Consider the following 61,387-nt stretch of genomic DNA (forward strand, 5'->3'; position numbering starts at 1 on the left):
CTATTGGCCGTTTCTGGTTTTCGTCCCTCTTCCAAAGTAAGGTACAATTTGGTCCTCATTCTTTAGAAAAACGTTCGTTTTAGTCCTCAAAATTTTGTTTTTAGTCCTCGTTTTAGTCCTCAAAACGTTCGTTTTTTCGACTAAAACGAACGTTTTTTAAAGATTGAGGACTAAATTGTACCTTACTTTGGAAGAGGGACGAAAACCAGAAACGGTCAATAGTTTAGGGACTAAAAACATATTTAACCCAAATAATTATGTTAACAAATTTGTGAGATAAAAAATACATAATATTAAACACAAATTGAATTATTATTCAAGTAAAACAAAGTTTAGATAAAAATATGATATAAATTAGTTTGTGTTAACTAATTTTAACTTTTTAAAAAGGTTAATTTATTTTTTATTTTCTTAAAGTTCTTATGAAAAGAATGCTTAAGAAGACCGTGTTCTATAACTAAAAACTCTTATATATAATATAAATATACTACATTTATATGACAATATCCTTGTTTTTCTAATTATTTTTGTAAAGAATAACATTGAAATGTCTATGTTATTTTTTTATATTAAATGTATGAATCGTGATATATTTTATGTGTGACATTGATCATTAAGATATGTTTATTTTAGAGAAATTATCTCCGAAAGAAAAAGTAAATGAATTTAAGAGTAAATTATATATTATTTTTTGAAAGAATTTGTAGGCGATAAAAATGAATTTGAAAATAAAATTTATGAAAATTTGTATAGAATTTAATTGATGTAATAGATAAAAAAATGTTTTTATCAATAAAAATAAAGATGATCAAATTGTCTTTGATAATAATAATAATATAAAGATGAAATTGTCTTTGATAATAATAATAATATAAAATGATGTTTTTGAGTAACGTATTTATAATAAGGTGCATTATAGTATTATTTAATATATATATATATATATATATATATATTATAACTTATTTATTAGTATTATTTAATATATTTATTATTATTATTATTATAACTTATTTATTTTATTAATTACTTTTACTGTTATACTGCAGTTCATAAAAAGGAAAACACATTTGAGAAAACTAGTTTTTAAACCGTTAGGTAGATATTTTGAAAAAAACAAAAATAATGATTTATCTTTTGAAAAATGTGAAAAGAAAATGAAAATACAATGCAACATAAGAAGTCTCTGTTTCTTGGAAGGGTAGAAAAAGGTTTTCCTTCATGTACCCTCAAATCTCACCTCGTGACAAAATTACTTCATAACCAACAATAATCAATAATAATAACAATAATCAATAATAATAACAATAATAACAATAATCAATAATAATAACAATAATAACAATAATAATAATAATAACAATAATAATAATAATAATAATAACAATAATAATAATAATAATAACAATAATAATAATAATAATAATAACAATAACAATAACAATAACAATAACAATAACAATAATAACAATAATAAGAATAATAACAATAATAATAATAATAACAATAATAACAATAATAAGAATAATAACAATAATAACAATAATAAGAATAATAACAATAATAACAATAATAAGAATAATAACAATAATAACAATAATAACAATAATAACAATAATAACAATAATAATAATAATAACAATAATAATAATAATAATAATAATAATAATAATAATAATAATAATAATAATAATAATAATAATAATAATAATAATAATAATAATAATAATAATAATAATAATAATAATAATAATAATAATAATAATAATAATAATAATAATAATAATAATAATAATAATAATAATAATAATAATAATAATAATAATAATAATAATAATAATAATAATAATAATAATAATAATAATAATAATAATAATAATAATAATAATAATAATAATAATAATAATAATAATAATAATAATAATAATAATAATAATAATAATAATAATAATAATAATAATAATAATAATAATAATAATAATAATAATAATAATAATAATAATAATAATAATAATAATAATAATAATAATAATAATAATAATAATAATAATAATAATAATAATAATAATAATAATAATAATAATAATAATAATAATAATAATAATAATAATAATAATAATAATAATAATAATAATAATAATAATAATAATACGAAATAATCACATAATATTGTAAAGAAAGTATTATTAAAATAATATTATTCTTTTTCAAATCATCACCTCATATTTCTTTTAAATCCCTTAAAAGCGAATACAATTATAAGCATAAATCCATTTTTGCATTTTCAAATCAATAATGCATTACTTCCAAACGAACACACTATAGACTATTTAATAAGCCACAACTTGCTTAAACACACACTGATGTCATTGAGCTTAAAAAAAACAAATGTTTTTCTTCATAATTTTATTTATTTAATTTTGTTTCGACTTACCATAAAAATATAACTAAAATTAATATTGTTATGAGAAAAGAAAGGATAGGAATTATATTTCTTATTCCATGAGAAGAGAGTACAATTTTACATATATATAATTGTTTGAAACAATATATAAACGGAATGTAAATATAAAAATAGAATATAAATATATGAAGATAAATGCACAGATATGAACGGAAAATAAATTAAATCCAATATCCCTCTCAAGCTGCAGCATATATATCCTTAATGCTCAGCTTGGACAACAAAGATTGAAATTGTGCTGGATGCAAAGCTTTAGTATGAATGTCTGCAAGTTGTGCTGAAGTAGGAATGGACAGGAGCTTAATTACACCAGCTTGAACTTTATCTCTTATGAGATGACAATCAATTTCAATATGCTTTGTTCTTTCATGCATGGCTGGATTTTGTGCAATTTGTATAGCAGATTGATTGTCACAAAACAGAGAAACTGGTTGTGGTAGAGGTTGTTTCAAATCATGGAGCAAATACAGAAGCCATTGAATTTCACATGTTGTGGAAGCTAAAGCTCTATATTCTGCTTCGGTTGATGATCTAGATATAGTACCTTGCTTCTTGGATTTCCAGCTAATTAATGATGCACCATAGAACACATTAAAACCAGTCACAGACCTTCTAGTGTCAGGGCAAGCAGCCCAATCAGAATCACTAAAAGCCTTGAGAGCATGTTCTGTGTTGGAGGGAAAGAATAATCCTTGTCCTGGATTGTTCTTGATATATCTCAGGATTCTTATTGCTGCTGCATAGTGATCTTCCAAAGGATTGGAAAGAAATTGACTGAGAGTACTAATAGCGAAACATAAATCTGGTCTTGTGTTGGTTAGATATAGTAACCTGCCAAGAAGTCGTCTATAGGCCTGCACATCTGAATAGGGTTTCCCTTCTGTCTTGGAAAATTTTGTGCCTGGCTGTATAGGAGTAGAAACAGGTTGACACCCCAACAATCCTGCATCTTCTAGTAACTCTAGAGCATACTTCCTTTGTGACAAATTAATGCCCTGTTGAGATCTTGCAATTTCTAAGCCCAGAAAATACTTGAGTTGGCCTAAGTCTTTAATCTTGAACTTTGCATTCAATAGAGCCTTCACAGTTTGGATTTCCTGGATGTCATCACCTGCCAAAACTATATCATCTACATAAACAAGTAAGATGGTAATATGAGCAGAATCACTTTTGACAAAAAGTGAATAATCTGATTTTGATTGTGTGTAGCCCAAAGAAAGTAAAGTAGTTGTCAACTTGTAATTCCATTGTCTAGAGGCTTGTTTGAGTCCATATAAAGACTTCAACAACTTGCAAACTTGTCCTGGTTTTTCAGATTTATAACCAAGAGGAAGAGACATGTATACTTCTTCATCTAGATCCCCATGTAAAAAGGCATTAGTTACATCTAGTTGATGTAAATACCAATGTTTGAAAGCTGCTAAAGCTAGAACCAATCTTACTGTTGTGAGTTTGACAACAGGTGAAAAAGTCTCAAAGTAATCTAAACCTTGTTGTTGTGTGTAGCCTTTGGCTACAAGTCTTGCCTTGTATCGTTCAATACTCCCATCAGCATGCCTCTTTATTTTGTATACCCATTTACATCCGATAGGTTGCTTTCCATTAGGTAGATCAGTCAAAACCCAAGTTTTGGTATTTTCTAAAGCTGCAATTTCTTGATCCATGGCATTTCTCCAACAATCATGTTTGATGGCTTGGTTATAGGTTTTAGGTTCACTAACTTGGGAAAGATTAAGGACATATGATTTATGAAGAGATGATAATGCATCATATGATAGATATGAAGAGATAGGATATAAGGTACCTGTGGATGACTGAGTGGCGGAAGAAGTAGATGACATGTTGCAAAGATAGTCCTGCAGATAAGATGGTGTATGTTTTGGCCTAATTGATTTCCTCTGTGGAGTAGCAGTGACAGGTTCAACAGAAATAGGCTGAGAAGAGAAAATAACAGGGTCGGAAACAATAGAAGGAGGAGATGTAAGTGGTAAAGAGGGTTGATCAGTAACTTCTGAGAAAAGAGGTGATGGAGGTGAAATAATTTTGGTGACAAAATCCAAGGAATTTTGTGTATTAATAGGTGAGTGCTTGTCACTAGTAAGAAAAGGAAATATATTTTCATAAAATACTACATTCCTTGATAGAAAAATTTCCCTAGAATTGAAATCTAACAAAAGGTAGCCTTTCACTCCTGTTTTAAAACCCAGTAAAACACATTTTCTTGCACGAGGTTGAAATTTTGTTCTATGAGTTTGAAGAGTTGAAGCATAGCAAAGTGAGCCAAAAACTCGTAAGTAAGTAATGTCAGGTTTAACATTGTGTAACAGCTGAGATGGAGAAAAATATGTCAAAACTTTGGAAGGTAAAATATTAATGAGTTGCACAGCATAACGAACAGCAAAAGACCAGAAAATTATGGGCAAATGGGATTGAAACATTAAAGATCTAGCAACATTGAGAATGTGTTGATGTTTTCTCTCAACGAATCCATTTTGTTGAGGTGTTTCAACACATGATAATTGATGTTGTATCCCTTTTTGTCTATAAAAATCTGTCATTGCAAACTCATTACCATTATCTGATCTAACAGCTTTTACATCAATGCCAAATTGTGTTTTTATATAAGAAACAAAGCCAATAAGTTGTGATCTTGTATCTGATTTACTTGTCATTAATTTAATCCATGTATATCTAGACATATCATCCACTATAGTTAAGAAATATTTGAAACCATCAACAGAAGAAGTACTATAGGGCCCCAAATATCAACATGAATTAAATCAAAAGGAGCTTTTGAAACAGTAGTACTTAATTGAAAAGGTAATTTTCTTTGCTTAGAATAATGACAAGCATCACAATGCGTGTATTTTGTATTGGGTAAAGTGGCATACATGTTGCGTAATTTTGTATAACAAGAAAAAGAAGGATGCCCTAGTCTATAGTGCCAAATATCTATAGAGTTATGTCTTATTGTAGAACAAGCAATAGAATTCTCAGAAGTAATAGCAGCTGGTGAACCAAGGGGTGTGGGTGCAGGAACTATCATGACATACAAGCCATCTCTTTCTTCAGCTTTGCCAATCATCTGCAGGGTTGACTTGTCCTGTATTTCACAGGAAAATTCAGAAATGTTAAGTTTACAAGATAGAGATTTAGTTAACTTTGTGACCGAAATAAGATTGACAGAAAAATTAGGAATAAACAAGACATTATGTAAAGTAAGGTGTGGGCTAAGTGAAACAGTGCCAGAAAAATGAGCAAATGAAGAGTTCTTGTTGGGTAGTGATACTGTAATTGGTGAGATTCTATGATAAGAAATAAAATGAGACAAAGAATTAGATATATGATCAGTAGCACCTGTGTCTAGAATCCATTTGGAATAGATATTACCTTCAGCCTGGGAAGAAGTGGAAGCATTATGAGAGCTCACTAGATTAGTAGAATGTGGGATTGTGGGATTAGATTGAGGAAGAAGTGCCAATAAACCATGAATTTGCTCTTGAGAAAGTCCCAAAATTGCGGAATGTGACTGTGCCGGAGAATTATTATAAGAAGGAACTACTGTAGAAGAATCTGTTGTAACATTGTGGACTCTTTTGGATTTGAGATCATGTGGTAATCCATGTATTAGAAAGCAAGTATCAATGGTGTGGTTTGTCCTGCCACAGTGAGTGCATTATCGAGGTGCACCAAACCTTCCCCCTGAGGAACGAGCCTGAGAACCTTGATAACGAGCCTGAGAACCTTGATATGAAGATCTTCCCCGGCCACAATCATTGGCAGGAGAGGGTTTACCTCTGCCATTGAAGGTAGAAAAAGAAGGTTTAGATTGAGAAACTTGTGACGCCATGACTGGAGGTTGAGAAAGAATTCCTGATTGTAATTGTCGCTCATGTTGAATTATCATCGAAAAAATTTTGGGTAAAGAAGGCAAGGGATCCATGAGAAGGATCTGAGAGCGAACAACAGAGTAATTATCATTCAAGCCTCTAAGAAAACAAAGAACACAATCATTTTCACGATATTCCTTCATTGTCTTAGAAACAACACAACAAGAAGCAGAAGATTGGCATTCAGGAATAGGGCGAAAATTGCAAAGTTCATCCCAGAGAATCTTCATTTTAGTGTAATATGCAGTAACACTTAGATCAGACTGATGCATTGAATAAAGATCTTGATGCAATTGTGAAATTCGAACAGAATCACCTTGGGAGAAACGATCTTTGAGATCCTTCCATGCCGTAGCAGCAGAGTCAATCCAAATAATACTTGTAGCAATCTCATGAGAAACAGAATGATTGATCCAAGATAAAACTAGATTATTGCAACGCTTCCATGCTTGAACCATTGGATCTATACCAGCTGGACAAGGAATGGAACCATCAACAAAGCCAAATTTATTCTTCATTTGTAGTGCCATAGACATCGAGCGAGCCCATCCATGATAATTGTGACCTTCAAGAATCGGGGAAACAAGCACCAATGAAGGATTCTCATTAGGATGAATGTAATAGTCATGTGTTGTATCTTGCAACGATGCGAGAGTAACAGAGGGAGTAGCCATAAAAGGAGAAGAAAAAGGCAGAAAAGCCAAGAACGAAAGGTAGAAAATGAAGATCTGGACAGGAAAAGAATTGGTTGCGGAAGAACGTGATAAACTAAGAATTGACCTTATCTCTAGTCGATGTGGGACTTCCAACACACCCCCTTCACGCCGAGGTATAGACATCTCGTGCGTGATAGTAGAAATTGGGTGGTCCGATAACGGCCCGATAGCGGGTGGAATAGAAGAATAGAATGCCCACTCAGAACTCGCTAGGATAGGCTCTAACCTGGCTCTGATACCATGTTAGTAGTGGGTTTTAAGCCTAACTCAACCCTACAAAACCGGCTTGTAGGGTGAGGTTTGCATCCACTTATAAACTAAGAATTGACCTTATCTCTAGTCGATGTGGGACTTCCAACACACCCCCTTCACGCCGAGGTATAGACATCTCGTGCGTGATAGTAGAAATTGGGTGGTCCGATAACGGCCCGATAGCGGGTGAAATAGAAGAATAGAATGCCCACTCAGAACTCGATAGGATAGGCTCTAACCAGACTCTGATACCATGTTATGAGAAAAGAAAGGATAGTAATTGTATTTCTTATTCCATGAGAAGAGAATACAATTTTACATATATATAATTGTTTGAAACAATATATAAACGGAATGTAAATATAAAAATAGAATATAAATATATGAAGATAAATGCACATATATAAACGGAAAATAAATTAAATCCAATAAATATCATTGCTAAATCAGAAAATTTATTTAATGAAAATCCAACCAAATTCATTAAAAAAAAAGCAGGTCACTCTAAACCTTTGACCCCTCAAAGTTATAGGTATTGTGGATTGAAAAGTTTAACTGCATAATCCAATCAAACTGGTTTAACGTCTTATTACAAAAAAAAGAAGAAAAAGGTTTGATGCCCATTAAATCAGTAAGAAGCTTGAAAGACACTTAATTTGACAGATTAAGCAATCAAATTAGCTACCCAATTATTTAATGAGAATAAACTTTCCTTTTCATTTGATTCTCACAACTATGACATAAGAAGTTTCTCTTTTTTTTTCTCTCTTCATCTTTCTCTTATTTCTTCTTTAAGCCTCTTTTCTCTTTTCATATTTTTATAATAACCAACTTTATCATCATTGTTCCTTTACACCATATTTTTTATATAAAAAAATCGGCCCTTTTATTTTATTGCACATAATATAAAGATAACTATGTCTTTCGATAACAAATCAGAAAGTTTTTTTTTTAATTTTATTTTATATATAATAAAATTATGCATGACCAACCATATATGCAAAATGTTGATTTTTCAACATCACCTATAATGTACAAACAGGTCACGTTCATATGTCAGTGTCGGTGTTCCTCCAAAGGACACAACATTGCTTCAAATAAAACCAGATTTATACAAATAATTACAGACTATTTAAATCGAATTTACAACACAGAAAAACTTCGAACCAATCATGTTTGTTAGTTTGATTTTTTTTTAAAAAAAAACATGATCTTTTGAAAGGTATGGATTCACTTGCACACATGATTTCATCGTCAAATCACAGAATTAACATTTTTAAATAATTTGCTTACGTAAACTAAATAATAATAGTTATTATATAAGTATATCATGGAGGATAACAACTTTTAAAAATATTCGATCTAATTAGTTTAAAGTTAAAACATGAAACGAATTTAATTGTTTAAAGTTGGATTTTGAGTTAATTAAAACTTAACAAGACCCTTTTAAAAAATAAAAGCATGTAAAAAAGAATTAAATAAAAAGAGAAGAAAATTAAAGCAAAGCCGTAAAGGTATGAGAAAATGGACTTTTTCGAATTATTGTGCTTTTGGTGAGGAAGTGGGAGACTTTTGGAAATGGTCCTAGAAAAAGCTTGAAAGTAGGATTGAAATAAGAAAAGAATTTGCATATGGAAAAAGTGTAGGAATACAAGCTGGAAATTTTGATCATAATAATTCTTTGGGGTCTACATTTTTTCATCTTTTTGAGTTTGCAAACTTTGGTTTTTTACTTTTACCCACCAAAAAAGGGTTTATAAGGAATCATGATCATGGTGTTTTCATGGGTCATCTTTACATGATGATTACAAAATGCATTGTGTTATTTTACATGTACTAGATGATGATGATGATGGATTAGATATTGGAAAGATATCACTTAATTATTATCAAATATGGTGGGTTTGGATGGAAATGAATGAGCTATCTAAAAGAATAACCAAAGAGAATGAAAACAATATTCTTGTTCTTCTCATAGGATGGAGATGTAGACAATTTATTCTTCTTATATGTATTAAACAAAAACAGAAATAGAATAATTTCCAATTTACTTAGAATAATAATAAAAAACTAAAATACCTCAAGTTCCTTATTGATTTTCTCTAACAAAACAGAAAGAAAGAAACAATAATAATAACACATTATTCTTATTCTTATTAAAGTGAAAATTAGTGTTAATGTATAATTATCTGGAATGAATTTGCTTTGTAAATTTATTTATTTTATTAATTATTTTAAGGTTAATTATATATTATTGTTAGTTTTCGCTTTACTAAAAATACATATGAGTTACTAAAATTCAAACACATGCTTAACTTAATAAACATAAAAAAAATTAATGAAATTAAACTTTTTGTGTTAAGATTGTAATTTTTTTTATTATACTAAAATAAAATATGACAATAGTTATTGTTCCGAATTGATTATTTACCTAATAATTTTGTAGTAAAAATATTATGAAAAGTGTTCATGCTAAACAAATAAATAATTATATTGTGAAATAAATGCCCAAATGGAATAATTTTATAAAAGGTATTAGGTATCTTGATTTGGTAAGTAATTTTTTACTAGATTTTAATGTGTACTTTGATAGATATACTTGTTCACAAGAGGCAAATAATATTATGCTTATATAGTTACTTCAATGATTCAACAAAGGACATTCTAATTAATTGAAGAAAAATATATCATTATAATAGACATGAGTTTTTTTTTATTCTAATTAAATATATATTTTTTACGAAAAATGTTAAAATTTTACAAATATTTTTTGCAAATATTATACAATTTACGAATATAGAGCGAAGGGAAATAAGTAAAGTGAATGATAGAAAAACAAAACCCAAAAGCACATAGATAGAAAAATGGTCGATATTATAATTATATTTCAAATTGTTTTCTAAAGTACTTATGTGCTAACATTAACTCAAACTTATTTATTAAAATAACGTTTTTCACATATTCAAGTGCGATGAATAATAATGAAAAAAAAAACTATATGAAACTCAACGTTCTTTCTGAATTATAGAAAAATATTAAATAAAAAGTAAAAACGTATTACATAGAAATTTCAATAAATTTGATTATTTCAATAAATTGTAATCTATTACATAGAAATTTCAAAAAGAGTATATATATATTGTGGGGTCTAATTAGTATTATTGTTCGTTCATAAATTTTTAAAAATGGATTTTAAAAAACAAAATACTATTTATTCATAAATTTTATATTTGATTTAGTTTTTTCTTTTTTTTTTTTAAATGGTGCATGATTGAAGTTGAAAAACACATAAAGGTAAGAGATGTGAAATGCGTAATTTAAGGAAACGTCGTGCTCATTCAGATTTCAGAGTCAACAATGTTTTGGGACTCATAAAAAGGCATTTCAGTCATATATTATGAATTTTAAACTTTAATTTTATAAGATTTTTTTATTAAAGTATCTGGTCGTCATACAAAATTTAAGATATCGAGTTAAAAAAATTACTATTTTATATAAAAATGTATTTTTGTTGAATAACTAAATAAGATATTAATGAAAGTATTATGGGATTTTTCTAAAAAAAATAATAATAATAATAAATGTTAACATATATTTACGCTAACACGTAGAGTATTGTAACCATAACTGTAAAAAGAAATAAAAACCATACTATCAATTTATTTAAACATATAAGTATTCATCTTATCACAAGCAACATATTTTATTCGTACAAAATATACACAATTAATTAATATTAAGTTCAAACTTACATGTTTGTTTGAAAGACTTGTTTCTTCTTAGTATAAATCTCGTATAACATTACGGGAGAGTGATTTTTATACTTTTTTTTTAATATTAGTGACTTTTCAAACCGAACTTAATGTTAAAAATATTCACAAATACTCATCACATGATATCATCTTTGCCTATTTGACTTTGTGTATCCTTAAAACTTGAATCTTTACTACCTATGTCACACAATTACAAATTATCAATATTATATTTTCTGGTTGTTGTTTATACATATTCATTAGCCTAATATCACTTTAATTATTTCTTATCACGTTATTTATAGAATATTAGCTTACTCGTTCACATCTTTTAATTTCAAATTTCCATTTTCAAACACATTCATGAAAACAAATTTTAACATTCAATTTAAAGTAATAGAACATAACAACAAATGCTTTATTTTTATATCCATATTGTAGCTTCATTCAACAAAAACATTACTACGTCATTTTTTAGTTTAAGCGACAATTTAAACAAGTTGTTTAAGTAAAATATATTGTTACTAGTTTAGACAGTTTAGACATAACATTATAATCATGAAGCATGCAGTTGTGACGGTTGTTTATGTGACCGTTGTTTAAAGACAACTAATTTATTTCTAAAAGTACGAATTTGTTTGAAAATTGTTGTTTTTGTTAACACTTTATTTCATAGTTTTACACAATACGTTTTAGAGGTTATGTATTCTTTAGGCAACACTTATTTAATTGTTGTCCCACTAGGAATCAAACTCTTCGATTATGACTTAACCCACTTAGCCTACACTATAGGATAATTGTGCAACATGCAACAATCTTTTCCTTTAACAATTGTCTCACTAGGAATCAAATTTGTGATCTTTACTCTGTCATCATCAGTTATATTTGATAGTTAGGATTCAACTTTTTACTTAAGAATGTAACAATCTAGTGTAACGATTTGACTGTGACTTAACTTACTTAGCGTCCCCTCACGGTAGAATTGATGTGTCATGAAACAATTTAATTATTATTAGGTCACATGATGGTGTTATGAAATTTTTAAAGTTAAATTATATATCCATAATTTTAAATATGTTGTCTAAATTGTAAAAAAATTTAAAAATATGGACAGAAATTATCCACGTTATCAAAATTATTGTCTATACCTATTTACATATTTTAACGCGTTACTTGAAACAAATACGCAACATTATTTCTATAAACTATAGTTTAAAGACAAACAAATTGTGGCTTATTCCTATTTTAGGTAATAGTTATTGAGTCGTTGCTATATAAGTGTTGGCTAATCTATAAAGGTGTAGTGAAAAAAATAATCCACACAACACCTCCTTCTTTAATAAAAAAAAAAGAAAAAAAAAACTCTTTACATAGGTGAATAAAAGAAATTAATGTAAACGAAATGTATGAGTGTACATGAAGAAAACATATACAAAGAAAAGAAAAATACATTGACGAAGAAGATCACTATAAAAAGATTTATACAAAAGACTTACACAATATAATTATAAGTGCAAATATTTTTCATCTTTAAACGAGGACCTTTGTATTAATAATAATATTAGTGTTAATTGTAATAAAAACACATAAATTCATATTTAAATTAGTTTTAATTTAACTTACACTATTTTAAATAAATATATATTATATTAATATAGACGATACTAATATAAATAAATAAAATAATAAAGTTAATACAATAAATACTGACATTTTTTTATTATAATTAAAAAAACATAGTGCAACAACTTTAATTTTATTTTTAACTTCATTAATAATTAATATAATTAAGCACATGTATATTCTTTATTAATTGCTATTTTAATGATAATATGGTAAATGCATCAAACAAATTACTCAAGATTTTAAATTTAAAAAAAATAAAGAAAATTAAAAAACTCCTTTCAAAGATAATTACATATTAACATTAATATTTTATTTAACAAACAAATGTAACAATTAATGCACACATAACTTCAATGACACAATCTTTTTTGCTTAAGTGATGTAATATGTATAGTTCGAACATCGTCTCATCATTTTAAGATAATCTCAAAATAATGAAAGAAATTTGTTTGATTCTCTTCCTCTCACAAGCTATTGATGAACATTTGAGTGACAAAAATCTGAATGGACTTTACATAATTATCCATCATTCACTCTCATCTTATCCATTATTGTTTCTTCAAAGTTTAAAATTTTCATTACAAAAGTCGTTTTTGACCACTTGATTTTAATATGATTTTGAATATTTTAAAAGTTCAAGTTAAATTGCTTTTTAGATTTTAAAATCTAAAATTATATATTAAATATATGTTTTAGTCTCTTTATACATTTATCGTAAAAAAATCCATTTATGTAATTACTAAATTATTTTCCTATCATATGTGTATTTTTCAAAATATTATTTTGGTTACGTTTAGAAAGAAAAATTCAAACAGTTTTTTTTACACGATAGAAACTATAAAAGACTAATTTTGAATATTTTTTTACCTTAACTTTGGTTTTAGAAAACTAAAATAAATCTATTAAAAAATTAAAATACAATAAGAATATTTAAGACTACTAATTCCATTAGTTTTATTTTCAATTATTATTTTCGAATAATGTGTTATTTTGATAGGATAACTAATATTTCCTCCAAAGTTTTCCGACTAGCCCTGAATAGGACAGTTACAAATGATATTTATTCTGTCTAAATAAAACAAATTAAGATGAAAAATATATAAAATGAAATAGTCCTAGTTAATTGAAACGGAACCTATTTTCCTTGTATTCTATTAAAATATTTATACTACTTTGTATACACACTTTTCCATTTTCTTTCTTACTTGGAAAATAAAATCATTCCACCTTTTGTTTTTACTTACCTTTTCTCATTTTCCTTTTTTTTTTCTTAAATCATAGAAACTAACGTACATAACTTCTAAGAGAAGTTCCAACAAAATCTATGATTAAAAAAAAAGTAGCCCATTATTGTTCAAATTTGTTTATGTTTTATTCACTGAATTCATCAACTACACACTATTTACGTAAAAATAATTATAGCAAGAACTGATATTAGTTAGTGCTAGTATAATTTTCAACACAATTATTATAAAAATCACACCTCAGTAAAATAATAAACTATACCTCACCCAAACGGAAATTATAAATATCACGAAATTTATCATGCATAACAATTTTAGACTTAAATACATTTTTAATTTTATTCAATTTAATTTCAATATTAGTAAAAAGTGTGACCAAACTCTTTAGATTTAAAATATTTAACAGTGTAATAACTTTTCATTCAATTAGTATCATAACTGTTAATTATCAATACTTTTAATTATGCATAAATAGTTAACAAGGGATATACAGCGACAGTGTACAAAACTCATTATGTGAATTTTAATGGATAAAAGACTTATAGTATATATTTTTTAATTTAGGAACTTGATTTAATCCTAAAAAAGTTACATGTTTATAATTTTAAAACTGAGAGACTTGATTAAATATTTTTATCAATAAAAAGATTATATTGAACAAAATAAATTAATAATAAGGAAGAATAACTGATCCTAATTTTTAATTAGACTATAACGGAAAGTTATTTTATTCTATGTCAATGTCCTTTTTATATATATATATTTTCGTTTAAATATCATGTATTAATAAAATAGCTTACGTTCAGAAGTTTGGTGTTTGTTGGTTGGGCTGAGTCCACTCACGCCCATAAATGGTCCTATTACTGTATAGACTGTTGTTATGAAGTTTTTTACTGTACTTTCACAAATATCTTCTGTTTTTTATTTATTTTGGAGTGTGTAATTTGAAACATAAATTTTATATTTTAAAATACATAAAATTCAGAATGTGTATACGTTTTTATTTCAAAATACATAATTCATAATGCAAAAATTATTTTCCAAACTATACAACTCAGAATATATTTATGTTATGGATTATGCAATTTATAATACATTATTCATGAAATATACAAATTGAAATATAAGTTTTTGTATTTTGAAATACAAAATTTATGGAAATACAGGAAGAAATTATCCTTTTGTTAATCTTAGATTATTATTGAAAAGGATTTGATTATAGAATTTAATTGGAATAAATGATTTTTAACTTTTAATTAATCATGGATTCTTATATAATTGAAAATTATAGAAATTTTTGCAATAAATAAGGTAAAATTTATATTTAAGATGGATTTTAACTTATTGGTAATACAGAAATCTTTATATTGACAATAATGCGTCAAAATCAAACTCTTTATTTCATTTAAGACTAAATATAGTTGTAGTCTTTAAAGTTATACACTCTTGCACATATATGAAACCAAACACAGTAAAGAATGGCACCCATGAATTGTGATACTATTTATAATATATACTGAAGGAAAGAAGCATAAAAAAGGGTTAAATTTTGAGAAATATGTGATGAGAAAAGGTATGTACTATATATTAACTAAACAAAGTTCAGTTTTGAACTTATATCACAACACCCCTTCAAGGGCACCTTAAAATTATCTCACCACTCACAAATCACTCTTTACCAGGGTATACAATGTGAAGAGATGAATCAATCAACTACAATAATCTAAGTGTATACTTTTATACAATGGGGGCAGCTTAAAGACTGCTAAAATCCTTGGTGTCATCTCATTCTGAAAAGGAAAACAAAAGAACAAGATTTCACCATTTATTAGCAACTAGACAAGGACTGAATGAAAACACAGCAATTGAGGATCTCTTGTGTCTTACCAACCAAAGTCTCGTTACATCACTTCATACAGATAATTAGCAGGCAATTTCCTATCAAAAGGGCAAAAAGCGTGGTCAGTAGAGACATAATGACGAGTCTAAGGATGATAACTTGCAGCAGATGATCACAGAATTTGGACGAACACCAAACAAAATCTAAATTCCCAAAAGAACATCAAAATTTCATCGAGGAACCAACAGTATAGGAAGTTTAAGCAGGATTTCCTAATATATAAACTCAATTTCTAGCATGTCTAAAGTTCCGACTTCTCAATTTTTGCTTAATTGCTGGAGTAATCAACAAGGCGAACACACTGCTGACTATTTGATAAAATTTTAACCATAAAACAGCAGCTCTTGTGATAATATTGGCAATACAATCAAGGGAATGGTATTCTGTGGATTTCTATATGAACCTATTAGCTAACTTTTGGTTCACTGTAATGGTTTTTGATGGAAAGAAAATTAATGCAGTTCTCACTCCTCTTATTATCTTTGGTATGGTCAGGAAAATAATCATTCCGAAAGTGGCCTCGGAATTGGTGGTCCTGACTGTGGTAGTGAGTGATGCTGTTATCCAAAGAAAATACACTGTGGCAATTGAACTGATTCCAGGAATGTAATCCCTTATTCTGAGGGAATAATACTCAAGATAGTGGACAGACAAAAGTCAGAGATCTTATGCCGTCACTGGATTCTGGTGCACTTTACTCAAAATATCAATCTGTCCGAGAAGGCAATAGATGAACAAGGATTGACTTTATTTGAGAATAGGAATAAATCACTGGATTGCTGATGCATTTGACTGAAATTATTATGCTAACTTGAGCTTCATAATTAACTCAAGTACACAAAATCTAGCCGACGGATGTTAAGAATGCTAAAATGAGCCAACTTACGTATGAAGAAATTCTTCCTGGCAGAGAGGAAAATAGAATGATTCCCTTGCGCTATAATGACAACATCAGGTACAGTGAAAAAGCTTCCCAGATCAAACCGGACACTGTACCTCCAGCCCTCTTCCGAAAATCTATGAACTCAAATCTTTCAGAGGCACAACTCACCCCCAAAGAAGAGACAACGTACATGCTAACTTAAAAACGTTCAATATAAAATGACACTCCACTCTTTTCCAATAAAAGTTGTTAATTTCTACATCATTCTACAATGATAAGTTTCATCTCATTCACACACTTCCGATGATGGAATTAGAATAAAAGTAGTTGCATCATATAGAACCATTATTGGGTAAATTTGAATTCACAAAATATATTTTCATGGTATCAAAACATATTCCCCTCATGCACAAACAACAAATCAAACCTTTCCTTTCTTCGTTTCTTTTCAACAAAACTTACATGCAATTCCTTTAAGAGTTATCAGTATTGCTCTGATTACGATCTGTTTCTAAACTTATCCACAAATACTTACAAAAAGAAAAGTTAAAAAAAAAATCCATAAAGTAAAATTAGTTTATATATAAACTAGTTTGCAACAAAAACTTTCTCACATTGATTTCTCCACAACTAATTTTAGCTTATGATTCTATTTTTTTCATCTCCCACAACTTTCTCACATCTTTTTTTTCATTTTCGGATAAGTTTATCCCAAAATATCTCAATGTTCGTTTCACCTCGATGACATTAACACATTTTACTTAGCAAACCACCGGAAAAAAAAAAATCTTAATTAAAAAATAATGCCAAAAGCATATAAAAAAGCCAAAGTTTGTCTTATATTTTATCTCCTCCAAGTAAAAAATATATAAAACTGTACAACTAAAGAGAACGTAAAATACCTAGTTTCAATTATCGAAATAAAGCCAAGCGTATCCTTAGATTGCAATTTAAAATTCATCAAAAGGAGAAACACATTGCAATTGCTCAAAATCTAGAAGCAAGCCTTTGTCTAGTCGAGATAAACACCAATAACGTTCTAATCCAAACACAGCTTAAGCGAAATTAGATACGGCGATTACGTGAGGATGAATGAATACGGAAACAAGAGGAAGGAAATTGAATAGAGAGAATACCTATTGAGTTGAGTCGGAGTAGGATTGGTAGTAGTAGTCGAAACGAGAATCATCGTCATCTTCGTCTTCGTCGGAATCAGAAGTGAAATAGGAATAGTTGAAGTGAGGAGCGCAGAAGAAGGAGTAGAGACAGAGAGCGAGTTGATGCAGAGGGAAACAGCAAACCAGATCTAGAATCTGGTCACTGCTCAGAGGCTCCGCAATGCATTCCCACGCTTCCGCTGACGCACGTGCCACTGCCAACACCACCATGCTGTTCCACACCATTTCCGATCCTTGTTCTATCTTCTCCTTTCCCTCACTCTCACCATGACAATCAATCCATCACCACCACCACCTCCACTGTCACCATCTTCATCCAAATTTCACCAACCTAATCCCTAACTTCTGATTTCATCCTCCTATTTTATTCTTCGTTTTTCTTCCATGGAATTGTTGACTAGTCTCAACGGTCGCACCTTAATTAAACACTGTAGATTCTATTAATTATTTATTATAATAATTAATTAATTAAGTTTAACAAAAGGAGCATGAAAGTTTTTTTCCCAATAATATAACAACTTGTTAAAATTATAAAAAATATATATTTATACATTTTAATAAAATGGGCATTTTTTATTTTTTAAAGTTCACGCGGTGGTTCTATAATTATATTTGTATATCATAGAACATTTGTTCGGACTAATAAAATAGTTTAATTACCAACGTATAAGTATCTTATATTATATATTGGTCTAACTATATTTTGAATTTACGATAAATTTAATTTCTTTTTAATTTGATATTTATTAAATTTTTGTAATTGATTAAACTTTTAAAATTTTATTTTTTTTAATAAAGTTTCAAACAGTCAAATGTTTCTTATTAATTATGTGATACGGAAATTATATCTATGAAATTTTAGTTTACTTAGTGCCTCCACTATTCATAGGTCTCACACATTGAGTCTACGTAATTCAGAAAGCATATTTAACATATTATTCAATTGAATTATCTTGAGAACTTTTACTTCTTTCATAAATCCAAACATAATCATTCATTGATTCTATAGGTGATAACTTGTAAGTCATTGAAAAACATGACTTGTTATCTAACACATAACAATAAAAATCATTTGCTTTTTTCTATTAATTTCAATTATTTTCACAAAATATGACACTTCTTAACATTTGAATCAATTAAAAAAATGATAGAACAAAATAACATATAACCTAATTAACAAAATATTAAATAACAAAAACTCAATTGAAAATATTAAATTTATTAGTACTAATAAATAAAAACAATAATAGTTATTCAATTAAAAATACATAAGTTTATAAGAAACTTAAATCTAGTTAACATGTGTAACATTCTAAAACTATAGTGTAAAACCATATAATAAGAACATCACATTCAAAATACTACAGACCAGTTCTTACAAAAGATGGGACGTACGGTTATGGTCGAACGACCTTATTAAATAATAGAGTTAAAACTGCACAAATGGTTACAAATATAGGACGAACGACTTATAACCCTTCATATGCTGAACGGTCAGATCAAAAGATAAAGCAAACGCATGACTGAACGCTCCTACAAAAGAGTAGGCCAACAACTGACCGAGCGTCCTAAGGTTCGACCTTCACGTCCGTCTCTTCCAATGCTTCTTCCAGCAACTCTTCTCCTTCTGCTCACATCCACACGGATGATCATTGCAACAGGACAAATAACCGAACGTACAAAACGGACAAGACAGGAAATAGGGTAAGCTTATGTAATTTAATTCATCCAATAAAACATACAATTTTCATCATTAAATCAAACAATAACCAAATCATAATTCATACAACATGGCATGCAAATAACGACCACTTGACTCTGACTGTCCGGATTGTATGAATTCTGTGTAGCTACGACGTTCTTGCACCCGTGGAAAGGTAATCTGGAAAACCATCAGAATTATCATAGTTGGAAACCCAAGCCGCCACACGGGGTTAGCCCTTCATCCCTCACTGTAGCTGGAAACCCAAGTCTACATATGAGTTTAGTCTGATAGCTGGAACCCCAAGCTATATGCAACCAGGCCTCCTGCTATTCTCACCACATGCGCCATCATTCTCTACTTGAGACTCGGTGACCATTAGAATGTCAGGATGAACGACAGCTTAGTCTGACCACATTCATACTTTACAATTCCAATATCAATTCATGAGATATTCCTCCCCGGAATACTCCTTCATATTCATACTCATTTCTTCTACATCATATTCCATCATATTTCATTGTCAAAACCTCCAACCGAACCAATTTGACTAAAGATCCCATAGGATACTGAATAACAAACGTTAATCTTCAACCCAAAACAAGACCAAACACTTGGAGTGACACCGAGATGTTTCCCAGCTCAAAAAGATCAAACCAGGAGAGTTACTATCGAGGTTGTGAAAGAGACCGAATACAATGATACTTCTCAGGGATTGATAGAATCGAACGTTATTTACAAGGTGAGCCATTTCATTGAACTGACCCCTGAGAGTTTAAATCGAACGCAACTAAGCCTAGGCCGAGTACTAAGACTCTAGGCCAAACACCATTAGAAACTAATACTATATGACATCAAATAATAATAACGGACATAATTATATGAAGAAACCGAACGCTATAAATACTTAGCTTATTTATGAGTTTAACATCAAGGAGAACGAGTGTTAGTCGAAGACCGAGCACTGTAGAGACCGAACACTATTGGTATTGGCCGAATGCTCTTATTATAACATTAGATTAAGGAATCAATGTTGAGCGCTTGGTTTAAGACCGAGCACCACTTAGTACGGGCGCTTGGTGTAAGACCGAACAATACTTAGTACGAGCACTTGGTGTAAGAACGAGCATTACTTAGTACGAGCACTTGGTGTAAGACCGAGCACCACTAAACTTATAGAATAAAGGCTTGATATATATCAAATACCATTTAACCAGTGTTCAAGAACGAACGAAATATATAAATATATATAAATATACTGAAGTTTACAACCAAACACCAAGGAACGAATATCCTTGGTTGAATGCTTATTTACAGATATAACCAAAATGAAAACGCTAGGTCCTCAACTGGAATTCTCTCCAAATGAAAGAGTCCAGTTCCAACCGAGTCCTCAGGAAAACCGAACACTATATCGAACGAGCGCTGGTCTAATACCAAACACTTATTAAGAACGAACGCTTGGTCCAAGACCGATTACTCAAGTATAACTAAATGATCAATACTAACTCTCGATCACAATTTACATAATACAGTAGAGTATTACAGAATGACTCTCAGACAACATCCCTACCCATTTCATATCTTTCATTAATCATCAATACTTTTAAATAACATACAATATTTCATCATCAACCAAATCATCATTCATATACTCATACAGCCAACAATGCAATAACAACCATATTTCATATTTCATCCAACAATCAAACAAGCACGCCAGCATTCAAGAACGAGAATAAAAATCAAATTATATAAGCTTCCCTTACCTCTTAACGTGACCGAACGCTCACAGATGCAGAATATGGTTCACCACCAATTTCTTAGAAGACTACGATCGCGATTTACGAAACTAACTAAATGAAAGACCAGAAAGGCGTTCAGAAAGGGGTTAAGAAACTCATGCAACCGAAAACTGAGTTTGCATGTACAGAAAAACCATTCGGCTGAGGGAGAGATGAACTTACCAACTCGGAATAAAAAACTGATCAGTTCAAATGAACGTCCTCGACGCCGGGAGAATGTAAATGGTGCCTGAGTGGTGATCGGAGGAAGAAAAGAGTAAGATTTCTTAGAGAGAAGTAAGGGGTTTTTAGAGAGAATGAGGAGAAAAATGAAGTTTCAGAAGGTTGAAGAAGATGGTTGCATGCAGAGAGGGGCATGAATTTTGAAAACTAAGTTTTTTCTTCTACCCTCAAAACCGAACGACCACTCAGCTACTCACACCTGCCTTCCACTTTCTGATTCCATATCTCCTTTGCTTGACACTTGGCTTCCACTACTTGAGGTTTTTTAGTAAGTTTTAATGAGTTCTGACAACATGTATTTTGCCTTCTTCAAATCCAATCCATATTACTATATTATTTGATTGATATAATTATTATTCTCATAGAGTTATTACATGTCACCCTTTTACCATTGTATCTTTATCATAATGTATAGTATATACATGATCTCTATTATTAACATAACTAAGGTTATTAATTATGATAATTATGGTTGAAAAACTTCTACTCCAAAATTACTAATATTATTATAGTTGTTATACAAGGTTGATATAGTAGTAATAGTTTAATTGAAGAGTGAGAGATTATAGTTTCAACTTTTTTTATTAATATTCAAAAAATATAAAGTTGGTTTTAAGAGTTACAAAGAAATTATAAAAAAAAATTGTAAGTTTGATTCTTCCGTTAACAAAACTAAAAACTAAGATTTGCTAATTAAAAGAAAAGAAAAAGAAAAACTATAACCATGTGATCTAATTGTTATTCTCAGCAACTACCGTCACATTATATCATCCTAATACTATCATTATCATAACCAAAATCACCATAATAGTTTTTATTTCTATCACTTTGGCCACCGTCAATTATACTGTATTCTCATATTTCTTCCATAATATTATATTCTATTATATATACAGTTACCACCTACCAAACTTCTATCATTGATTATTTAGTCATCGAATAATCTGGTAAATAAAATACAATTGCATTTAGCTTTCAAGTTGCGGGGATAGCTCAGTTGGGAGAGCGTCAGACTGAAGATCTGAAGGTCACGTGTTCGATCCACGTTCACCGCAGTCTAAATTTTAATTTAATTTTTTTTTTATTTTACCTGATTCATGATACGATATTATTAGAAAGTGGAGTTTGATTTTTGCACATTGTGGAAAAAGAGGGTCAAAGAATGGATTGCGACCAGAGATATAGAAGGGAAGAGGGTTTGAATTTGTTAGGCAGCGAAGAAGAAAGAGAATGTTTTACAAAATGGTGATATTGGTATTGTTGATGAGATTGGTGGTGATGGATGCAGAAACATGTTCTGAAGGTGGCGGCAAAAACGTTGATAAGGAAAGGGTATCGCCCTCTACGTGTTTGGAAAAATGCATGCCGATATGCATGAAGATTAGAGCTGCAACCTTTTCACAATGCAACCCAGGTTGCCGATTGGGATGCAAACAATTGCAAGGCCAAGGTTCCATTTTCTTCAGACCCATGACTTAATATATCATGCTTTCTTTTTCTTCTTCTTTCCATCTTTTACAAATTCCTCTTTCCAATCCTCAATCAATGTTGTTTTTCTTCAAGCTGCTTTACCTTTTCTGTACTTACTCTGCTATATTTCATCTCCGTCTATCATGCAAGTTTTCAATTTATATATTTCTTCCTCGCACAAAATCTATGCATTACTACAATTCTTTATGTGTCTACGTATTTTATAATTCTTTATCTATAAAACAAATCATAGATAGTATACAAACAAAATTTTTAAGAATTTTGAAGATTAATGATGTTTGTAGTCTTCAAATTTTAACGAAAGAAATTAGAATCGTTTCTGTGTCAAATTTTTGACATATTTTAAATTTCAAAATTTTAAAAAATAATATAATAATCTTAATTTAATTATTTTAAATTTATAGTTTTTTTTTAAAATATTAGAAATGTAGATGTAAAGTAACATTTTGTCATTTTTAAAATTATAAGTTTCACTTTACATTTACATTTTTAATAAAAAAAATTATAAGTTTAAAATATAGATTTTTTAGGTATAAAAATTAATTTGAGTATTTAGATAAAATGATTTTATGTATATATTCTAAAATAATATTTTAAGATGTATATATAAGTTATAATTAAGTTTAATTACTAATTTAATCTGAAGAGAGATCAAATTGTTATATTTTAAAAAAGATTAAGACTAAATTGAGTTAAAATATTAGATATAAAGATTAAATTATAAATAAGTATTTCATGACACTGTGACTGTTATGTAGCATTATTATTAACATAACATAATAATGACTTGATAATAATATTTTTTTTAAGTTAATTTTTTAAAAGAAGAAAAATCATTGACACACAACACTAACATCAATCTAATTGAATTAAAATTTAAAATAACCAAATTAAATCAATTTTAAGAAATTAAAAACTTAATTAAACCAATTTTTTTTTAAAAAAATAAAATTAAATCAACTTAACCAATACGAGAAACAAATTAAAATTAAACTTTAATTATATTATTTTACTTTATTTTGTTTATAAAATAGTATAGTCTTTTACGAAAATTCCATCACTTTTTCATATTATTCATTAATAAAATATAACTTACTTAGAAAGATAAATTATTGATTTAAATTTATATATAATAACAACATTTTAAAAAGTCACAATTTTTTTTAAATATATTTTTGTGAGAGATTTATCAATTTCAATAATAACCAATTTTCATCAAAGTAACTGGCATATTTAACTAAATATTCTCCTAATTATGTTTACTAAAATAAAAAGCTTTGAATATGGGTTATTTTAGACAATTAAACTCAGATATGATGAACTTTCTTCAAAAATTAGATGTAGAATTTTTTTCTTCTTAAGTTAAAATTTGTTTATCCATAAATTATGTTTTTTTAAAATGTATATAATGTTTGAAGTTTTTAATTTTAATAAAAGTTTTTTTTTCATATTTAAAATTTAAAATTTTGTTTTTGAAAATCTCTTCTGAACAATAACCAGACACGTATTAGAATTATTCCTTACAGATTGAGAAAAATTAGAACCATACAAATATTATCATGAAGCCTTTGTTTGCCACATGTACTTCCATTATCACTTTTGAAAACATTATCTGATTTTATCTTTTATTTTTCCTCTTCATCACGAAAAATATCACCTTACTTTTTTTTTTATATTTTTAAAATCTGTAAAAATCACAAACAAAAATTAATAACTTAAATAATACACTATGTTCTTAATTTCTTATCCATTAGTCTCGATATAATAATTAACAACCCCTTTGAAGATAGAAGTTGTTAACCATTGTACATGACAGAACTTTATTCTCAATGGTGGAGAGCAAAATTCCATCATCACGTGTCTTCGCCGAACCACAAAATTATCTCAAAAAACTAAACCAACAAACCCTACTAAAGTGACTATTTATAACACCACAACTCTACTTTATCACATAGCTTTTGTATCATCAAAAATCATAAATATTAATTATCTTAAATAAACAACTAAAATTAATTAATTTACTTAAAAACTAAACCTTCATTCCTTTATTTTTCCTCAACTTAATTAATTTACTTAAAAACTAAATCTCCATTCTTTTATATTTTCTTCCTCTTCCACGTTCTTAAACAATACGAGATTATTGAATATATTAGAATAAAAATTTTCAAGTTAAGGACAAAAGAACTTTTTCATTCCTAGTTTTAATATCATTGTTAGATCAATCACTACATTCCTAAAATATTATCTCATTCGAAACGATTTTATTCTTGAAATTTTAAAAACAAATCTTAGTGAAATACAAATTCTAAAACGAATAATACCTCACATAAAAATGAAAGATGATTGACAAACTTGAAATTAACATATTTCTAAACTTGAGGTCGAAACCATTTAATGAAAAAAAGTTTATGTTTTGAAATAGTCCGCAATTTTATGTTTTTAAATTTTAAAAGTATAAGTTTTAGTATAATGTTTCTCTTTATTCTTAAGTAAAAGTGCTTATATAATCCATTTAAAAAAATTAACCACTCTAATACCATATTAAGAATGATTTAGTAAAAGTATTAGCAATTCAATTTTTTTTCAAATATATGCCCGAAGAAAAGAGATGATGGTCTTTGAATCCCACTAAGCCTTTGCACTGTTCTATCCTTAACCCGCATTTTCCTTAGTGCTTTCTTTGCTTTGATTTGTCGGTTTTCCACATGTATACAATTTCTGTAATACAATGTTTACTATGTTTTATTCTTCATCATTCATTTCCACATCAACAAAATATTAATTAAATATTATATTTGCTCCTTTACACGTATGTTTAACATTAATTTATGGAACACATACTAATCATAGTAATAAAGATTTTATACAACATTTTTTTCTCCTTCTCATGATGACATGTGTCATAATGTCTAGATACCATATTAGGAAAAGTAAACGACTCATTAAATTCATCAATACATGTGAAATCTTACTTATTGATGAATACATTTAAATAGTAAATCATAATACTTTAGAATTATTTCTTCCATTTTACATTTTATTTTTTGTTCTATTATTGGTATAATTTTTTAATTGTGTTTTAACGTTTTAAAGCTTTTTATTTGATTTACTTTTTCTTTTAAAAATTTTAATAATTCAAAATTTAAGTATGATTTCAAGTCTTATATTAGTAAAAATAGAGAAACGTAAACATCATATAATATAAAAAATTTATAAAATCATTATCTTAATGTTTTAAGTTAGAAGTGGTCTAATCTCTTATATAAATTGAATTTAAGTAATATGTATCACTATCTTATAAATTTTTTAAAAAATATATAATTGTTATTTATATTATATGTCATTGTTATAAACTTATTATTAATTTTGCAGGAAAATTTATATTGACTTATTTATTAAAAAGTGAAACCAAATGCGGAATCTTTGAAAAAGATTGAAAAAATTATTATAATAAGAAAAACCATTAAACCTATATTTATTTTTATTTTTGCAAAAGAATAAGTTAAAATCTTATATAAAAGAATTCTAAATATTGGTAAACCTAGTTGACCATTCAAAAGAAAAGAAAACTGTTAGCAACAATTATTATATAAATAGCATTTTTTTTTAATTTTTTTTTATTTGTAAACCTTAATGGTCGTTATAGTCATGGCATGAAGGACTAATTTTATAATATAATATAGAAATGTCACTTTCGTGTTCTGTAATTGGAGGACCAACGTTTTCTTTCAAGAAAATTCAGGATGAACATTAACTGAAATTACAGTTCACAACCTTAAGAAATAATTACAAAGCTTGAAAGTGTAAAAATTTCATGTTATGATTGAATCACATGAGGTAAGTTATGAAACTTTTTCTTTTATATATGGCTTCTCTGGTTCAGTTCTATTCCAAAGAGCAAGCAAGCTCTCTTTCTCTTTAATCCATCTCACACCTCAGTTTTTCTGGTTCTTCTTTCATACTCTCTTGTGCCCTTCAGTTTAAGGACAGTGACCTTTATGGAGGTGACAAAGCTTGTAGTCTTGCCAGCAGTTTTGGCATTCTTTGTCCTTTGTCTGCATTTCATGACAAGAATGGCCAGACTGAGAAACCTGAATCTTCCTCCTGGAAGATTAGGGTGGCCTGTTGTTGGAGAAACCTTGGAGTTCATGCATGCAATGGTTGAGGGAAACGTGTTAAGGTTCCTGCAAGAGAGAGTGGAGAAATATGACTCAAGGGTGTTCAAGACATCAATGTTTGGAAATCCTGTTGCTGTGTTTTGCGGACCAGCTGGGAACAAGTTCCTGTTTAGCAATGAGAACAAGAATGTTCAAGTGTGGTGGCCTAGTTCGGTGAGGAAGCTCTTAAGGTTGTCCCTTGTTACCAAGGTTGGTGATGAGGCAAAGATGGTTAGAAAGTTGCTCATGAACTTTCTTAATGCAGAAACACTCAGAAATTACTTGCCAAAAATGGATAGAATTGCTCAGCACCATATAGACACTTATTGGAAAGGTAAGACAAGTAACATAATACCTCAATTATTTGTTTGTTTGGTCATACATACGAGAATTGTGCTACCAAAGATTTACCATCAGATAGTTAAATAATGCTTTGGTGGTTAAATATTTGTGTCAATGATCAAGCAAAAGATTTTGGTGTTGGTGTGATCCTTTTTCAGTTTTGGTGGGGAATACCACGTTCTTGAACCTTATTGGAAACTATCATATCCTCTCTTACCATGGTTATACAGTTACTAGTGAGTGTGTACAAGTACCACAAACAATTTGTAGTGGTACAGCTCAACTTGCCAACTGACAGATGAGAAGTGTCAAATTTATGAACAAAACAAATCTATCCAGCAGGACTTCTCTCCATCAAACGCTTATTTTCATTCTTGTCACCTGGTACAATCATCCTTAAAAATCTTTTCTAGTTTCATTTTACAACAAATCTATGATATACAGATGAGATGTCTAACATGAACTCTATAGAAAAAGAAAAAGCTCTACTAGGAATCTTACATATTTTTTTAAATATATCCTATACCTTTTGTATATCTCTCACTTGTATATAAAAAAGTTGAGTAACATATAACAAAGAAAACCCATAAACCTATGGTATAAGTGAGTTTGACTCATGTTTCATTAGTGTTGAGTTGATTCTTCGTGCAAATGGAAATATAAAATTAATCACAATCCCTACCTTGAACTTTTTGATTAATGTTTACTATTGCAGTTGATCTTTTGAAAGACACTCTTCCAACTTTAAAAAATCCAAATCCTATAGCAAACTATGGATAACAATCTTCAATGAAATTTGGGTGAAATCCAATACTTGCAGTTGCATACGATTAAGCATTACACATAAGGTTATATTATCATGGATCAGAGCTAGTCTTAAGAGGTAACCTATTTTAAAGCTTTTCTAATGATTAAAAAGTGTTGATTGAATATATTATTTTGTTTCATCAAGAAAAACTGGTTATGCATTAGAAACGAAAGAGAAAATTTATAGTGTGAATCTGTGATCAAAGGTGTGATACTTTTGTTACTCTGAAACTTTGTAGGAAAGGAGCAGGTTTTTGTCCATCCAATTGTAAAGCTATACACGTTTGAATTGGCTTGTTGCTTATTTTTAAGCATTGAAGACTCTGTACAAATATCAAAGTTTTCGTTAAAATTTGATGCGTTTCTGAAAGGGATCGTTGGCTTCTCCCTCAACATTCCTGGAACAAGGTTTTATCGTGCAATGAAAGCTGCAGATGAAATAAGGAAAGAGATTAAAATGATTCTGGAGAAAAGGAAAGTGGATTTGGAGGAGAAGAGAGCATCACCTACTCAAGACCTTCTATCACACATGCTTCTTACATCTGACCCAAGTGGAAAGTTTATGACCGAAATGGAGATTCTTGATAACATACTTCTGCTACTTTTTGCAGGCCATGATACTACTAGATCAGTTTTATCATTGGTCATGAAATATCTTGGACAGTTGCCTCAAGTTTATGAACATGTCTTGAAAGGTTAGTAATAAAATCCTTAACCATGTTTGTTTCCTATAAAGACTTTATTTGGATACTCATGGATCATGGAGAAGTTCATCTTATTTTTTCTTATTTTTCTTGTTCAAACACACCCAAAGAAGATTGTTATAGCAAACTGTTGCTGACAACTATTTTTCAGCCATAACATGATCAGGATAAATGTTGAAGTTATTTTTATGACAGAACAACTTGAAATTATTCGAGGGAAAGAGGTAGGGCAGTTGTTGCAGTGGGAAGATATTCAGAAAATGAAATACTCTTGGAATGTTGTATGTGAAGTCATGAGGTTGTCTCCACCAGTCAGTGGTGCTTATAGAGAAGCTATAAAGGATTTCACCTATGCTGATTATAACATCCCTAAAGGCTGGAAGGTATTTTTCCTTTCTTTTGTAGAACTTTCTTTTCTATTATCATACTTTCTTCACTCCACACAGTCATTGGAATCACTACTAGTTCTCGAGACATGTTCAATTTAACCTTTGTTAAAGATCTCATATTGACTAGTGATAAAACTAGTTTACAGTACATAAATAAGTGCAAATCTCACCTTTAATCGTTTGTAAGATTGAGTTAAACTTAAAGTTTACTTCTTACCATAATATCATAATAACAGTTTAAAGTCTATCCAGCTTATCATGTGTAGGTGGGTGCAAACCTCACCTTCCAATATATATATATATTTCTGCTTGTTTCCATGAACTACTTGAGCTGTGTGATGTTAAATTAGACCAAAAGATTCGTTCATTTTCTGATACTCAGCAATACTAACTGATACCTTTTCAAGACCATTAAAAGAAGTTATTGTATGCTGAAGGGGAGAACCTTGTCTCATGTTGATCATGTTATCTATGATGTTTTATGACAGTTGCATTGGAACACTAATTCATCACACAAGGATCCAACAATCTTCTCGGATCCAGAAACTTTTGATGCTTCAAGGTTTGAAGGAGCAGGGCCTACACCTTTTGCACATGTTCCATTTGGAGGTGGCCCCAGAATGTGTTTGGGCCAAGAATTTGCTAGACTAGAGATACTTGTGTTCATGCATAATATCGTGAAACGGTTCAAGTGGGAATTGGTGATTCCTGATGAAAAGTTGAAGTATGATCCCATGCTAGAACCAGTAAAGGGACTTGAAATTCGACTTCATCCTTCTAGTTCATAGTCAAATAACTTAGCTATAACATAATGCACGCTTTAGAAGCTTTCTAAGTAGTCAGCTTATCGTGCTATATTTGAAGAAAACTTTTTTTCTACTTCGATTAGAAGTTTTTTGTATCTGCTTCCATGATTTCTATGAAGTTTCTATCTATTTTGATTATTCTGTTATTATTCAGTACACATAAGTTCATGTCTAACTTTTGCGATACGAGCGTTTTGAAATTATTTCTGTATACGAGAAAATGAAGAGACGACACATTGAAGTTCATGTCCAAAACAGTATAAGAAAATTAGATATAGTCTTAAGAACGAGACAAGACTTTCCTCTGTAAACAAGTTGCACCAATAAATTTTGATGTTTTTCTATGTTATTTTTTCCCTCTTCATGACTATTTAAATTATTATATTATGTAAGTACCATTTTTCTCCTGTAAATCAATAAAATATACTTTAGTTCATGAATGTGTAAAATACAAAATTTCCGCCCTGCTGTTAAGTTTTATAGAATAAATGTCATGTAGTTAACTAATTTCATATTAAAAATATTAAAGTTCAGAGATCAATTTGATGGAAAATTATAAAGTTTAAACATGAATTTAACTTAAGTTGTTCAAAATTGTTATACAATTTTACATAAAGATCAATTTGATGGAAAAGGGGATGAGTGTGGTTTTCTTCTTTGTCATGTTCTTGTTTTTTAAAACAGCCCCTGTCTGAAATAATCCAGTTGCTAAAACCTATAACTTCTCCAAGCTAGTTTTTCCTTTGGTATTGCTCTCATTACTTCCAAAAACATTTATAATCTAAATATTTAATAATTTGATTTTTTTGCTCAAATAGAACAGAAATTGCAATATTTATAAAACATGTAAAGTTTTGGAAGCAGATGGAGTTTTGTACAATGAATTAAAAGTTGAAATCAGTAAAAAAATTGACAATCTTAAAGAAAGGTAACTGTTGATGGTTGAAAAACAGCTATGTGAAACATCATAACAAATAGCAACATCATCAAAAAGTAGGGGAAAATCAATGCAACTTCATCAAGTTAGCAGTTAATGAAGGAACAGGCAACAAAGTAGAAGAAGGTAATAGAAATGCACAATTTTATTGATCATAAATAAGCTTCTTATAACTTTGCTTGATTATACTAGTAGTACATAAAGCAAGATCCCAGTGCAGGGACAAAAAATGAGGGATCCGTGTAGTTAAACTATAAAGTTATACACACATGGGAAATAATTACCATATTGCTCAACCAACCACTTAGTCAGCCAAACTGTGCCTGTGTTTACAAAACAAGTTATTTCTTACCAAATCCAAATAGAGATTTAATGGCATTGATGGCATTCTCATTGATAAAAGATTCATCAAATCTTTTCAATAAAGAGTCAAATTCCTCTGAAGTCCTGACGTTAGCTAGGTCAGGATCAGTTCTCAGTCTCTGTTAAAATAACAACAATGTTAGATGGCTTAGCCAATATGATAATGGAATAGCTTCAAGTAGGTTCATCACCTTGAAGTCTTCAAAACCTGAATTCAGGGCTTCTTCCAGTGAAGAAAGTGCAGCTTGAATCTGTTAGAAATTTATTACTCTCCATTAGTATACATATATATATATATATATAGAGAGAGAGAGAGATAGGTAAATCATAGAACTGTTTGTTGGCAAGACTAATGAATTCACTTAACTACAACGTATGTTGTTCTTGTTGGTGTCTATTCAGCATGGATAATAAGGAACTAATCCAAGATCAGGTCAAGTTGCATGTTCCAAGAGAGAAAATGGTAGGAAACATATACCTGGTTTAGCTTAGAGTAACAACAAGCAACGTTGTAACTTGCAACTGCTGCTTCCTCAGGCTCTGGCTTTGATCCCAAAATAGACTCAAATTTCTCTAGTGCTTCATTATAGCTTCCATTCCTTCAGCATTTAATCCAGGAACAGAGTGCACAATAACATTATCAGTGAGATAGCATCATTTGTTAGACTTTTAACCAAGATATGATGCAAATTGAGATTTTGGAAAGAGAAGCAGGTATTTTCTTTAACCAGTTGTTTAGGCCCTTGGCCATATTTAGATAAGGTTTCAATCAATAACTGAGCAACAGAACAGCATTTAGGATTCAAAACTAAAATTTCCACAATAATTGCTGATGAAAGACAATATATCAATTATCAATCGGAGACAATTGTCAGATACTATATTCAGAATGTTTGTTAGTTCTTCCAAAGATGTTGCATTTCATCCCTTTCGAAGAATAGACTAACATTCTGAAATGTTAAGGGCTAGACAAACAAAGGATAGAAAGGAATACTGGATACACCATAAATGTAAAAAAAGAATGATTTTGAATTGCTAATTCTTACTTATATAGTTGCAATCCCTCTCTCAAATCATTTTGTCTGCGTTCTTTCTGTTCTTTTTTCCTCAAAGCATTTAGCATCTGAAATTTTGCAAGTTTGAGAATTGGCAATGAGTGTTTGTACCCGCATGCAGCAGTGACATGTCTATGTAGAAGTCAAAACATCTCATACAAAATGTTTGTGAATGTAAGGACTACAAATTTTACAGTTTAATCATAACCATGAAACTTACTTGAATTTCTCTCACTCTGTTGCTGATTACCCCAGAGTTTCTCTCAGCCCTGATAATCTCCTTTTCAGTTAACTCACCACCACTGTCAATACTCTTTCCTGTCAAAGTGATAAACCATGGCTGAGATCACTAAGAAAAATTCAAAAGTGATTACTGAATATAGTAGCACTCGAACATAGCAAAATGAACACATTGAACTAACCATATCTCTTCTGCATTTTCATGAGCAATGGGCCAATTCTTTGGCGAATTGTGTACATTGTCCTTCCATATTCCGCAGCTGGCCAAATCTCAGTCCCAAAAACTGCACTGCAGATATTGAACATATTGGTCATATCAGACTCAAACATCATGAGACAAACACAAACACAAAGAGCACAAGTTTACTTCTCAACAGGACTTCGAAGCACATAATATACATATAAACTTGACATTAACAGTGCCTATAAATTAAACTCATCATTTCCACATCCATAAACCAACCTAGAATAAATATAAGACCTCCAATAAAGTCTCTTAAGCATGATACTTTAAAACCAACACCTAAATTATCTACATAGTTCTCCAAATAAAGAAAGTTACAGAAGGAGGAAAAAACAAAAACATGAAGAGCACACCTGGTGGCAAGTACTTTATCCCCAACATTGAAGACTCCAGCTTTATCAGCTGATCCTCCTGGTGCAATAGCATCAATGTAAGTTCCCCCATCCCTACCCTTTGCAAATTTGAGTCCAAAAGGCTGCTCAATTTCAACCTCGTACTCCTCGTACGGTTCCTCCTCCTGTTCTTCACTCTTGTCACTCTCCTGTTTGGATGCTTCTGACCCAACCCCGGATGAAGCCTTGACAGCAAAAAGCAACGGTCTTGACAAAAGGGTGTTGGAGAAACAAAAGGACACACCCAAGTACGAGGTGCTTCTGCAAGAAAAGAACTTGGGGGAGGAAGAAAACAGGGTTGGGTGAATTTGGGTGGTTCTTGGCAAAGTTAGTGCAGAGTAAAGAGATGAGTGACCACTAGTGGTGGTTGGTAATGATGACATGGTTTATGGTTATGCACAAAACTTTGAAAGTGCCACTGCTAATTTCTATGTTGAGTTTCTTCTACGAGTGGAACATCCTTTGGTGCTTGAAGCTGTGCTTTTTCATAGTTAACAAATGGAGGTTGTGTTGTTGGGGCCACAAAGACAGACATGAGAGGTTGTGAATGGAGATTGCTGAAGTGGTTATGAAAGCACATCCACTCAGTTCACTACAATGATGCCACGTGTACCTTTAGATTTTCCAATGTTTGAGACGTGGTTCTGCTACCTCTACTACTCCAGAAATTTTACTATAGAGATGAAAAATTAAAAAATGAAACTAAAAAATCAAGAACCTTCATCGGAATATTAAAATTCTTCTCGAATATATAATATAAAGTAATATTTGGAGGGAATAAAATACTTAAAATTATAAGTATGAATAAGGCTAATATAATTTTTTGGTGGTGTCATCTTATAGACAACTTTAACATTTAATAATACTATTCAAATATTAATCATTTTATGATACAAAGATATTTTCAACATTATTAATACTTTTTTGGGTATTTTGCACATTTTTATATTGGCGCCTGCTGCTGCATAAAAAGTAGAAAAAAAATAACTACGACTTTTCTTTAGTTAAAATTATAAAAAATGTTCAGTTTTTTTATGCAACACAAAATTTGTTTGAAAATAAAGCTAAAAAATTTAAATATTATACGAACATATCAATGGAATTGAGAAAATAATATTTTTTTATAAAATTATGGTTGCAAGGAATAACAGAATTATTAAAAAAAATACAGAAAAATAGACAAGAAATAGTTCAGAAGTTCATTTCATACTGCATAAGTTTTTCCAAAGTAGGAGAATATAAAATTCATTGAAAAATGAAAAAGATAAATGGTTTATATTATGAAAAAAACAGACTAATTAAGCAAATGCATACAAAGTGCATTACATTTGTCATAACAACTGATTTCACTAAAAAAAAAACTTGAAATACAATATTAACATAATACTGTCAATAAAAATAATAATAGAGAACGACTTCAATTGATATGGTTCCAACGAGGTTTTAGATTCTGCTAACAATATAATTTTTGCTGCTATGAGTTGTGTTGTTTCTGTTGAAATTAATATCAGTTCATACAGTAATCCAGTTGCACTGATATGAAAACCATGTTGAAAAGCAAAGAAAGGGATAGAACAAAATGAAATTGCCTATATGTCATGTTTATAAACACAAGAAGTTATGGCAAAAACTATCTCCAAAAGAACATGAGAAATGAAACTGAGAACCTACAACAACACCCTCTTTAAAGTCATTTTGCATCTTTCATTTTCAAATCAGATTCAGGAACCTCACTGATTATGGTCACTGTTTTTCCAACAGGAACCTCTGTGTATGCCTGCAAAGGCTCCAATGAGTCCACAATATCTCTCATCAGAGGCCTTGCTTTTGGATTGCGGTTCAAGCAATGATATGCAAGCATTGCAGCCTTGTGAACTGCTTTAATCGGATAATCACCATCCAACCTTGGATCTATTATGTTTAGAAATTTCTTCTTTTCCTTCAGCAAAGGAACAGCCCATTCTGTGAGATTCTGCTCTCTAGCAGGTCTTAACTTGTCTAAAGATTTTCTTCCTGTCAGAAGTTCAAGCAGAACAACTCCATAACTGTAAACATCACTTCTAGGAGTCAGATGACCTGCACAACAACATATGATTATGTTGTCAGTTTGTATTATACCAACAAGACTTTAATTTCAACACACTGATAGTATAATATGTGACTGATGAGTTTGTTGAATTCTAGGACAATTATCTTAAAGCTCTTGGTTTATTAGTAGTAAAAATGTGAACTTGGTTTCACTTGAATACAGAATTCTGGGTTCAGAATATACTTTACCTGTCATTATGTATTCAGGTGCTGCATAACCATATGTTCCCATTACTCTAGTAGAAACATGTGATTTGTCTCCAACTGGTCCATCCTTGGCAAGGCCAAAATCAGAAAGTTTTGCATTGTAGTCCTGTTTTTGTAACATAAAAAACCAAGATGGTTAATTCAAACCAATGTTTAAGTTTGTAGCAACTCCAATATGTGACTAAAGCTTCTTATTTATAGTTTGCTTGCTAAAGTATTCTGTCTTGGCATAACAGTTTTGTGTTTTGCTAGGATAAATGTGTTGGGTTGATCGAGGAGGAGGTTCACTAACGTGAGTTCAATTACATAAGAGATTAACATTACTCTCTATCCAAAACGTTAAGACAATCCAAAACGTTAAGACAATAGGTGAAGACCATTAACTTCACTTTCTATCCAATGTGAAACTTGGACACACATGTATTCTTGACAAAATATATTCTATCTTATGATGGTAGTTTGTAGTCCAACTCATTAGGATGAATAACTATACATCTGAAGTGTTATTTGTTTTGAAGACAGGAGTTTTGTCACCGTTTTGTCTTTAAAAAGCGTTAATTGTGTTTGACCCCAGTTCGTAAATGATGTGAGACTATTAATTGTGAGAGAAATAATATGTTTTTTATCTTTTTTTTTTTTATTTTGAGCTGACATATTTAAAGTTGCTGACCTGGTCCAATAAAATATTTGATGTCTTGAAATCACGATAGATGACAGGTTTCTCTGCTTCATGGAGAAATGCAAGTCCCTTAGCTGCACCAAATGCAATCTTCATTCTTATGGACCATGGCATGGGAAGTAAGATTTCTGGGACAGTTAAGTGAACACACATTAGATATACAAACAAAAACACCATAATAAGCATTAAATTGTCTTTTTTTGTTGAATAAAAAACTCGAATAATTTTTATTTTTGAACACTAGTGGTGAACTTTATGATTATAAAGTTCGTGGTGATAATATGTTTTTGAGAATATTTAGTAAGATCAATAAGTTGGCTATTTGATTAGTTTATAAGTTTATTTAGTCAGTACAAAAGTGTTTTATAAGTATATTAAAGTAGTTTATTTTAAGAGTTTATAAGTTGTAAGTTAAAGTTATAAACTACTTTAACTGGCTTTTAGTTTACATTACTATTCTTTGTATCTGAATATATATTTTTACTATCCTTAATTTATTTCTACCTATTATTACTTATTTTAATTTTACTGAAACAAATAATATTGCATTTCTTTTTTATATTTAGTATAATAATGTCAAAATTATACATTAAAATTTGTAAAAACATAAATTTAATGTAGCAGTATTTTAAATAAAACAAATTGTCCAAATTTAAAATCATATACAAATTTTAAAAAACAAATAGAAGTACTAAAATTTTTACTAAGAAATTAATTATTTTAAAAAAAAAACTAAAATTATAACTACATAATAATATATTTTTGTCTCAAAAATGCAAAATTTATTTGTATGATCAAATTTATATAATTATACATTTTCCACGTCATCTTACTACTATTTATAAATTTATGTATGGATGTATGTATAAACTAATAATTGAATTATTTAAAAGATATTGTGATAAACGGTGACGTTTACGAAGTCTTTCGGCTTAAAACTAATATAGTTTGTCACGCACTTGTCTCCTCAAAAGATGTCGTATTTGGAATATTATCACTTAATGGGCTTATTCAAATATAAGTGGGCATTTCTTTCTCCACCCCGATAATTTCAGCATACACTCCCATAAATTTGAATATTTCAAATTTATCCTATGGGATGTGAGCAAAGAAATGCCCATACAAGTGATTTCAGCCGACAAGAAAACCCTTGTCTGTAGGGCAACCTCAGGAACCCTTTAACTAAAAACAACACTTTATTTCCTTACGTTAATGTCAAACTTATGTCTTTATCAAATCGAACCACATGTCTTAGTGAAGTGACAAAGAACCAACGCCCAAAACTTCCATCACTAGCTGTTTTTCGACGAAGCTACCAAATGGAACCAAAATCACTTCATCTTTAAATTCCTCCCTTTAAATGTCAACATTGTCGGAGAAAACACAAAAGGAAAAGCTAGTAAAAAGTAATGATAAATGATTCTACACAACCAAAGTAACATTTTTTTAGCATACTTATATATTATGATTTGGTGAGAGAGAATCTACAACAAATTTTAATATTCAAAGAAAGGTGACATGATATACTTACTTGAGAACAAGTTGTGTTCCACACTTCCCCGAGACATGTACTCATATATCAGTACTCTATGTTCATCCTCGCAGCAGTATCCAACTAATTTCACTAGATTTGGATGTGAAAGCTGTCCCAAAAATATCACTTCTGCCTACAAACCAACCAAAATCTTAATTTAGTTAACCTTACAACAATAACTTTGTCTTGTTACATTACCAACTAACCTTAATTACTAATTTAATCTTTACATTTGTTTTTTAATCAACTAAGTTCCTTTTTTTGTAAAAATATTAGTGTGATCCATTCTGTTAAATTGGTATTAATATCGTTTAAAATATTAGAATGAAGGGTAAAAGGGTAATAACCCATGCACAGATAAGTTTTACTTAAAAGTAAAATATGCACGTGAGAGAGAGAGAACTTCAGAAGCAGAAAGAAACACGCGAGGGCTGAGGGAGCACCACCAGAGCTCTGCTAGGGTTCAGCCTCTTTGTTCTTCACCACCACCACACAACCGTTCAGAGCAACAATAGAGATGCAAAGAAAACACAGGTATACTGAATAACCTCAAAACTGTATTATTAAAAATTGAAACTGATTTACAAGGCTTTTATACTGTTTAATGATCTGTTTTCTGTTTCTGTTTTACACTACAACACTCCTCCTAAAACAAAACTTGAAAAACACGATTAAAACGATGAATAACACCTTTTCACCGATTGAATCGGTGAAAATCTTCTTCTCCTCGATTTCCAGCACCTTCTACCGATTAAACTCAGTAGAACCACCTTCTTCAAGCACACACATGTTTTTCACCGATTAAAATCGGGGAAAAACATCTTCTTGACCGATCTTCTTCTCTGCGAAGAGAAACCCTAATTTTCCAAAGCTTCAGCTTGCACCATCCCGATTAGCTTTCTGAGTTTCAGAAAGTGTTCGCCTTTTAGGGCTTTAGTCAGTATATCTGCAAGTTGATCTTCGGATCTGCAGTGTACAATTTCCAGTTTCCCATTGCTGACCTGTTCCCTGATGTAGTGGAATCGGGTCTCAATATGTTTACTCCTACCGTGAGATGTAGGATGTTTGGCAAGATTTATGGCTGATTTGTTGTCAACCATTAATCTAACCCTTCTCTCGGATAACTCCATCTTCAGTCCCTCTACCAAGGATCTCAGCCAGGTTGCTTGACACGTAGCTTCACAGGCAGCTATGTATTCTGCCTCACATGAAGATAAGGCAACTACTGGTTCCTTTCTAGAACTCCAGGAAATAGGAGATCCATCCATGAAGAAAATGTACCCTGCAGTGCTTTTCCTGTCAGTCTTATCTCCACACCAATCTGCATCTGAATAAGAAGTAATTTGTACTTCTTCTCCAGTCTCTCTTTTTCTAAACTGAACCCCATATGAATGTGTACCCTTCAAGTATCTTAGTATCCGTTTGACAGCAGTCAGATGTGATACTCTAGGACACTCCATATATCTGCTTATTACTCCAACACTATAACTCAAATCTGGTCTGGTATTACAAAGATACCTAAGACTCCCAACCATTCTTCTGTAGGCTGTTGGATCAACAGCTTCCTCTTCTGGCTCCCTTTCCAGCCTTAATCCAACTTCTGCAGGAGTACTTGCAGTATTACAATCACCCATCTCATACTTTCTCAACAGATCTAAAGCATACCTTGATTGGTGCATCACTACTCCATCTTCAGTCTTGGTAAACTCAATGCCAAGGAAATAGCTGAGTTTTCCAAGATCACTCATTTCAAATTCACTTTGCATTTCAGTTTTGAAGACTGAAATTAATTCTTCACAACTTCCAGTGACTAACATGTCATCCACATAGAGACACACAATCAACTTCTCTGTTTTTCCTTTGTGCTGACAGCTTTGCACATACACACCGTGTTCTGAGACACATTTCTCAAACCCAATACTGCCCATGAACCCATCAATACGCTGGTTCCAGGCCCTTGGAGCCTGCTTAAGCCCATAGAGAGCTTTCTTCAGCCTATACACTTTGTCCAGCTGCCCTTTGACCTCAAAACCTTGTGGCTGTACCACATAAACCTCCTCCTCTAGTCTTCCATTTAAGAAGGCTGATTTTACATCAAGCTGGTGTAGAGACCAGCCAAATTTAGTGGCCAATGATACCACTAATCTTATGGTTTCAACCCTTGCTACAGGAGCAAATACTTCACCATAATCAACTCCAGCCTTTTGTAAGAATCCCTTAGCAACCAGCCGTGCCTTATACCTCACAACAATGCCTTGGGGATTTATCTTTGATTTATAAACCCATTTTAATGCTATGGGTTTCTTTCCAGAGGGTAATTTCACCAGTTCCCAGGTCTGGTTCCTTTCAATGGAGTCAATCTCCTCCTCCATGGCTTTATGCCATTTCTCATCCTTCACAGCCTCCTCAAACTCAACAGGTTCAGCCTCTGCAATTAGTGCATAGTGCACAAAATGTCCCTCTGATGTGAGAGTAGCTTCATAGGATAAATCAAAATCCCTTAGGTGAGCTGGCAAGTGAGTAACCCGTGATGACCTCCTTCTACCATCATTATTCACAGTTTCTTCAGTCTCAACTACAGCAGTTTCATCTTCCAAAGTGATGGTTGATGTCTCCTGCCTAGTTGTGTCCCACTTCCAAACTCCAGTTTCATCCACAACTACATCTCTGCTGATGCAAGCTGTCCCTGATGTAGGGTCATACAGCTTGTATCCTCCAGTTGAATGATAGCCTACTAAAATTAGAGGCACTCCTTTATCATCCAATTTCCTTCTCTGCTGGTCTGGTATGTGTTTGTAACACAACGAGCCAAATATTTTCAGATGTTTGACATCTGGTTTCATCCCTGTCCAGGCTTCTTCAGGTGTCAAGCCTTCCAGTCTCTTTGTAGGAGACATATTCAGTATATAAGTGGCTGTAACCACAGCCTCTCCCCATAAAAAGTTAGGCAACCCTTTGCTTTTTAACATACACCTCACCATATTCAGTAGTGTTCTGTTCTTCCTTTCAGCTGCACCATTATGTTGTGGTGTATATGGAGGAGTAACCTCATGTATAATCCCTTCATGTTCACAAAACAACTTGAATTCAGTGGAGATGTATTCTCCACCTCCATCTGTCCTTAAGACCTTTATCTTCTGCTCACACTGCTTTTCCACCATTCTCTTGAATTTTTGAAACACCTCCAGTACCTCTCCTTTCCTTTTGATTAGATACACCCAACATTTCCTGGTGTAATCATCAATAAACAGCAGGAAGTATCTGCTGCCTCCTGGTGTTTCAACCTGCATTGGCCCACACACATCCGAATAGACTACTCCTAGTCTTTCTGCAGATCTCTGGGGTAGATTCTTCTTGAAACTGCCCCTTGTTTGCTTACACTGCACACACTCACTGCACACTGTTTCTGGAACAATAACATTGGGCAGCCCATTCACCATCTTTTTCTGTCCTAACAGAGACAGATCCCTGAAATTTAGATGTCCAAACCTCAAATGCCAAAGCCATTCCTCCTTGTTTTCTGAGGCAGTAAAGCACTGGTGTTTTACTGCACTCATCACAACCCTGAATGTCCTATTCTGCGACAGCTGGGCTTGTATAACCATCCTCTTCTGTTGGTTAAAAATTCTGAGACTGTTATCCTCCATTTTCATCACATAACCTTTCTGCAGTAGCTGTCCCAAGCTTAGCAGATTTGATTTTAATCCTGGTACATACAGTACCTCTTCAATTGTCACATCTCTTCCTTCCACATCTCTTAGAACAACCCTGCCAGTGCCTTCTGCAACCAGACTTCTATCATCAGCAAACCTGATTTTTCCATGTCCAGCCCCTTTAATTCCTACAAACCAGTCTCTTCTCCCTGTCATGTGTGTAGAACACCCAGAATCTAGGTACCACACATCATTTTCTGATGAAACTTCTTCTGTTTTTGCCATCAACATTACTGGTTCTGAATCAGATTCCTCTTCTTGGGCCAAATTAGCCCTCTTCTTTGGTTTGTTCTTAGCACCTTCACCACTCCAACAGTCCTTAGCATAATGACCCAGTTTTTGACAGTTGTAGCACTTGATCTTCTTTTTGTCAAACTTCCATTCACCATTTTTCTGAGTTTTCACCTGGCCTGATTCACTGGACTCTTCTCCTTGCTGGTCCTGTGAATCTTTGCCCTTCTTGCCACCTTTTCCTCCTTTCTTGAACCCTTTCTTGCCTTTCCACTGAGATCTGGCCTGCAAGGCCTGCTCCTGGCACTGTTTGCGCTCATTGAGGCGTAACTCATGAGCCTCTAATGAATGCTGCAGCTCCTCAATGTCAATATTCTCCTTTCTTCGGGTTTCTTCAATGGCAGCTACTACATAGTCAAACCTGGCAGTCAAGGTCCTCAGAATTTTATCCACAACATACTCTTCCATCATCTTATCACCGCAAGCTCTCATCTTGTTCACAAGTTCCTGCACCTTATCAAAGTATTCAGCCACACTCTCATTTTCATCCATAATCAAGGTTTCAAACTGTCTTCTGAGTGCCTGCAGTTTAATCTTCGCATTCCTGTCTCCATCACCATATGTTTTCACCAAAATACCCCAGATTTCCTTTGCACTGTCAGCATTTGAGATCTTGTTAAAGATCTTCTGGCTTACACTCTGATATATCAAAAATCTGGCCTTACTGTCCAGTTTTACCATCATCTTGTATTCTTTCTTCTCTTCTTGAGATGCATTGTCACTCAATTTAGGCAGTCCCTGTTCAATAACTTCCAGTACATCCTGAAATCCAAACACAGCACGCATCTTGATTCTCCAATCATCAAACTGCTTGCCATCAAACATGGGTAATGGTCCCTGTATGCCTCCAAAGTTTGCCATCACAGTCTTGCAAACTTTCTTGCAAAATCTTTTACCAAAATTCACCTCCTTTCTTCTCTGGATACACGCACCACCAGATAAAGCTCTCACACCTTCAGTAAATTTTCCACGCACCCACTTCACACACCAGGATTCAGCCTAAGCTCTTGATACCATATTAGAATGAAGGGTAAAAGGGTAATAACCCATGCACAGATAAGTTTTACTTAAAAGTAAAATATGCACGTGAGAGAGAGAGAACTTCAGAAGCAGAAAGAAACACGCGAGGGCTGAGGGAGCACCACCAGAGCTCTGCTAGGGTTCAGCCTCTTTGTTCTTCACCACCACCACACAACCGTTCAGAGCAACAATAGAGATGCAAAGAAAACACAGGTATACTGAATAACCTCAAAACTGTATTATTAAAAATTGAAACTGATTTACAAGGCTTTTATACTGTTTAATGATCTGTTTTCTGTTTCTGTTTTACACTACAACATAAAAGTGTCATGTGTTACTTTTTGAGTCATCTTCTATCTTGAAACTCTATGATTTTAATACATGGTATTTTCGAAATAAAAGATGATTCAGATTTTAACACATCACATTTTTCAGACGACGGTTAATAATAGAAAGAGTTATGGCATATGAAGTAATACCAATTTAATGTTTTTTAAGAAAATAGTAACTTAATTGAGTAAAAGAAAATATAAAGATAAAAATCAATCAAATTAAATTACTAATTAAGTGTTATCAACTTATATTATACTAGTATGTGCTCATAGGAGAATAAACATAGCATGTGAAGCATGATGATTTTGCAGATAGATCATTTGATAGAAAAGAATATGCAGAAAGAGAAAAAAGTATACCAGCCATTCTCTGTGGCCTTGATGACTGTTGTCACCATCATGAACCTTAACAGCTACAGCAAGAGTAGGAAGACCCTGCCTTAACTCCTCAGAAATGAACCCTTTGTACACACTTCCAAATCCTCCTCCCCCCAACACACGATCTGGCCTAAAATTTGCAGTGATTATCTTCAACTCATCGTAAGTGAATACAATCAATGGATTTGCAGCTGAGTCACGCCGTAGGTCTTCTACTTCCTCAGGGTTTGATGGCAACTTGCTATCATGATCATTCCTTTGCTTCGTTACCTGGTTTTGTTCTTTTCGTGAATCAACAATAAGAGAAATGAGAACAAACCATGATATGCACTTTTAAGCCATGAAAACAGATTACTTTAAGCAGTCACTCTCAGAAAAACCAACCAGATGTTACATTAAGCAGTCAACACAGATCATGCAGAAAGAGAAAAATGAATACTGAAACGTTTTTTGTATCATGCAGAAAGATTAGGAAGTCTGCATAAACTTCTTTTCTTTTATTGGATGAAGAAAAGAAAATTAGTATACTGTTTAAAAAGCAATGGATGCTGGGAATATATTATAATTGTGAAGGAGAGCACTATATTCTGAAAACCCTCATCCAATTTCTTAGAAATTTAGTTAAGATAAGACTGAACACGTAAGAATTACATTTACATGTAGACCCACTTTTTGACACATAAAGAAAAAGTGATTAGGGGTTATGTTAACAGATTCTACAATACAGAAACTTTAGAAAAGTTAAAAAGATTTTGTAAAGACAACATGTAACTCATATATGCAGATTTTTGTTATTTTTTGTTCTCTTTGTCTTCCAATGATTTGCAAAACATCAACTTGCCTACAAGGATGAGATATATGAAACTGAGACAAGATTCAAATGATTTAATAACAGTAACACAGAAAAATTTCAGTGAAAAAGAACCTGATGAAAGGGTGATCAAGGCTCCAAAACATGAAATCCTTGAGAACAACACTTAACAAAAGACAAAATATTGAAAAATAAAGAAAGATTTTTGTCAAGAGAGAAAACATACTCTAAAAGCATTTATAAACAGCAAAATCATAGAAAATATCCAAAACAGAGAAAGGCAAGGTTTTTTTGTTGGTAAACCAACCTGACTTTACATTGGATGAGACTCTATAATCTGATGACTCCCATCTACACCAGCAGTTACCCATTATACCAAATCCAAACACACCCTTTGTAGCAGCAGCAGCTCCTTTACCAACCCCTCATCACAAAAACCAAACTTTTGTTACCTTTTTCTCTTTTTTGTGTGTTGATATCTCACTCCTGAAGAAACGAGGGTGAGATTTAGGAGGAAACAGAGAGAGAAATGAGAAAAGGAAGGAAGTAGAGAGGAGAAAAACAAGATGGTTAAGTGTTGTGATGAAATGTGAAAGGGGACATATCTTTTGGTGACAGAAAGGTAAGAGTGGGGGATAATTCAGAGATGGCAATGATGTTGATGAGGTGGGTGTTGGCTTGGCTATGGGGGAAGATGGAAGGGCCCACATCGACTGGGTTGTAGTGATTCAAAATGTGGGTTTGTGCACTTTGATGGTAGTGCGCACATAGAAGGTGCATGTTTTTGATAATGCAAACCCACCAATCTTTTTCCATCACTCTCTTTCTCTTTCTCTTTGTCTTTCTTCACGCTTCTCTCCAATTACACCTTCTCTTCCACACACAAACTTGCAACCACCACACCTAACCATTTTTTTTTATTCTTCTTCCAAAACTCCCACATCGATCATTCAGATAAACTAAAATTACAATGCATAAATGGTAGTAAAATATCATTTTACTGATTGGTTTTAGTTTATAAATGATTTTGTGTGATTAAATTGAAATTAACATAATTTCAAAATCGTAATTAAAGTTTATTAAAATTCACTTAATAAATTTTATCTTTTTTTCTTTCTTTTTCTTTTCAATAAAAGTGTTTCGAGTATAGGATTAAAGTCTTTTACTTGTCAAAAACACTTCAATGCTCAAAGTTAGTAATATAACTGAATGATTGACAACAACTTATGTATGTATTGTGCATAATCCTCTAAAGTCATATCTGATACATTTCTTTATGTTGGTTGTGATAAGCTTTTATCTTTCATGTTTAATGACGATCCAATCACACCTTAATCTGCATTAGGGGCTTAATGAGTCATTATCATTAGACATGATCTGGGTGAACGGCCTAGAAGGACGGCTTGGTTGGAAGAACTTAGAAGGACCTCAGTGAATAACCTAAAAAGCAGCCTGTATGAACAATTTATAAGAATATCCTAAAAAGATAATAAACCACCTTAAAAAATAATATGGATTAACAACCTAAAAGATAATAGTAGAGTATCTATTAATATAACTTTCATTAAATCCTTCAAAAGCATATGTCTACAAATGTGTGTTTATATTGTATATTTTTTCTTTCCTTTCATTCTTATTAAAATGTTTCTCTTACAAGATGCATGCACTTTTATGGCACATTTAATTATCTTTATGATAAATGTAGGCCAAAAAGAAATATGCCTACTAATTATCATGCTGATATTTTTCTTATTTGTTTATTCAAATGAACATACACTTTAATAGTCCTTCTTAACCAATGACATTTAATAATATATATATATATATATATATATATATATATATAAATGCACTAAGTAATCAGTCCAAAAAAATCATGTACTATATAATATTATTCTGTACTCTGCTTTATCTACTTGTTTATACTAATGTTTCAACTGGTTTCCGGACGGTGATGTTTGATATGTAAAATAAAAATATTATCTTTCAAATAAATGTAATTATTTAAAAAAATAACATTTTTACATTAATAGGACAAGCCACATATTAAAGAAATAGGATATACGACTGCAGTGTTTTTAAAGTAAATACTTTAAAAAAAATTGAGTGTGCTTTTAGTTTTAGGAAGCAACTGTGAGGATAATTTGAATTTGAAGAGTGTATTAGATTAATTGGTTTCATTGAAAAGTGATGAAATTTGTTATGACAGAATTATTTTTGTTTCTCCAAACAAAATTGATGACCCCATTGTTATTAAAACTTGAATAGTTTTATAAAGATATAAAATAATAATAATAAAATCACATATATTTACATTCATTTAATATATATTATAATAGCAAAATGATAATAAAAATATGAATTTTTATATATATTTAAAAAATAATAAAATAAAAAATAAAAAAGTAATATCAAATAAATATAAAAAATTATGTCAAATAAAATTATTTATGTATATATTTTCAGCCCCACAATCAAACAATGTTCGTATACATCATCATTTACCAACTTTTGCGTAGCAATTTTGTTTTGCCCTAATTGTCACTTTATTACCCAATATATATAATACGGTCGAATTTTATAATTAGTAGACAGAGACATTTCATAACAGGTTAAATGTACTGTTTATGTGGATTCTAGAATTAACCTTCATATGGATAAGGTGAAAAAAATTCAATTTTTTTTAATATTTTTTAGGGCAATTTTTCATAATTGTCATACAAAGATCTTGAAATTCACTTTATTTTCTATTTTCGTTGAGGTTAATAAAAAGATGATGACATTATGTCCTATGAAATTTGGTATTGAAATTTTGAATACATTGATGAAACACGAATTTTTTTAATTCTATAGGAACTTAACCAGAGAAAAGTTGAACTTTGACATTGTTTGGGTTATGAATAAATATATAGTTGATAATATATATATATATATATATATATATATATATATATATATATATTTCCTTTCTAACATTTTCTGATTTCGATTCTAGTCGTTAAAAAATAATATACTGTTTTTTTTTCTTTTTAATTTGGAAACACAATTCCAATTAAAAAAAATCACTATTTAAAAAATAACAACAAAGTTAGCTAGCTAACTGTTTGTATGATTTTTTTAGACTTACAATAAGGTTTGGTGATGATTTTAAAATAAAGTTAATGGAATTAAAATTATTATATTAAGGTTATAACTTTTTTTCTTATTTTACCTATTTTATATATTTATTTCCCGGTAAGTATGCTCGTCGGCAGGTTATTAAAATTTGAAATTGAAAATATATAAATAAAATATATAAAATCATTAAATTCAGTCAGGACAAAAAGGGAGTATTCAAAGAAATAAAGTTATTGGTATAAATAAATAAATAAATATTTCCACTTCTTCAAACCTTTATTTGTCTTTATTTATTTGAATGTACCAAACTTGCCATGCACATATGAAATTATATGTAATTTTGTTTTGAGTTGGAATTATAGTCTTTTTCACTCACATTCTCCACCTTTTGCATTTCCATGATTTTTTATTCATAATAAAGTGTATATTTAATTTTGAAACTAGTGTAACCCATCACATTAATCTTTTTATTTATTTCACTCATATTTTATATCTTATCAACTAAATATCTTCAACTTTCCTTTTACTTATAGCTTATATATTTTTTATTTAGTGATGTTTCTTTATCCTTTTTAACCTAGTACATTTTCTAAAATTGAAAAAGGATTTATGATGCGAGAAAAACAAAAATGGAAAATAGTGTATGTAGTAATCTTCTAAAATTATTCTATTAACCCTAATATTTTATACCAAAATTATATTATATTAACAACTTTTTTAAAAGGTCTTGTGAAAAGTCAATGCACCACAGAACACGACATAATAACCCATGGTTTTGTGAAGTAGTGCAGTACATAAGACTAGTTACATAAATCCAAGAACGTTACATGTTTGGCTCAACTTTTGTAACATTGATTTTGAATAAAATTATCTGCATTTTTAAACATATAATTTATATAATTTATGTTGGCTTTTATATTTTTAATAGTTTAAGAGTGAAACTTGTTATAACAATTTAATAAGCATGCATCTTATTTTAAATATATATTATTTTAAAAATTAACTTTTGAAAGTTAAACTTTAAAATGAAAAAAAAAAGTTAGTTCAATTTAACAATTATTAATGTATCTCATCTTTAATATACAAGAAATACTCATCATTTTAGTGAAACAATTTTTAAATTTTATTAACGGTTGAAATAATTAAACACGTGTTTAATATTTAGTAACAGTAAGATATTGTTATAGAAAAATATATATATTATTTTTCTTATTTAATAAATACATGTGATAATGATTATGTTAACTACTAGCAAAATTTACAAAATTAAATTGATTGCATTAAGAATCTTTTTTTTTCTTATTACTCTGAAAAATAAATATACCAATACTTATTATATTGAAAAAATTATTTATTAAAAAAATTAGGTTAAATGAATATTTTGATATATTAGAGAGTTTATTTAACGTGATTTCTTAAATTTTTCTTATAATTAATTTAATTATAGTTTTATTTAAAATGATTTAAGTTTTTTTGTTTCATTAAACAGTATTAACAACACTCAAAAAATTGATTACGTTGTCTAAACTTTTTTATCTCTTCGTCTATTTTGACAATACAAACTCAACATTCATTTTGATTGTCTAAACTCTTTTATATTTTCATCTTTTTTTACAACAGAGTCTCAACATCCATCTCGATGACATCCATCATCAACACCACTTCAATGACATCCTATCGTTCCTGGACTCTTCAAACTCTACTCACCCACTTTATGTCAAGACCGTGATAAATACTTATTTCTCTCAGTGTGGTTTGTCCCTAGCTTTTGGAAGAATAACAACAAAAATTTTGTATTATCATAATGTGATCGTGAAAAAAAAAAACATTTAAGAAGTATGAAAGGAGATTTTTATTGACTATACCCAACAAACCATCTTTTCAACGTCAATGAAATATATATGGTATGGTGTCTGATCCAATCGGTTAACAAGGTAATAAGCGAATACCTATGGCAAACGTATGTATTAGTATTGTTGGGCCAACATCAATGTAAGGTCCACAAAATATTTGTATTATTGGGCTAACATCAATTTAAGGTCCAAAAGATACCTATAAATATAAGGGTAAGCTACAAAGGTAAAATTAGCTTAATTAAGTTCTTATACTTAATTGTGAATTAAGTTCATTGATTAAAATCTGACTTGAAGAAATCGGGGCAAGTGATTCAACAACAAGAAGGAAGAGAATGTGATATTAGAAAAGTGTATTTCTCGACCCTACTCATTTATATACTGAAACAAAATAGAAATATAAATAATAAATCTTAAATAGCACACTTGAGGAAGATAGGTTGAAAAAAGAAACAATTAATATAAGGAAAAAGATAAAGATAAAAGACATGAAAATAAAAAAGTTGTAGGATTCAAAGTGTGACAAAAGAAATGAATGAATTGGAAGTTATCACCATGATCACATTATCGAACTATTGGGAGCAAAGTTTAGATAGTTATACAAAATTGTCATAAGTGGTGGTGATGGTGATAGTTATTGGTCGAATGGATGGTGGGATTGTATAACCAAAAAAGATGTTGAAGAAGAAGATGGTTTGGATTAATACGAGTTCTCTTTCAAATAATATCAATTTAACAAATGAAATCATATTAAATTTGTAACATCCCAATATCCCACATTGGATAATTCATAATTTATATATTGTAACATTACATTTACGGTAACATCCCGTAATCTCACACTTAAAAATTCACAGTTGATATATTTTAAACTCAGATTTCAACTATAAACTCCTAAATATAACTTGAATTCTTCTAACTTATTCTTCGATCTCTTTCTTCCTTGGTATTGTTTCAGACGACATTCCTTCATCTGCTCCCGTATAACGAATTATACGATCATCGCACATACCCAAACACAAAAGAAAACACAAACAAGTAGGGTGAGCTAACATGCAACAAATCATTTATAAAACATGTATAATTACCTTGATATAAACATCATATAATAATTATGTTCGACACCCTCATACCACAGTTCCTATTAGACACTCGTCTCACAATACCCAATAGACACCACAGTACCCAATAGACACTCATTTCACAATACCCAATATACACTTATCCCCGACGATATGTTGTTGAGTAATTCAACGAAAGCTTCCCCACTTGTGATGCCATTCTTAGTCCCCTCACTATGTCCAAAACCGGCACATAGACCAGGACATCCTGCCCTTCATACCATCCACAATGTTAGTCCCCTCACTATGTCCAAAACCGGCACATAGACCAGGACATCCTGCCCTCCATACCACCCACAAGGATAGTCCCCTCACTATGTCCAAAACAGGCACATAGACCAGGACCTCCTGCTCCTCTCACCACATAATTCATCCCTCTCTACTTGAGACTAGATAATTATTAGAGTATCAGGATAACCCCCAACTACGGGACTCTCAACATCAACATATACACAAATACCATAACATTATTGAATCTCTCCACAAGACTCATACCATACTCATATTCCTCAACTCACATTATATCCTTACAAAATCTCCCCATAATACTCATATCATGTTCAGACGCATAAACTCAATTGCAATATAATAAAATGCAATAATCACAATTATAATTCATAATTTCATATCTACCATAATAACATGAATTAATCATACATTTCCATTCCAACAACATATATTGCATAATAATTTAACAGTACAAAATCTGTTCAATAGGATTTAAGTCAAAAACTTGTCGAGTAGACTTCCAGGAAAGAGAGGTGCGTCACAATGGACAACTTAAGTACCAAGTCTTTCCTTAGCCAAAGTGTTCCTCAACTAGTTTTTAACAAATTTCTTATTTACAGATTTTAAACAACAGCATATAATATTAACACCGAAATTTAATATAGATATCAAAAAAATAGAAATTTAGCAATATTGAGATCCCTGAGAAGATACGAAATTAATATCTCTAAATCGGTAACTCCGATTTCAAATCTGAATGGTCACAAAAATTCACTATTTGTTATAAACTACATATTAAAATTTCAGGTTGATCCAACGGTTAACTAGATAGATATTGAGGTTTTTACCGAGGTAACTCAGGTGCAGAATTTTAAGTGGTTTTCAGTTATACTCAAAATGCGGAACTAATTTCCCTAATCACAGACATTTAATTACAAATCTGAACGGTCAAAATGACTTAATATGTCTTATGAATTACATACTAAATTTTGGGCTCAATCTAACGGTAGATGAAATATATATGAAATTTGTACCATGATAGCTTAAGAACAACAATACAGTGTTCATCCGATTGTTTCACACTTTCGAAATTTCGTTCTCTAAACATAGACCTTCAATTACAAATCCGATCGGTCAAATTGTATTAATATGTCCTAAGAATCATATATCAAATTTTGAGGTTGATCTAACGGTTAAATAGGTCAAAATCTATATTTTTACCGAGACAACTTAGTAACAGAACTACAGGGTGACTAATTTACTCAAACTTGCAGTATTTATTTCTCCAAGTACAGACTTCTATTTTCAAATCTAAACGGTCAAAGTTTAGTAATAGGTCTTAGGATTCACATACTAAAATTTTAGCTAAATCCAACGGTGAAAACAATTAATAGAAAATTTTCACAACAGTAACTCGAAAATAAGAAATTATAATAATGAAAACTAAATTTATATAAGTGAATAGATAACTACCATTACCAAAATTTTAACATACTCATAACTCATATTCATTATCATAACATGGATAAAAAAAATCATATACAAGAAGGATTAGCTCCCCTACCTCTATTCCAGACTTAATCTCCTGCTCCGAATTTGTTTCCCCGAAACCCTTCAGAACCTCTACTCTTCTTGCAACTAAAAATTTCTCCCTAACTCTTTCTTCTCTATTTCTCAAGCTCTCACTTGATTCCTCTTTTCTTGGTGCAAAATACCCTTCCCTCCCATGGCTATTTATAGTAAAAAAAAAAAATTTACTATTCATTAATATTTTAATATTATTTATTATTTTAATATTATTTAAAAATAATATTTCAATCATTTTCTCACCAAATCTGATCCTAATTTCTACCTACTACTTTCTTCCATGCTAAGGAATCTTAATGCTGAAAATTTATTTTTACTATTTACTTTTTACTATTTACTATTTACTTTTTACTATTCCATTTAAAAAATTTTTACTAAATAAGTTACCAAAAATTTGAACTTCTCCTTCTAAAATTACTATAATTTTATATCCAAAATTTACAATTTTATATCCATTAAAATTATTATTACTAATAAAATACTAAAATTTACTACTATAAATATATATATATATATATATATATAGATTTTTTTTTATGGGTCTTACATTCTCCCCAACAACAAAAATTTTCGTCCTCGAAAATTCGAAAATAAAAATTTTTAATTTAATACTCATCTGAACGCATTCAACTAGAAAAGTCTCACACTCATAACCTGAATCATTTCTCTACTTATTTTGTGCATAAAATTTCTAGCATCTCAAATTGAAATGTACTCACAAAAATTAAAATCATAAACCTTCCAAACACTCTTACTTTAGCCCTATCACAACCATCATTAAACCTTCCTCACTAGTCTCAAAATAATCCATTAATGTTTTAAAAGAACTCATCACTCATAAACTATAAATCACAAGATTAGAGAAAACTTTTCATTCCTACTATAATCAGAAAGTGATTCTCCTTAGAGATCCTTATTTAAGACTTCCATGACGCTCTAAAACTCTAAGAATCATTCTTTTTCCGTAACAACTTTCCATTATATTTTCTCAACACAGTTTCCACTCCTAGAAATCGTACGCCTCCAAAAGCCACTTATGTTTACCAAAATTTTATACTAGATTGCTCCACCTTACCCTATACTTCTATTTTTCGTAAAATTTCTAATTACTCTAATAATTACACGGAGTCCAAAACACTATTACTAAATAATTCATCCTTATGTTTTCTTTTCTATACTCATTTATCAAGAACTTGTCCAAAAGTAATACCTATATTGAGTATGCTTTATAACATCCATATAAACCCTTCCACACTTAAGATCATGCATCATTTCCTTCACTCGTCCTTGATGAACTTATCTGATTCTCGGTAATACTGCCTTCACCCTTAACTACAACAGTCAACTCACAATTCTTGAAGACCATAAACTTCTAAAAACATATTTGAACCAAACCATCCTTTCGATCATACCCTAGACTATAATGTCTATCCTTCACTTGCATTGGTCAGATATCCCTAAAATATTGATCCTCATCTTTTATTTAACCCACACTAAATGTTGAACCACTATTTTCTTTCCCTGATAAACACTTCTGAAATATTTAACAAAACTAGAATAATCAAGCTTATTTCAAGATTATACTCCAAATTACTTCAACCTTCATGTAATTATTTTCCTAGCAAACATTTCTAGTCTAAGTTAAAACATTCTTCAAGAATTAACTTATAAACTCCAAATTTTAGGAATATAAACCTTGTCCTCAAAATACCTTCCCACATCCTAAGCTAATATGAATTCACAAACTTAATGTTGTCTCTAATCCAGTACCTAACAATTGCATATCTCTGATAAGACTCAACAGATCACTCAATCAACAATGTTATAAATTCTGAAACCACTTATTTTAATCTCAATAAGGCCGAATTTAAAACTAACTAGATTCCTTATCAATACTGCACCTACTCATTTAAATAAACCACTTATGCCACATAAGTTAAACGATCTAGAGAGATTATCAGGGCAATCAACCACAACCCACCTCAATTATAACGTGCTTCCCGAGATCAAAACCATACCCCAGGATATTTAGTGTTAACTAAATCTAAAATTTTTATCTTATGCGAACTAAAAGTAAGTATCAACAAGTTCACTCACACACATCACTTGATAGAGATCAAGGTGCGACATATAAATCTTTACCTATCCTTTACATCACCATTGAGGTTTGAATACTACCATATAACTATGCCTGATGAAATTGCTCCAATCACAACCTACAACTTCTTAATTATTCCTAATTCCCTAATCACATTAGTATTGCAACCCTCCTTTTTATCTATTTCCAAACTCTTCTTCTTCCTTATCTTGCCATGTTCATAATAATATCAATTCAACCTACACTACCTCTACTAACTTTAACATCCCAAAATCAATAAAATTTACAACCGTAAATCATGACATTTTAATCCTATCAAAAATACCAAATATTTGCATAAGTCGAAAGCCAAAATTTTCGTACCTGGATTTTCTCCACTACTCCTCATACAAAAATCACATATTCTCAAATCTTATCTCTAATACATTTACTGAAAAAAATCTAACCATCTCCTTTTAATCATCCATTTAGCTTAGAATCCTTCCAATACTTCATTCTTCTCTAAAGACCTCGTGTTCTCTTAACTTATAAATTTCTCCTCCTATTAAACTTTCTCTCAATCCTCTTTATGCCTTATACAACTTCTCATCTACTCTTCTTTGTCTAATATTTGATTTATTCTTAATCTACTTCAGTATTCCTATCCCTTTTTATTTTAAACTTTATCTTCAAATCTTCCACCATTTTCTTTCTTCAGATTCCAATCATCGCTGATACATCAATCCATGTTACCAATCTCACACAATGCCACTCTGTTTCTCATCAATACTTCCTTCTCTTCTGACTTCTAACGTTACTGATATACTAAACCAAACTGATTTCTCAAACCTTGCTACATTCATGCTTATCCAAAGCTTCTCTTAATCTAGCCTTTGAACTCAACTCCTTTTTGTGAAACTTAAGATATCTCATCTATTAATTTGTTCTAGAAACTTCTAAAAATTTTACTTCTAAACACCAACATCTTCACTCATCCTTTGAAACTTAAACTCTAATATTATATCTCCTATCAAGGCTTTAACTAATTCTAATATCTTTCCTTAAACCCTCAGAATTAAGAAAGGAAAATCATCTATGGTAAAAGTCATGAGTAGTTAGACATAATACTCTACTATCTAGATTTGGAGGAAATGGTAAATTATACCATTTAGACTCAATTCTTCACAGAGAAGACACGGAAGACCCACAACACAGAGGTCATCCTAAGGACGAACTGCTCTGATACCATTAATGTAACATCCCAATATCCCACATTGGATAATTCATAATTTATATATTGTAACATTACATTTACGGTAACATCCCGTAATCTCACACTTAAAAATTCACAGTTGATATATTTTAAACTCAGATTTCAACTATAAACTCCTAAATATAACTTGAATTCTTCTAACTTATTCTTCGATCTCTTTCTTCCTTGGTATTGTTTCAGACGACATTCCTTCATCTGCTCCCGTATAACGAATTATACGATCATCGCACATACCCAAACACAAAAGAAAACACAAACAAGTAGGGTGAGCTAACATGCAACAAATCATTTATAAAACATGTATAATTACCTTGATATAAACATCATATAATAATTATGTTCGACACCCTCATACCACAGTTCCTATTAGACACTCGTCTCACAATACCCAATAGACACCACAGTACCCAATAGACACTCATTTCACAATACCCAATATACACTTATCCCCGACGATATGTTGTTGAGTAATTCAACGAAAGCTTCCCCACTTGTGATGCCATTCTTAGTCCCCTCACTATGTCCAAAACCGGCACATAGACCAGGACATCCTGCCCTTCATACCATCCACAATGTTAGTCCCCTCACTATGTCCAAAACCGGCACATAGACCAGGACATCCTGCCCTCCATACCACCCACAAGGATAGTCCCCTCACTATGTCCAAAACAGGCACATAGACCAGGACCTCCTGCTCCTCTCACCACATAATTCATCCCTCTCTACTTGAGACTAGATAATTATTAGAGTATCAGGATAACCCCCAACTACGGGACTCTCAACATCAACATATACACAAATACCATAACATTATTGAATCTCTCCACAAGACTCATACCATACTCATATTCCTCAACTCACATTATATCCTTACAAAATCTCCCCATAATACTCATATCATGTTCAGACGCATAAACTCAATTGCAATATAATAAAATGCAATAATCACAATTATAATTCATAATTTCATATCTACCATAATAACATGAATTAATCATACATTTCCATTCCAACAACATATATTGCATAATAATTTAACAGTACAAAATCTGTTCAATAGGATTTAAGTCAAAAACTTGTCGAGTAGACTTCCAGGAAAGAGAGGTGCGTCACAATGGACAACTTAAGTACCAAGTCTTTCCTTAGCCAAAGTGTTCCTCAACTAGTTTTTAACAAATTTCTTATTTACAGATTTTAAACAACAGCATATAATATTAACACCGAAATTTAATATAGATATCAAAAAAATAGAAATTTAGCAATATTGAGATCCCTGAGAAGATACGAAATTAATATCTCTAAATCGGTAACTCCGATTTCAAATCTGAATGGTCACAAAAATTCACTATTTGTTATAAACTACATATTAAAATTTCAGGTTGATCCAACGGTTAACTAGATAGATATTGAGGTTTTTACCGAGGTAACTCAGGTGCAGAATTTTAAGTGGTTTTCAGTTATACTCAAAATGCGGAACTAATTTCCCTAATCACAGACATTTAATTACAAATCTGAACGGTCAAAATGACTTAATATGTCTTATGAATTACATACTAAATTTTGGGCTCAATCTAACGGTAGATGAAATATATATGAAATTTGTACCATGATAGCTTAAGAACAACAATACAGTGTTCATCCGATTGTTTCACACTTTCGAAATTTCGTTCTCTAAACATAGACCTTCAATTACAAATCCGATCGGTCAAATTGTATTAATATGTCCTAAGAATCATATATCAAATTTTGAGGTTGATCTAACGGTTAAATAGGTCAAAATCTATATTTTTACCGAGACAACTTAGTAACAGAACTACAGGGTGACTAATTTACTCAAACTTGCAGTATTTATTTCTCCAAGTACAGACTTCTATTTTCAAATCTAAACGGTCAAAGTTTAGTAATAGGTCTTAGGATTCACATACTAAAATTTTAGCTAAATCCAACGGTGAAAACAATTAATAGAAAATTTTCACAACAGTAACTCGAAAATAAGAAATTATAATAATGAAAACTAAATTTATATAAGTGAATAGATAACTACCATTACCAAAATTTTAACATACTCATAACTCATATTCATTATCATAACATGGATAAAAAAAATCATATACAAGAAGGATTAGCTCCCCTACCTCTATTCCAGACTTAATCTCCTGCTCCGAATTTGTTTCCCCGAAACCCTTCAGAACCTCTACTCTTCTTGCAACTAAAAATTTCTCCCTAACTCTTTCTTCTCTATTTCTCAAGCTCTCACTTGATTCCTCTTTTCTTGGTGCAAAATACCCTTCCCTCCCATGGCTATTTATAGTAAAAAAAAAAAATTTACTATTCATTAATATTTTAATATTATTTATTATTTTAATATTATTTAAAAATAATATTTCAATCATTTTCTCACCAAATCTGATCCTAATTTCTACCTACTACTTTCTTCCATGCTAAGGAATCTTAATGCTGAAAATTTATTTTTACTATTTACTTTTTACTATTTACTATTTACTTTTTACTATTCCATTTAAAAAATTTTTACTAAATAAGTTACCAAAAATTTGAACTTCTCCTTCTAAAATTACTATAATTTTATATCCAAAATTTACAATTTTATATCCATTAAAATTATTATTACTAATAAAATACTAAAATTTACTACTATAAATATATATATATATATATATATATATATATATATAGATTTTTTTTTATGGGTCTTACAAAATTATTTTAAATTAAATTAAAACTCAGTAAAAAAAATTAAAGAATTCTATTAAATTAATTAGTTAAATATGGAAACTAAAATATTAATTAAATAAAAATTTACAATTATATTGACTAATATTCTAACTTCAAACTATATAAAATAAATTGATATATTCATAAAATGAACATAGAAACATTAAAAAATGAATTAAATATATAAAACTCAATGTTATTTCCAACCTGTAATAATTTTGTGGTGGAACTTAACTCAAATCACACTAGTAATTATGTGTTTGGAAGAAAATAATATAGACCCACAATTCTCTTATCCATGCTTTATACTCAAAATACCTACATGTTATCTATATTTTTCCTAAGGATCTGTACAACACGGTCCTATGGTCTAGTGGTCAGGACATTGGACTCTGAATCCAGTAACCCGAGTTCAAATCTCGGTAGGACCTTTTTTCAATTGAAAAAATTGTATATATGTTCTACAGCTATATTTTTTGGTAATATATTTATAATAATATATATTAAACAAAATCATATAGAGTAAAGTTTTATGTGGTGTCACCACAAATTAAGTTATCACTCCTCTTAAATGTAATGTTAATATTTCCAAAATTATTTTTATTATTTTTTCAAATTAAAACAAATTATAAATATTTCTTAAAACATGTACCACGACGATTAAATAGTACGCTTTATGAATGCATATTACCATGTGAACTAACTTAAATTATAAACTAGTATTCTAATGCGTATATGTTTAAGATTACAAGTTTATCATATCAAATTAGTGAAAAGGAGACGTTTTGTCTATCTAAATTTAAAAAAAAAAGATAATAGTAGTTATATAATTGATTATTTGTAGTGAGGTTATTGTGAGAGGACGTAAATGATTCATAAAATATACATAAGACCATGAAAGAAAAATAAGCAGAACATGTGTCGAAGAATACAATTTATTTTATTTATATGTAATTTCATATTGCATGTGAAAAGTACATACAATTTTGTTTCCATGATAATAAAATTTAAAAATTATTTAATTATTTTTTAGTTTAGTTTTGGACAAAGAATTTTTTGCTCATTTTGAAAAACATATTTTTAATATGTCTAGTTAGATTTTGGTGATCTGTGTGAGATAATTTTGAGGCAATAAATGACTCTTACTTGTATAAACCTACATAGTAAACTTCATATTGAAACTCATTATTAAATCTAACATAATTGAACAAATTTATAATATACATTATTTCTTTTATCGGAAGAGTGCATGAACTCCAAATAATGGTTATCGAAAGATGAAAGTCACACCAAATTTAAAGCCTAATCTTAGGAACAAAAATTGAGCCAAATTTTTTTAGCTAAGAACTACATTAGTAGAGATGAGATGAGAGAATAAAATTTTATAACCAACCTAGGATAAAGTTCTAAAGAGAACTAATGAAGTTTTCACATTACAAATAAATTTTGTATAATATATATAGGTTTAATCCTTCAGCAGGTCTCGTTTTTGGGAACCTCAAATTTGTCATGTTCTTTTTCGGCATCTTAATTGGGTCTTTGTTTTGTGAAAATTGCAACAATTGGGCTCATGCCGCTAAATTAGACCCAACAACGTTAATATGTGGTTGACGTGGCAAGGTAGGCTATCTTTTTAATTGACGTGGCTGACATTAGTAAGGACACCTAGCTCAAACGTGGATATTTTTTTTAAACAAAGAAATGGTAAGTAGGAATGAAATATTGGGATTGGGATTGAATTTTATCGAATCAGGGATTGAAATTGGGAGAAGTTGGTTTTGACATTGTAAGGTTCATGCAAAGTTCAATCAATTTCACAAACTGGGATATCAATTTGGGAATTTAGGGTTTTATTAATCGTCGACGTTGACAATGAGCCTCCATCATGTGGTCGTTGGAGTTGTGAGACCTTTTTCCGTTGGAATATCGAGTCACAGGTCAGTAAATGTTTGGTTAGGGGTCATATATTGTCTTGTTTCACATGGTGTTCTCCTTGGAAGATGATGTGTTGTGTTGCTGTGATTTTCTCTGTCGTCGTCGCTCTGCCCCGTTTGATTCTATTCGCCTTCAGGACCCCGCACTAACGGCAAAGATTCTACCACCTCGCCTTGTCCCATGGTCTTCATAAACCCTCAAAACGGTGGCCACCACGGCCCCGCTCTCAAGCAGAGACTCCAACAACTCATGAGTGAGGAACAGAGGAAATTGTGAAATTAATCGGATCTTCTTAATCGAATCCAGCAACTGTTTTTTATTTGATGCGTGAGGTTTTGGTGCTTTCTATAATGAGTGAGGTTTGGGTGGGTTGGAGATGAATCAGGAAATGTTCTTTGTCTGGTATGAGAATGGAAGGTGTGAAGATGAATGACAAATCGGAGGAGAGGGAGAAGTCTCTGGTGAAACTTTAAGGGAGAAGCCTAATCTGTGAAAGAAGAAGCTGACGTGGAAAATCAATTGTAGCTATTAAATTAAATAATTTGTTACGTGTTTAAAATGAAATCCTGACAAAAAAATATTATCACGTTAAAAAATAATTTCATGAATTTCCAAAGTATAAAGATATAATTAGAACAAACTTTTCTCGCAGTTTTAGAAAGAACCCAAATCCAAATCTTTGAGCCATGTCAATTAAAAAAATAGTTCACCGTGCCACGTCAACCACATATTAACGCAGTTAAGCCTAATGTCGAATTGTTACAATTTTCACAAAATAAAAATCCAGTAGAGACGCCGAAAAAAAAAACAAGACTATTTTGAGATTATAACCTAAAATGGGACCTGCTA

At 30.6% G+C, this 61,387-nt stretch overlaps 5 protein-coding genes and 2 non-coding genes across 8 annotated transcripts; 3 read left to right on the plus strand and 4 right to left on the minus strand.

The window, feature by feature from the left end:
* Window positions 1–6,091: 6,091 nt before the first annotated feature.
* Window positions 6,092–7,047, minus strand: LOC148205576 (uncharacterized). Its single transcript, XM_088111647.1, has 2 exons — window positions 6,671–7,047; window positions 6,092–6,261 (listed from the first exon to the last, which is right to left on the minus strand). The coding sequence occupies exons 1-2, from the start codon at window positions 7,026–7,028 to the stop codon at window positions 6,092–6,094; spliced, it is 528 nt and encodes a 175-aa protein (XP_087967773.1). The 5' UTR covers window positions 7,029–7,047.
* Window positions 7,048–15,505: 8,458 nt separating this feature from the next.
* On the minus strand, window positions 15,506–18,289 carry LOC148205577 (uncharacterized). The gene is made up of 3 exons (XM_088103538.1): window positions 17,864–18,289; window positions 15,832–15,882; window positions 15,506–15,734 (listed from the first exon to the last, which is right to left on the minus strand). Exon 1 carries the CDS (start codon window positions 18,128–18,130, stop codon window positions 17,864–17,866), a length of 267 nt encoding a protein of 88 aa, XP_087959664.1. The 5' UTR covers window positions 18,131–18,289; the 3' UTR covers window positions 15,506–15,734; window positions 15,832–15,882.
* Window positions 18,290–22,616: 4,327 nt separating this feature from the next.
* TRNAF-GAA (transfer RNA phenylalanine (anticodon GAA)) lies at window positions 22,617–22,689 on the plus strand. Its single transcript has one exon. It is a non-coding gene; the product is annotated as a tRNA-Phe (tRNA).
* A 4,144-nt stretch (window positions 22,690–26,833) lies between these two features.
* On the plus strand, window positions 26,834–30,468 carry LOC124831254 (Cytochrome P450 superfamily protein). Of its 2 annotated transcripts, XM_088103539.1 has the most exons (5): window positions 26,834–26,962; window positions 27,105–27,616; window positions 28,671–29,126; window positions 29,331–29,518; window positions 30,013–30,468. In XM_088103539.1, exons 1-5 carry the CDS (start codon window positions 26,958–26,960, stop codon window positions 30,310–30,312), a joined length of 1,461 nt encoding a protein of 486 aa, XP_087959665.1. In that variant the 5' UTR covers window positions 26,834–26,957; the 3' UTR covers window positions 30,313–30,468. The 2 variants fall into 2 exon arrangements, with proteins under 2 accessions (XP_087959665.1, XP_047161138.1); XM_047305182.2 differs by lacking the exons at window positions 26,834–26,962; window positions 27,105–27,616 and having other exon boundaries at window positions 28,985–29,126; window positions 29,287–29,518.
* Window positions 30,469–31,394: 926 nt separating this feature from the next.
* On the minus strand, window positions 31,395–34,088 carry ZKT (protein containing PDZ domain, a K-box domain, and a TPR region). The gene is made up of 7 exons (XM_047305178.2): window positions 33,523–34,088; window positions 33,108–33,214; window positions 32,906–33,003; window positions 32,677–32,753; window positions 32,109–32,229; window positions 31,822–31,881; window positions 31,395–31,749 (listed from the first exon to the last, which is right to left on the minus strand). The coding sequence occupies exons 1-7, from the start codon at window positions 33,942–33,944 to the stop codon at window positions 31,609–31,611; spliced, it is 1,026 nt and encodes a 341-aa protein (XP_047161134.1). The 5' UTR covers window positions 33,945–34,088; the 3' UTR covers window positions 31,395–31,608.
* Window positions 34,089–34,954: 866 nt separating this feature from the next.
* LOC124831253 (Protein kinase superfamily protein) lies at window positions 34,955–45,408 on the minus strand. The gene is made up of 6 exons (XM_088103541.1): window positions 44,922–45,408; window positions 43,786–44,084; window positions 38,067–38,202; window positions 36,527–36,663; window positions 35,839–35,962; window positions 34,955–35,637 (listed from the first exon to the last, which is right to left on the minus strand). The coding sequence occupies exons 1-6, from the start codon at window positions 44,983–44,985 to the stop codon at window positions 35,252–35,254; spliced, it is 1,146 nt and encodes a 381-aa protein (XP_087959667.1). The 5' UTR covers window positions 44,986–45,408; the 3' UTR covers window positions 34,955–35,251.
* Window positions 45,409–58,962: 13,554 nt separating this feature from the next.
* TRNAQ-CUG (transfer RNA glutamine (anticodon CUG)) lies at window positions 58,963–59,034 on the plus strand. The gene has a single exon. It is a non-coding gene; the product is annotated as a tRNA-Gln (tRNA).
* The last annotated feature ends 2,353 nt before the right edge of the window (window positions 59,035–61,387 follow it).

The sequence above is a fragment of the Vigna umbellata genome, chromosome 1, assembly GCF_029865625.1.
Source record: "Vigna umbellata cultivar VRB3 chromosome 1, Vumbellata_1.0, whole genome shotgun sequence".
NCBI lineage: Eukaryota > Viridiplantae > Streptophyta > Magnoliopsida > Fabales > Fabaceae > Vigna > Vigna umbellata.

Excerpts from the sequence above, each read along its gene's own strand:
- LOC148205576 (XM_088111647.1), bottom strand. The coding sequence starts at position 7,028 with ATGGCTACTCCCTCTGTTACTCTCGCATCGTTGCAAGATACAACACAT. Across the intron at positions 6,262-6,670 it reads CAAAGATCGTTTCTCCCAAG|AGGTAAACCCTCTCCTGCCA; the intron begins GTGATTCTGTTC and ends CTTCAATGGCAG.
- LOC148205577 (XM_088103538.1), bottom strand. The coding sequence starts at position 18,130 with ATGGTGTGGAACAGCATGGTGGTGTTGGCAGTGGCACGTGCGTCAGCG.
- LOC124831254 (XM_088103539.1), top strand. Across the intron at positions 27,617-28,670 it reads TATAGACACTTATTGGAAAG|GAAAGGAGCAGGTTTTTGTC; the intron begins GTAAGACAAGTA and ends GAAACTTTGTAG. Across the intron at positions 29,519-30,012 it reads ACATCCCTAAAGGCTGGAAG|TTGCATTGGAACACTAATTC; the intron begins GTATTTTTCCTT and ends GTTTTATGACAG.
- ZKT (XM_047305178.2), bottom strand. The coding sequence starts at position 33,944 with ATGTCATCATTACCAACCACCACTAGTGGTCACTCATCTCTTTACTCT. Across the intron at positions 33,004-33,107 it reads GAAAATGCAGAAGAGATATG|GAAAGAGTATTGACAGTGGT; the intron begins GTTAGTTCAATG and ends TCACTTTGACAG. Across the intron at positions 32,230-32,676 it reads GAGGGATTGCAACTATATAA|GAATGGAAGCTATAATGAAG; the intron begins GTAAGAATTAGC and ends TAAATGCTGAAG.
- LOC124831253 (XM_088103541.1), bottom strand. The coding sequence starts at position 44,985 with ATGGGTAACTGCTGGTGTAGATGGGAGTCATCAGATTATAGAGTCTCA. Across the intron at positions 44,085-44,921 it reads CTCATCCAATGTAAAGTCAG|AACAAAACCAGGTAACGAAG; the intron begins GTTGGTTTACCA and ends ATTCACGAAAAG. Across the intron at positions 35,963-36,526 it reads CAAATATTTTATTGGACCAG|GACTACAATGCAAAACTTTC; the intron begins GTCAGCAACTTT and ends TTACAAAAACAG.